Consider the following 72,089-nt stretch of genomic DNA (forward strand, 5'->3'; position numbering starts at 1 on the left):
TTATTCTGCGAGTTATAACTTTTTTATTTTTTCGCTGATGATGCTGTGTGGCGGCTTGTTTTTTGCGGGACAAGATGACGTTTTCAGCGGTACCATGGATATTTATATGCGTCTTTTTGATCGCGCGTTATTGCACTTTTTGTTTGGCGGTATGATAATAAATCATTATTTTTTGCTTCGTTTTTTATTTTTATTTTTTAAGGGGTTCGCTAAAGGGGTTAACTAATGGGACAGTTTTATAGGGCAGGTCGTTACGGACGCGGCGATACCTAATATGTGTACTTTTATTGTTTTTTTTTATTATTGTTTTCAAAAAATTAATTTATTGGGGAATATTTTTTTTTTTTTTTACTAATTTATTTGGCGATTTTTTTAAATTTATTTTTACACTTTTTTAATTTTTTTTTTACTTTATTACATAGTCCCAGGTGGGACATCACTGTCCTGTGACAGATCGCTGATCTGTCACATCACAGATCACTGTGACAGATCAGCAATCTGTCATAGGCAGTGCACAAGGCTTCCTCATGCCAGCTTCCCCAGGCCCCCGAAGGCCCCCGTCGCCATCTTGGATTCGGGGGCCTGGAGGAAAGGAGCCCCCCGCAGCAGCGCTGCACATTGCGCTGCCGTGGGGGGCTCAGGGAAGCACGGAGGGAGCCCCCTCCCTGCCGATGCTTCCCTTTAACTCCCGGTACACCGCGATCGCGTTTGATCGTGGTGTGTAAGGGGTTAACGTGTCGGGGGCGGTCCGTGACCGCCCCTGACACATTGTGCCAAGTGTCAGCTGTGATAATCAGCTGACACCCGGCCGCGATCAGCGGCGCTCACCACGTGGGCGCCGCTGATCGCGGTAGACGTACTATCCCGTCCCCGGTCATACGGGCCCGGGTACCGTGGACGGGATAGTACGTCTCATGTCAGGAAGGGGTTAACCTTCTGGCTCTTACTGAAACCTGGATCCAGCAGTCAGACACTACCACTGCTACTGCTTTTTCATATGGTGGGCTACACTTCTCTCATACCCCATGATCAGACAATAGAGCAGGTGGAGGCGTTGGTCTGCTCCTATCACCTACCCTTCAGGTTATCCCTCAACTACCCTCACTTGTCTTCCCTTCTTTTGAGGCCCATGCTGTCAGACTCTACACCCCCTTCTCCATGCAAGTGGCGGTGGTGTATCGTCCTCCCGGCCACTCCCGTCAGTTCCTGGATCATTTTGCCACTTGGCTTCAACATTTTCTCTCCTGTGACATCCCTACCCTCATCATGGGTGATTTCAACATCCCCTGTTGTGAATTCGCTTTCTGGCCTACCTCTGGTTACTGCTGAAGGTGGTGGAGCTGGTCAGGTTGACAGAGGGGTTGCGAGTTCTCTTTCTGGGCTCCCTCTGGTGGTTACTGGAGGTAATGGAGCTGATATGATTAACAGAGGCTTGCCACCTGATAATGAGGACGACGATTGGAGATCTGGGGTTTCAGACTGGATTTAAGACAGCCGACTCCCTCTATCCCTGCTGGTGATTTTTTTCCTGCCTCCTGAGGTCTTAGTCTCCAACTCAGTCCCCCCTGCATGCTCAGCTAAGTGTTCTTTTGCTATTCTGTTCACATTTTATCTGGTTTTGTCTATTTCAGTTTTGTGTGGGTCAGCCAGCTCCGGCTGGGGCTGTGCTGAATCACCATCCATATGTTACTGCTTGTGCCAGTTTGTTTTTGTCCCTTATTTGGCCTCTTTTTGCTCTGCTTCCAGAATATACCAGAGTGCTGATATAGTGGGTGAAGTCGTGCGACTTCGGTATTTTTGCCTCAGACGTGTTGGACCTTTTTTGCAGGGTTTTTTGCGTAATTGCAGACAGTGTCTTTCCTGTCCTGTCTAGTCAGTGTGGGCCCCATCTTTTGCTCAGTCTATTTTCCTACCTGCGTTTGTGTTTTCGTCTTGGCTCACCGACAATATATGTTTGGGGGCTGTCTATTCCTTTGGGGTCTGCTCTGGGGCAGTTTAGATTTCCCCTTTCTTGCTTTAGGCTTAGTTAGCTCTCTGGCTGTGCCGAGGCTTCTAGGATCATCGTAGGCATGCTCCACGGCTACTGCTAGTTGTGTGGATAAGATCAGGGGTCTGCAATCCGCTTAGTTACCAACCTCTCTGGTTTTCTGTGGCTCAGCTTGGGCTTCCTCTCCTCCTCGGTGACCCAATCACAACAATCCCCAGTGATCTTCCCCTCTCCCCATCTGCTACTCACCATTTATCTCTAACCTCCTCATTTGGACTTCTCTCGGCTTTGGACAGTGGATGATTTTGCAAACTCCCCTCTCCCACTCTCTGAACACAACCTTCTTTCATTCTCTATCAAGAACTGCCAGGCCGCTCAGGTCACCCCCACTGTCCATACTTATAGAAACATACAGGCCATTAACACCCAGAAACTTATGAAGAACTTGCAGTCTTCATTGGCCCCTATCTCCTCCCTCTCATGTCCTGTTTCTGCATTGAAGCATTACAATGAAACACTTCAAAGTGCCCTGGATGAATTTGCACCTCCTATCAATAGAACACCACAACACAGACGGCGACCACCCTGGCACACCCTGCAAACACATTTCCTGCAGCCGTGCTCCAGGTGTGCCGAACGTCTGTGGAGAAAATCCAATCTACACGAAGATTTCATCCATTATAAGTTTATGCTTAGAACATACAACACTGCCCTTCACCTCTCAAAACAAACCTATTTCAACACCCTCATCACCTCACTGTCCAATAACCCTAAACGTCTCTTTGACACTTTTCATTCCCTACTCAACCCAAGAGTACAGGTCCCAACCTCGGAGCTTCGAGCTGACGATCTGGCCAATTACTTCAAAGAAAAAATTGACCAGATCCGACAGGAAATTATCTCCCAATCACCTCATACCATGCACTGTCCTCCCTCCCCCACTGCATCTAGCTCACTCTCTGATTTTGAGCCAGTCACAGAAGAAGTGAGCAGGCTCCTTGCATCTTCTCGCCCAACCACTTGCACCAGTGAACCATTTCCGTCACATGTCCTCCAGTCCCTTTCCCCTGCTGTCACCCCTCACCTAACTAAAATATTTAACCTCTCTCTCTCTTCTGGTATCTTTCCCTCCTCATTTAAGCATGCCATCATACATCCACTACTTAAAAAACCATCCCTCGACCAAAACTGTGCCGCTAACTATAGACCTGTCTCTAATCTTCCCTTCATCTCTAAACTCCTGGAACGCCTGGTCCACTCCCGTCTTATCCGTTATCTCTTTGATAACTCTCTTCTCGACCCTCTCCAATCCGGTTTCCGCTCTTTGCACTCTACTGAAACTGCCCTCACTAAAGTCTCTAATGATCTACTAACAGCTAAATCAAATGGTCATTACTCCATGCTAATTCTCTTGGATCTCTCTGCAGCATTCGACACTGTGGATCATCATCTTCTCACTATGCTCCGTTCCATTGGCCTCAAGGACACCATTCTCTTCTGGTTCTCCTCCTATCTCTCTGACCGCTCCTTTACTGTATCTTTTGCTGGTTCCTCCTCTCATCTTCCCCTTAGGCCTCTTTCACACTTCCGTTTGTCTCCATCAGTCAAGATCCGGCGTTTTGCAAAAAAAACGGACCCGCCATTTTTCTTGGCGGATCTTGACGGACGGGCATCCGTTGGATCCGTTTTTTTGCGGATCCGCCAAGATTTTGGCGTCCGCTGAGAAGACTGGATGGACAATGCAACGTTTTTCTGGCTGGCCGGATCCGCACTTTACACTGCGCATGCCCAGCAGAATCGCCTTTGCAGTAAATTTAACCCTAAATCCCGGTCTGGCGGCTGAGGAAAATTCTCTCTCTCGGGACAGCGGTTCCTTTAAATTTCTTCCTTCACCGAATCCGTCAAAAAAACAGTCCGGTGCCACATGTTCATGTCCATACGCAGATGGATCCGTTTTCTGCCATTTTGGCGGATTTCAACTGACACAAAAAACTGATGTGTGAAACAGACCTTACTGTTGGGGGTTCCTCAAGGATCAGTCCTAGGCCCCCACCTCTTCTCTTTGTTTGACCAATAGGGGCACTGTACAATCAGTAGATTTGGTTTCCAGTACCATCTCTATGCTGATGACACCCAATTATACGCTTCTTCTCCTGACATCACGCCAGCCTTTCTAGAAAACACCAGCGATTGTCTAAACGCTGTGTCTAATATCATGTCCTCACTATATCTAAAACTGAACCTGTCAAAGACAGAACTCCTTGTGTTTCCTCCCGCTACTAATGTACCTATACCCAACATTGCCATTTCCGTGTGTGGTTCCACTATTACTCCCCAGCAACATGTCCGCTGTCTTGGGGTCATACTTGACGCCGAGCTTTCCTTTGCCCCCCACATCCGATCACTGGCTCGCTCTTGTTATCTGCACCTCAAAAACCTTTTCTTATTTTTGACTCTGCAAAATCTCTTACTGTTTCTCATTCATTCTCGTCTCGACTATTGTAACTCTCTTCTAATCGGTCTCCATCTTACCAAACTCTCCCCCCTCCAAACTGTCTTGAATACTGCAGCTAGGATGATATTCCTCACCAATCGTTACACCGATGCCTCTACCTTGTGCAAGTCATTTCACTGGCTACCCATCCCTTCCAGAATCCAGTACAAACTTATTACCCTCACCCACAAAGCTTTCCATGGCTCAGCACCACCCTACATCTCCTTCCTTGTTTCAGTATACCACCCTACCCGTGCCCTCCATTCTGCTGATGACCTGAGGTTAGCATCCTCAATAATCAGAACCTCCCACTCCCGTCTCCAAGACTTTACACGTGCTGCGCCAATTCTTTGGAATGCACTTCCCAGGTCAATACGATTAGTCCCCAATCCCCACAATTTTAAGCGTGCCCTGAAAACGCATTTTTTTCAGACTGGCCTACCGCCTCAACACATTAACCTAATCTATCCCTGTGTGGCAAAACATTTGGCTGTACCATAACCAGGTTCCCCGCATCATGTTCCCACATGCTTTATGCATCCATTAGCCCTCTGTGTCTGTACTGTTAGACACTTAACATTATGGCTGGTCAATACAATCAGGGCAACTGTTACCACCCACCTTTCGTGTCTACCTTTTTCCTCATAGACTGTAAGCTTGCAAGCAGGGCCCTCATTCCTCTTGGTATCTGTTATGATCTATGTGATTATTGTTATGCTGTAATGTCTATCGTCTGTACATGTCTCCTCTGAAATGTAAAGTGCTGCGGAATATATCGGCGCTATAGAAATAAAATTTATTATTATTATTAACCTGACCGAACCCTCAACCATAGTAACCTGACAAAAGCCAGAATCAGGGAGATGGTAGATGAGGGGCAGGAGAGGTACATACGTGACTGGAAGAACGAGATCAGCAGCTCTCAGAAACTGACCATGTACCGGAGTCTACAGAGAGACTACAGACTGGCTACATATCTGGAGAAACTCTCGGTCCCCAGAGACCGACCGATCCTGAGCCGGTATAGACTCAGTGCCCACAATCCGGCTATCTAGGTCGGCTGGCACAAACAGAGCTACAAGCCCAGGGAAGACAGACTGTGCCTACACTGTGACCTGGAGGCCCTGGAGGACGAGACCCACTTCCTGCTACACTGCACCAAATACTCAGCAGTGAGGGACACTCTCCTCAGGAGACTATCCAATCTCTTCCCGGATTTCAGCTCCATGAAAGACGAAGAGAAAACATATATCCTGCTGGGGGAAGAAGACAGCACGGTGGAGATAGCAGCGCAGTATGTGAGCACATGCCATAGGCTGCGAGAAAGACAACCATGATATGCCATGGACTTCCTTACCCCTCACCCTGTATCCCATCCATCGTTCCTTCGGTCCCCTCCATTATCCCCATAGTCCCTACTCCCTATTCCCTACTGGACACATGCTTTGGCAAAACTAATGTTTATTTGGTCCTGCCAATAAAGCTTCTTTGAATTTGAATTTATATTATGATGGTACACCTCACAGCCCCTATATAGTATTATTGTACCCCCAATAACCACCCATATAGTATGATGTTTCACCTCATAGCCCCTATATAGTATGATGGTCCACCTCAAAGCCCCCCATTATTGTGAGATGGTCCCTCCAACAGCCCCCTATATAGTATAATGGTGTAACAACCCTGCTGGCATCACTGCATGGCCTCCCATCTCCCGCACACCAACTTACTCACTGCTCCAGGTCATACTGTGATTTCTCTCTGCCGCCAGCTTCTTGCCTTGTCCCCTGTCTATGTTCATGTTTCTTGACTGTGTGTATGGGGGGGGTGGCGACTGAACTCTCTGCTTCTTATGGAGTCAGGGTGCACCTAGCCAATGTGTCCCTGACCAATTACCTAGAGCCCTCTACTATTTAGGGCTGCCCCGCCCACTGGACACATTGCCTGAGCAATGTCTAAATTCAGTTAGTGTTTTGCTGCTGAGTAAGCCAGACACTGTTCTGTGTTTCTCCTTCTCTGGAGGCTACACTCCTAGCTTTGTCTTGTGCCTGTCTGTCTGCCCTCCAGGAGCCTGAATATCCTGGTCTCTGTGCTATAGCTCCTGACCTTGTCTTGCCTAGTACCTCCGTCCGCCTTCCAGGAGGCAGTATATCCTGGTCCTTGAGTCTTTATCCCTGTACCTTGTCTGAACTCTGCCCTACCCCTGCCTCCTTGCCTTTGGATTCTTTCCCTGCTCTGTCTTTCCCTGGTTCTTCCCTGTCTGTGCTCTGCACCCTTGCAGCTCTGCCTGCTCTGCACCCTTGTGGCTCTGCCTGCTCTGCACCCTTGCGGCTCCGCCTGCTCCACACTCCTGCGGCTCCGCCTGCTCCGCACTCCTGCGGCTCCGCCTGCTCTGCACTCCTGCCTGTATCCATACCTGCGCCTCCCGTGTGACCAGGTCCAAACCTGTTCCGTCATCTTCCACTCCCTCCTATCAGTACCCGTACCTACACGTCCTGTGTGAACAGGACCCTACCTGTTCCTCCATATTCCATTCCTTCCGGACAGTACCCGCTCCTGCTGTGTGAACAGGTCCCTACCTGTTCCTTCGTACACCACACCTGCCAGCCCTGTTTCTCAAGCCTTGCCTGCCCTGTGTCTCAAGTCGTACCAGCCTGCCTTGTGTCTCGTCCGTGCGAGCCTGCCCTGTGTCTCGTCCGTGCCAGCCCGCCCTGTCTCCAAGCCGTGCCAGCTTGCCCTGTGTCTCAGCCGTGTCTGCTTGCCCTGTGTCTCAGCCATGCCTGCTTGCCCTGTGTCTCAGCCGTGCCTGCCTGCCCTGTGTCTCAGCCGTGCCTGCCTGGGTACCAGCCGTGCCTACCTGCCTGCCTGCCTGTCTGTAGCACCTGTCCAAATGACTTGTCCCTGAGTGGGATCAGCAGCCACAGCCAGACACCAACCTGGAGTGGCACCCGGCAGCTACCTGCGCACAAGCCTGACCTTACCATCAGAGGCTCCAGCAAAGACAGAGGTAGCTGTCGTAGTCACGCCCCTTCCAGGGTAGTCTGGTTTGTGGCACAGTGGGGCCACAACCCCCCGGCTCGTGCAAATCAGCCAAGGTGCGAGCGTGACAAATGGTCTCCCATCATTCCCCCCATACAGGGCCGGCGTTTGGGGCAGTCAAACTAGGCAGCTGCCTAGGGCCCCAATGCCCTAAGGGCCCCCAGCCAGGGGTGGACATACCGCCGGTGCCACTGCTCTGGGGCCCAGAGGTGGAGGAGACTCCCTCCTGTAATCATGCCAACGCCTAGAGTGCTGGGGAGAGAGCGGCGCACGGAGTGCAGGAGTTCAAAAAGGGAGCATGTCGTGCAGGGAGAGATGCTGGCCAATGAACGCTTTCCTCACCAGACTGAGAAGAGCGCTCATTGGCTGCTGTCTCTGTCCTTCTGCATGGGGCATCCCATTGGTGACTGGTGAGTACTCACCTGCAGTCAGAGGTCCTGGCCTGCACAGCACAGAGGGACAGCAGTGGAGGAAGACCAGGGCTTACAGGGGGTCCACTTTTCTGTTCCCAGCAGGCTGCAACCTCTCACAGAGAAGAGATGGGAGAGGAGCTCACTGCACCGGACAGAACGGCAGCACCAGAGGGCTGATATCAGTCCTGTCTGCTCTGTGTCCTCATCCCCCACAGTGGGTTCTGCAGCCCTCTCCAGCTGAACTACAGCATGTGGTCACCTCCTCCAGGGCTCATCTGATCACCTGACATCAGAGACTAGTATGTGTGTATATGTGCTTGAATATGTATGTATGTATATCTGTGTATGTACAGTGTGTGTCTATCTATGGGTATGCTTCTACCTGTGTGTATCTGTGTATGTATGTACGGTATATGTGTGTATGTATGGTATATTTGTATGTCTGTGTGTGTGCATGTACAGTATATGTATGTGTATGTCTATGTGTGTATCTGTGTATGTGCTATATATTTGTATGTATATATGGTGTATATATATATGTATGTTTATGTGCATGTATGTACAGTATGTGTGTGTGTGTGTGTGTGCGGTATGTATATACTGTATGTGTGTATGTACAGTATATATGCGCATATGCATGTACGGTATATGTATCTGTATCTGTGTATGTACAATATATTTATGTACGGTATATGTGTGTATGTATGATATATATGTGTATGTATGTACGGTATGTGTATGTATGACGGTATATGTATGTGTATCTGTGTGTATGTATGGTAAATGTGTCTGTTTGCATACAGGGTATATTTATGTGTATGTACGGTGTATGTATGTGTGTACGGTATGTGTGTGTATGTACAGTATATGTATGTGTATCTGTGTGTATTTAAAGGTATATGGGTGGGTTTGCATATACGGTATGTGTATGTACGGGTATGTATGTACGGTATGTGTATGTGTATCTGTGTGTACAGTTGTGGCCAAAAGTATTGACACCCCTGCAATTTTGTCAGATAATACTCAGTTTCTTCCTGAAAATTATTGCAAACACAAATTCTTTGTTATTATTATCTTCATTTAATTTGTCTTAAATGAAAAAACACAAAAAGAATTGTCCTAAAGCCAAATTGGATATAATTCCACACCAAACATAAAAAAAGAGGGTGGACAAAAGTATTGGCACGGTTTGAAAAATCATGTGATGCTTCACTAATTTGTGTAATTAACAGCACCTGTAACTTACCTGTGGCACCTAACAGGTGTTGGCAATAACTAAATCACACTTGCAGCCAGTTGACATGGATTAAAGTTGACTCAACCTCTGTCCTGTGTCCTTGTGTGTACCACATTGAGCATGAAGAAAAGAAAGAAGACCAAAGAACTGTCTGAGGACTTGAGAAACCAAATTGTGAGGAAGCATGAGCAATCTCAAGGCTACAAGTCCATCTCCAAAGACCTGAATGTTCCTGTGTCTACCGTACGCAGTGTCATCAAGAAGTTTAAAGCCCATGGCACTGTGGCTAACCTCCCTAGATGTGGACGGAAAAGAAAAATTGACAAGAGATTTCAACGCAAGATTGTGCGGATGTTGGATAAAGAACCTCGACTAACATCCAAACAAGTTCAAGCTGCCCTGCAGTCCGAGGGTACAACAGTGTCAACCCGTACTATCCGTCGGTGTCTGATTGAAAAGGGACTGTATGGTAGGAGACCCAGGAAGACCCCACTTCTTACCCCGAGACATAAAAAAAGCCAGGCTGGAGTTTGCCAAAACTTACCTGAAAAAGCCTAAAATGTTTTGGAAGAATGTTCTCTGGTCAGATGAGACAAAAGTAGAGCTTTTTGGGCAAAGGCATCAACATAGAGTTTACAGAAGAAAAAAAAGAGGCATTCAAAGAAAAAAACACGGTCCCTACAGTCAAACATGGCGGAGGTTCCCTGATGTTTTGGGGTTGCTTTGCTGCCTCTGGCACTGGACTGCTTGACAGTGTGCATGTATTGTGAAGTCTGAAGACTACCAACAAATTTTGCAGCATAATGTAGGGCCCAGTGTGAGAAAGCTGGGTCTCCCTCAGAGGTCATGGGTCTTCCAGCAGGACAATGACCCAAAACACACTTCAAAAAGCACTAGAAAATAGTTTGAGAGAAAGCACTGGAGACTTCTAAGGTGGCCAGCAATGAGTCCAGACCTGAATCCCATAGAACACCTGTGGAGAGATCTAAAAATGGCAGTTTGGAGAAGGCACCCTTCTAATATCAGGGACCTGGAGCAGTTTGCCAAAGAAGAATGGTCTAAAATTCCAGCAGAGCATTGTAAGAAACTCATTGATGGTTACCGGAAGCGGTTGGTTGCAGTTATTTTGGCTAAAGGTTGTGCAACCAAGTATTAGGCTGAGGGTGCCAATACTTTTGTCTGGCCCATTTTTGGAGTTTTGTGTGAAATGATCAATGTTTTGCTTTTTGCTTCATTCTCTTTTGTGTTTTTTCATTTAAGACAAATTAAATGAAGATAATAATACCAAAAAATTTGTGATTGCAATCATTTTCAGGAAGAAACTGAGTATTATCTGACAAAATTGCAGGGGTGTGAATACTTTTCGCCACAACTGTATGTTATGTATGGTATATGGGTGTGTTTGCATATACGGTATATGTATGTGTATCTATGTGTGTGTACGGTGTATGTACGGTATGTGTGTATATGCATGTACGTACGGTATATGTATGTGTATGTCTGTGTATGTACAGTATATATATGTACATTATATGTGTGCATGTATGTACGGTATATGTAGAGCAGATGCCAAATGATACAGCTACCAGATATATAATGTAATATAGTACATACACCAGTAATCACACAACAGTAATCACATACCACTTGCTGTCATATGCTAACTAGAGTGTCAGCCATATTTGTAATGTTCTATTCACTGACATAGCGGACACTAGTTGTCACTTGACTGCAAGTCTGACTGCGCTGGAGACAGCAGAAAAGAATGCTAACTGATATACAGTATATATATATTTATTACACACACACACAGTATGTATATATCCATCTCCGTGAAAAAATATAAATATATATATTTTTTGGAGGTGTGGGGGCCCAAATAGAACTTATGCTACGGGGCACTGTGATTGTTATGTATGCCCCTGCTTGCACGGCAGTAATAATGAGGGCAATCTGCCTTGTTTCTTGGCGCCCGAGGCTATAGGGTCCCATTGCCAGATTGCCATCATTATAAAAAGCGTGCTGAGCAGGGACGGGGGCCTGGATACATTTCCTGAACAGGGGCCCCAAGCTTATTAGTGTCTGCCCGTCCTCAGCCAGTGGCGTGTCGCTAATAGCCGCACACCATGCAGCTGCCATGGGGCCCTTGAGTCAGGGGGGCCCGCCCGATGCCAGCGGAGCAGCGGGTGACAGGAGGTAGGAGCCCCCTGTTTAGTATGATGGTCCACCTCAAAGCCCCCCATATAGTATGATGATCCCCCCAAAGCCCCCTATATAGTATCATGGTATCCCCAACATCCCCTCATATAGTATGATGGTACACCTCACAGCTCCAATGTAGTATGATGGTACTCCCAACAGCCCCCCCATATAGTATGATGGTTTACCTCCTAGACCCTTATATAGTATGACAGTCTACCTCACAGTCCCACATATAGTGTGATAGTCCCCCACAAGTCCCCAAAAATAAAAAAAAAATCCCTATACTCACCTAATCCAGACACCTTATCCTTCGTAAGGTGTGACTCTTCTATCCAATCTCACAGTAGATGCTGGCGGTGCTATGCAGTGATGTCATTGCACCGCCAACGTCCCTTGGTGGTGCTGGCCTCCAGCAGGTCGCAAATAGGAGGGACGCCCGCGGCCTACTGGGGTAAGTGACACAGCCAGCGACTTTGTGCTCCATCACAATTGTTAAGTGTGGGCGTCTAGAGGATGCAGATTCTGATAACAATGTAGCACACAAGGCGGCCAACTACCAGACAAGCTCTTCTGGCATTTGCCAGAATTGCCAGTCCGGCCCTGGATCATACCCATTTATACAAACCCCAAGCCATACAAACATATCAGACAAGACTCCCTATTTACAGACTCCAGACCATACCCCTCCTTTATAAATGCCCTAAACTAGACGACTTGGACCAGATTCCAGATATGCAGACCAGACTCCCTATATACAGACCGCAGACAAAATCTTTCCTTTATACGAACATCAGATCAGATCTCTCCTCTTTATAGACCCCAAACCAGATCTTTCCTTTACACAGACCCCTCCTTTATAAAGATTACAAACCAGACCTCACCTTTATAAATATTTCAGATCAAACTCCAGACCATACCCCTCCTTTATATAGACCCTGTATGATGGTGATAGTGTCCATTATATAGTGCATTTTGTACTGTATCTGTGTAAGAGGAAGAACAAGATTGGGTATACCTCTCTCGCATCGGTTCCGGAACTACCGGGACTGTCACCAATGTTGAAGGGGGGAAGACTTTCAGACAAGGACCGTCCCTTCCATGTGGCTGTGGTAGGTGGAGCCGTGATAAAAAGCGCTGTTCGCGGGAAAAGGGTCAGAGTCCAAGATAAGTGGACAGTCGGGCGCAGTGTCAGCTGTGAAAGCAGAGCATCCATTGAGCACAGGTCTACTTGACAGATCCCCTGTGTACAGGTTCACTGTGGGTGAACGACAGACTGCCAGCTCCCCGCTTACCTCCGTGTCTGGAGGTGACTCTCATTTGCAACCAGAGACTGTAACGAGCACGCGGTGCAGTGAGAAGCAGGTGAGTAGGCCAGAGCCTCTTAGCCAGGCACCTGCATACACCGCGGAGCAAAGTCTCGCTCCGGCGGTCCCTCGTACTGGACTGAGCACAGCATGTGGTGTTCGTGAGTGTGGGAACTTCCCACAACCAACAAGGACTCTTCACCCTCTCCGTGAACTGGAACCCCATCCTCTACAGACACCGCTGAGACGTCACGTGCCACTTTTGTAGGTGGAACCGTTGGAGAACCGTGACGCTGCAATCAAGAAGACTACAGACTGATAAGTTTGTCGTTTTCCTTCCTATCGAACTCTTGTTCGTTCCTGCCCTTCCCAGTCCCAACTCCCAGTCCTGCTTCTTCTAACATACCCCCCCCCCGTCCTGCCACTCCCTGCGCGGAGTATACTTGTTGTTAATAAAACCTTGTTGACTCTTGATCTTCCTCCTGTCCGTGATGACATCTCAAGTTCCTGCAATTATCTCCAACTGTGACGACTCCTGGAGTGGACCCTCTGGGTCGTGACACCAACCTTTACAGGGCGAGCTGACCTAGTGAAGACCACCCCCTATACAGGGAGTGTCAGGGGCAAGCCCCAGGGGGTGAGGCACCACGACTGCTGGCACCAGGCGGCCGGCTCACAGGAGACACGAGTGGGTGAGTGTGTCTGCAGGAACGTGTAAAGTGTGGACACGGGAACACGTGGTATACAGAGACTTCGTTCGTCCGGGTGTGAGTGAAGCAGGATGCGTGCAAGGAGCACGTCAGAGCACTGAGTCAGGCAGCAGGTGTGCCAGGAGGTGTAACAGAGTACAGGAGCAGGGTGTGTGCCAGAGGGCACAACTGAGCATAAGACAGAGCGCAGGATTGGTATGTGTGCCAGGAGGCACAACAGAGTAAGAGACTGAGTACAGGATCAGAGCATGTGCCAGGAGGCACAACTGAGTATGAGACAAAGCACAGGGTCCGAGTGTGTGCCCGGAGGCACAACTGAGTATAAGACAGAGCACGGAATCAGAGTGTGTGCCAGGAGGCACAACAGAGGATGAGACAGAGTACAGGGTAAGAGCGTGTGCCAGGAGGCACAACCGAGTATGAGACAGAGTACAGTGTCAGAGCATGTGCCAGGAGGCACAACCGAGTACGAGACAGAACACAGGGTCAGAGCGTGTGCCAGGAGGCACAACCAAGTAGAAAGCAGAGTGCAGATTCAGAGCGTGTGCCAAGAGGCACAACAGAGTGCAAGGCAGGGGACCTGAATACAGCGCACAGCCAGGCAGGGACACGGCAGACCAAGCCAGGAAGCACAACAATAATCAGGCACCTCCCCTATGGGGAGGTCGTCTGATATAGCACATGACTACTACTGGTTCCGGGTCAGGACCTAGCCAGAAAGCACATGACCACTACAGGGCCCGGGTCAGGTCCTCCATTACCATAGAGAGGACCGAGCCCTATACAGCACTGACAGGAGCGCGCAAGCGCAAACGTGACATGTAGGAGGAGACCCGGGGACGAGAGCTGCGCGTGCGCACCCGACGGGACCCCCGGAGTGACCGCAGCTCCGGAAGAGATGACGTCGGGACCGAGGTCCCGCCCCCAGGTGAGCACGGCGTGACAGTACCCCCCCCCCCCTTTACGCCCCCTCTTTCTAAAACTGGAGAGGAACTTAGACAAAATCTGGGGTGCGTGGATATTCTCCCTGGGTTCCCATGACCTCTCCTCGGGGCCAAAACCCTTCCAATCGACCAAGAACATGGTTCTCCCTCTTACCTTCTTCATGGCCAAAATGTCATTCACCTCAAACTCATCCCCCAAGCCAACAGGCTGGGGTGTGTGGCCTGGAGAAGGATGAAATCGGTTAAGAACCACAGGTTTTAGGAGAGACACATGGAAGGAATTGGGAATACGGAGTGAAGGAGGCAGCTTCAATTTGTAAGCAACATCATTAATCCGCCTGAGGACCTCAAAAAGACCAATGTAACGGGGGCCCAGTTTGTAAGATGGTACCTTAAGGCAGACATATTTGGTGGAGAGCCACACCTTGTCACCAGGGAGAAATGGAGGAACGTCCAGGCACCTCTTGTCAGCGTGTAATTTCATTCTGTCCCGTGCTTTCTCGAGAGCGGTTTTGGTCTCCTGCCATACCCTGGAGAACTCCACAGACTGAGAATCGGCAGCAGGTACCCCCGAGACAGGAAGTACCGGTAGAGGCACATTGGGATGCTATCCAAAGACGATGAAGAAAGGAGACTTGGTAGACGATTCACTGGAGTGATTATTGTAGGCAAACTCAGCCCAAGGAAGTAGACCGACCCAGTCATTCTGATGAGCATTAGAAAAATGCCGGAGGTAGGATGTAAGGATCTGGTTGGTACGTTCCACCTGCCCATTGGTTTGGGGGTGATAGGCGGAAGAGAAATCCAGTGACACTTTCATGAGTCCGCATAGAGCTCTCCAGAACCGGGAGGTGAATTGGACCCCTCTGTCTGACACGATGTGCTGGGGGAAGCCGTGAATCCTGAAGATATGGGAAATGAAGATCTTCGCCAAGTCAGGAGCAGAGGGTAGTCCGGGAAGAGGAATGAAGTGGGCCATCTTTGAAAATCGGTCTACAACCACCAAGACCACAGTACAACCGGAAGAACAAGGCAGATCAGTAATGAAATCCATGGCTATGTGCTGCCATGGAGCAGACAGAATGGGAAGCGGGAACAGAAGACCGGAGGGTGGTTGTCTGGGTATCTTGTTCTGGGCACAGGACGGGCAAGATGCTACAAAGTCTTTAACATCCTGGGAGAGTGAAGGCCACCAATAATGGCGATAGATTAAGTCCAAAGTCTTTTTGACACCAACGTGGCCGGCAATCTTGGACGAATGTCCTCAATTTAGCACTCGTTTTCGGTTATTCTCAGCCACAAAGGTTCTTCCCGGAGGTAACGTGGTTAACTTGACAGGAGCCACAGTAATTACTTTGGATATATCAATGATATGAGAGGGTTCTTCCTCTGCATCAGATGACAGGAATGATCTTGACAACGCATCCGCTCTAACGTTCTTATCGCCGGGCCGAAAATGTAGCTCAAAGTCAAAGCGGGCGAAGAATAGGGACCACCTGGCTTGCCGAGGATTGAGCCTCTGTGCGGACTGGATGTACGCCAGGTTCTTATGGTCCATGAAGATCTTGAATGGATGTATGGCACCTTCCAGTAAGTACCTCCACTCCTCCAAGGCCAACTTAATGGCCAATAGCTCTTTGTCGCCAATGGAGTAGTTCTGCTCAGTGGAGGAAAATACTTTAGAAAAGAAGCCACAGGTGACAAAACGTCCAGAAGAGGATTTCTGCAGAAGGACTGCGCCAGCCCCAGTAGAGGATGCGTCCACCTCGAGAGTGAAAGGTCTACTAACCTCAGGTCGGTGAAGCGCCGGAGCAGCGGCGAAGGCTTGTTTCATCGACTGGAAGGCCTCTTCAGCCTCAGAAGGCCAAGCCTTTGGGTTAGCTCCCTTGCAGATAAAGGACGAGATGGGGCGAACCAACGAGGAGAAATGAGGAACGAACTGTCGATAGTAGTTCGCAAAATCAAGGAAGCGTTGGGATTGCCTTCACCCCATGGGGCTGTGGCCAATCGAGGACGGCGGACACTTTTGCCGGATCCATGCATAGACCTGATTCTGAGATAATGTACCCCAAGAATGGCAGGGACGTTTGCTCGAAGGCACATTTCTCGAGCTTGGCATAAAGGCGGTTCTCCCTCAGGCGCTGGAGGACTTGACGCACGTTCTTTCTGTGGGCGGAGAGGTCTGGAGAAAAAACGAGGATGTCATCCAGATAGACTACCACGCAGGAGTACAGCATATCCAGGAAGACGTCATTCACGAACTCCTGGAACACCGCTGGAGCATTGCAGAGGCCGAAGGGCATGACCAAGTACTCCTAGTGACCGTCTCTGGTGTTAAAGGCGGTCTTCCACTCATCCCCGGAACGAATGCGGATCAAGTTGTAGGCCCCACGAAGATCCAGTTTGGTGAAAGTTCGAGCTCCTCTAAGTCGGTCAAAGAGCTCCGGGATCAATGGCAATGGGTACTTGTTCTTGACCGTGATATCGTTCAGGCCTCGGTAGTCTATGCAAGGACGGAGGGAGCCGTCCTTTTTTACAAAGAAAAATCCCGCTCCCGCGGGCGAGGAGGACTTACGGATAAAACCTCTAGCAAGGTTCTCCTGGATATAGTCAGACATAGCTTGGGTCTCAGCAGGGGATAGCGGGTATATCCTACCCCTGGGTGGCGTAGAACCAGGAATGAGGTCAATCGGACAGTCATATGGCCGATGGGGGGGCAGAGTCTCGGCCTCCTTCTTGTCGAAGACATCTGCAAAGGACCAGTAAGCCGACGGCAGACCTGTAGGTGCCGGGGATGGACCGGCAGAGTTCATCAGACGGACGGGCAACAGGCACTTCTCCTGACAGAACGGTCCCCACCGGAGTATCTCGCCCGACCGCCAGTCCAGGGTTGGCTCATGAGTCCGTAGCCAAAGGAGGCCTAGAAGAAGTGTGTGAGACATGGTAGACAAGACGAGGAAGGAGATCTTCTCCAGGTGCAGGGCTCCGATCTGCAGCTCGATCTCTTCGGTGGCCTGGGTGACGGTCTCCTGCACGGACGTACCATTGACCGAAACAATCGACCGAGGAGTCTCCAGGGATCTGACAGGAATCCGGTATTTTTTAACCGCCTCGAGTGTGATAAAATTCCCCTCTGCGCCAGAATCCAGGAAAGCCTCCTCAGAATAACGCTTTGCACCGAGATTCAATAATACGGACACGAGCAGGGGAGGAGAGGAATCACGTACACCTAGGGAAGCCTCTCCTATCAACCCTAGGTGGAGAAGTTTCCCGGCTTCTTGGAGCAGGAACGGAGGAGGTGAGAGGAGCTTCTCTCTCTGGCTAATTCACGGGCACGTTCCTGAAACCGCAGGTCAATGCATGTCACCAGTGAGATCAGATCCTCTAAAGAGGTTGGAGTATCCCGACCTGCCAGTACGTCTTTGATCCGACTGGACAGACCACGCCAAAAGATCCCTACGAGAGCCTCGTTGTTCCAACCGAGTTCGGAGGCCAAGGTACGAAAACGGATGGCATACTGTCCTACCGGTAGCTTACACTGATGGAGGTTAAAGAGGGACTCGGTGATAGAGGCCAGCCGACCCGGCTCGTCGAACACCTTGCGGAAGGTGTCCAAAAAGGTGGAAAGCTGAGAGACGAGTGGGTCATTGCTCACCCATGCTAACGCCTCCCCCTCTAAGTGTGAAACAATAAAGGCAATTTGGGCGCGCTCAGTGGGATAGTGCTGCGGCAAAAGCTCAAAATGTAACCGGCATTGGTTCAGAAATCCTCGACAAAACTTAGGGTCCCCGCTATATCGGGGTGGCTTGCCGAGGCGCGGCATCGGGTGCGGGGCCGAGGACTGGGCAGAAACGGGTTGTATGGCCGACAAACGAGACTCCATGGATTTCAAAAAGACCATAATCCTGGTCTGACTCTCCCGTAGGAACACCAGTTCCTTTTGGATGGAGGTGGTGGCACCAGCGGGGTCCATGGCCTGATTATACTGTGACGACTCCTGGAGTGGACCCTCTGGGTCGTGACACCAACCCTCCCAGGGCGAGCTGACCTAGTGAAGACCACCCCCTATACAGGGAGTGTCAGGGGCAAGCCCCAGGGGGTGAGGCACCACGACTGCTGGCACCAGGCGGCCGGCTCACAGGAGACACGAGTGGGTGAGTGTGTCTGCAGGAACGTGTAAAGTGTGGACACGGGAACACGTGGTATACAGAGACTTCGTTCGTCCGGGTGTGAGTGAAGCAGGATGCGTGCAAGGAGCACGTCAGAGCACTGAGTCAGGCAGCAGGTGTGCCAGGAGGTGTAACAGAGTACAGGAGCAGGGTGTGTGCCAGAGGGCACAACTGAGCATAAGACAGAGCGCAGGATTGGTATGTGTGCCAGGAGGCACAACAGAGTAAGAGACTGAGTACAGGATCAGAGCATGTGCCAGGAGGCACAACTGAGTATGAGACAAAGCACAGGGTCCGAGTGTGTGCCCGGAGGCACAACTGAGTATAAGACAGAGCACGCAATCAGAGTGTGTGCCAGGAGGCACAACTGAGTATAAGACAGAGCACGGAATCAGAGTATGTGCCAGGAGGCACAACAGAGGATGAGACAGAGTACAGGGTAAGAGCGTGTGCCTGGAGGCACAACCGAGTATGAGACAGAGTACAGTGTCAGAGCATTTGCCAGGAGGCACAACCGAGTACGAGACAGAACACAGGGTCAGAGCGTGTGCCAGGAGGCACAACCAAGTACAAAGCAGAGTGCAGATTCAGAGCGTGTGCCAAGAGGCACAACAGAGTGCAAGGCAGGGGACCTGAATACAGCGCACAGCCAGGCAGGGACACGGCAGACCAAGCCAGGAAGCACAACAATAATCAGGCACCTCCCCTAGGGGGAGGTCGTCTGATATAGCACATGACTACTACTGGTTCCGGGTCAAGACCTAGCCAGAAAGCACATGACCACTACAGGGCCCGGGTCAGGTCCTCCATTACCATAGAGAGGACCGAGCCCTATACAGCACTGACAGGAACGCGCAAGCGCAAACGTGACATGTAGGAGGAGACCCGGGGACGAGAGCTGCGCATGCGCACCCGACGGGACCCCCGGAGTGACCGCTGCTCCGGAAGAGATGATGTCGGGACCGAGGTCCCGCCCCCAGGTGAGCACGGCGTGACACCAACTTTATGGTTATAGTCACTTTATAGTGGTCACAGTGTGGAGCCATCATCTGGGCCTTGTACACTAGTATTACTGGAAATATTACATAGTGTATTTTGTCCATTTTGATATACCCCTGTGTATGCATCACTCATGCAGGGTAGAGGTGGACGGACACAGGCTAAACTCTTGTACCATAGCTCATGAGATTTTGGATATGTCTGTCCCTCATTAAAGTCTTTCATTTGAAGAAGCATCAGTAGAAACGTTGCTAGATTGTGAACTTAAGGGCTAGTCATGGACATTGCACTGAATTACTGCTCAGAGTAGATGTCAGCTCTGCAGCACATTCACTGCCCTCTGCTGGTTGTAAATGTTCATCTGACCGTTCACTGCATGACACTGCTCCCTGCTGTTGATCTGCTGGCATTACAGCCTCAATCTCACCCTTCAATTGTCACACATTCTCCAATTACCATCATTGAGCAAGATCATTTTTCACATTTGTCCCGTGACCCAAATGACTGATTTTCCCGGTTAAGGCTGTGATACAGCTCTGCACCAAAATCTGGGTGACTGCCTTCTTGATGGTCACCCAGCTTTCCCAGAAACAAATAAATGCAAAAATATATGTTTTCAGTAGGATGTCAGATTTCTACCTCCTGTTCACCCCTCAGACCTCCTGCTTCTGCTGTTGGCATTGAGAAGACCGTGCTGGACTTGGACAAGAAAAACACAACATGGTTCAGAACAATGGCTCTATGATGGAGCAGAGCATGTGAAATTATGTGGCATCATGAATCACAAGGACCGCAGAACTGTGTTATTATTACCACCATCTGCCTGAACTGCAGATGCGCCAAGCACTGATATCAACCCAGCCACCAACTGTTTGGGGGGGTAGGATGCATCAAATGGGAGCAACTGCTGCTAGACGACTGTATTTGGCAATTTACAGTACATGGCAAATTTCTGCATGGTGGCAGCACGCGAAGCATTGTGTAATGAAAAGTTCTGTTGTCAGTAAATGGAAAAGGCTAGATGAAGAAAATAAATCTGATGGTCTGGGTTAGCGAATTCCAGAGAACTGGTGCAGCACAAACAAAATTTAAAAACAAGAGTAGGAGGTTTGGATTGTGTAGGATATTCATATTAGGGCATATGTGTCATGCAAAGTGCCATGGAATAAATGGCGCTATAATAATAATTACCAATAATAATATTAATATGTGGGAGAATAGACAGAGGATATAAGTAAAGTAACAGCAGACAGTCACTGGTGTGCAGTAATGCGGGGTGTGGGGCAGTGACCGGTGTCACATGTAGGGATCACTGTGTGTTCCCCCTCATGACGCACATGGAGGCGTATTGCGGCAATGAGAGTGCATTGCAGTCACAGGTGTAGCTGTGATTGCAATGCGGAAAAAAATGTAAGTATAGGTCTTGGACATGCTAGTTGTCCAATGCAGGTTTAGGGAAAACCTGCTCTGGGCTTTTGTGTTTTGAAACAGACTACAGGATGGTAGTGGTGCAGTTCGTTTCATTCCCGGCCCGGGTTTTCCATATGGCTGAAGGCCACAAATTCTAGATAAAAGTCCTGCAGTAAAGGTTTTGGGTGTGTCAGGGTCAGTGTTAGTTTGGTCTGGCAAGCATGCAGAGCTGAAGGCTCTGCAGAGCTCCACCTGTGTGAGGCAACACAGGCAAGCGACGCTGAAAGGCCTGGCACCCACAGCGTACACGGCGGCGCAGTCAGCAATGACAAGGGGGCAAGGGGACCTGGGCACTCTGGACCAGATAAGTTTGAGCGGTAAACAGCCACTCAGGGCTTTGTGCAGGAGCATGGGAAAAGTCCACAAACCACTGTTGGGGCTAACCAGAACCGAGCCCGTGATGAGGGGGTGACCTGAAGTGAGGGTGACAAAACTCCTGTTTCCCCTAAAGCGGCTCCAAGGTCCAGTTGTGCTGCAGATAATAAGTGTTGGCAGTGTCAAGGGCCCAGACATGTGGCTGTCAACTGCCCTCTGAAATCTGAACCCATCGACTGCGGGTATACTCGAGTGTGTCTATGTATGCCCAGTCAGTCTGCACTGCCGGCAGCGGACCGCAGCTGTGCCAGATACTTGTCAACGGGTACCAAACGGACGCTCTCCTGGACTCGGGTAACATAGTGACTTTGGTCCATGGGTCCCTTGTTCCCGGGGACAACACCAAAGGATGGAAAGTGGAGGGGATGGGTATCCATGGGGAAATGTGGGAGTACTCGACCACGGAGGTTAATTTTTCCACACCATGTGGGAACATAAAACGTGTGGTGGGAGTGGTGAAGACCCTTCCATATGGGACTATGTTGGGAAGAGACTTGCCTCTGTTCTGGTCCCTGTGGGGGACCTGGATTAACTCTCCCAAGGCAAATGCTATTCCGGGTGCAGAACCCGAAGATCCCAAGGGATAGCTGCCATAGGGGCCGCCAATCTAGGGATAGAGAGTAACCCCGATAGGTTTCCCCTAGAGGTAATGGCAGGAGAGGTCAAGGATGTTGTTTCGGGGAAAGAACCCGAATATCCCAAGTTAGGGATACCTGCCATATGGGTCGCCAACCTAGGGACAGAATGTAACCCCAATAGGCTTCCCCTAGAGGTATTGGCCCCGAGCTGGAAATGTCCCCTGGTAAGTTCCGGACAGCTCAGTTCCAGGGTCCCACGCAGAAATGCGTGAATAAAGACGAAGCCTGGAGGAACAGGGAGTGGTCACGGAGCCAACTAGGGATGTATGCACTATGAACCCTCTTTCACCGGCCAAGTATGTGGCCGGGGGTCAAGGTAAGATGGATAGAGCTCTCCCTAGACAGCAGCTTCGGGAGGCTTGGGTTCGGGTGCGGCGTGGTACAGATGTATGCCCGAAGTTGCCGGGGCGGACCTCGGCGTTCCGGCGGGACATAGTTACCGAAGCACGTGTAAGGGTACGGAGGAAACAGTACTGAGTGCCAGAAGGCAGGTACTTAGGTTCTGGACTGAGCTGCGGGGTTAGTGAACCCCAAATAAACAAGGTCAAGACCACCCAAAACTTGCCAAATCTACTGTTAATCAGGAAAGTGGGTGTGTCTTCTGCAATGGAGAACAAGGAGGTAGGTGGTCACGTAACAAAGTATGGAGGAGAAACGTGAAGGGGAGGGATGCTTGCGTCAACTGATAGTTCCAGTCCCTATTTTGGTTTCTCAGTAGTGTCAGGCAGGGGAGTCACAGGGTCATGCGGATGCCCTGTCATGCACCCATGTGATATGAAAAGTGTTCAACCCCACAGGTTTGAACAGAGGGGGTTATGGGAGGTAGTGAGCAGTGTCACATGTAGGGGTCACTGTGTGTTCCTTCAGGATGCGCACAAAGGCGTATTGAGGCTATGAGTGTGCATTGCAGTCACAGGTGTAGCTGTGATTGCAATGCGAAATAAAAAGTAAGCATAAGTCTTGGACATGCTAGTTGTCCAAGGCAGATTTAGGGAAAACCTGCTCTGGGCTTTTGTGTTTTGAAACAGACTACAGGATGGTAGTGGTGCAGTTCGTTTCATTCCCGGCCCGGGTTTTTCATATGGCTGAAGGCCACAAATTCTAGATAAAAATCCTGCAGTAAAGGTTTTGGGTGTGTCAGGGTCAGTGTTAGTTTGGTCTGGCAAGCATGCAGAGCTGAAGGCTCTGCAGAGCTCCACCTGTGTGAGGGAACACAGGCAAGCGAAGCTGAAAGGCCTGGCACCCACAGTGTACACTGCTGCACAGTCAGCAACGACAACCTGTCATGGAAGAGGACTGGCGCGTTTAGTGACTGTAATTTGGAGGATATGTGCCCGGCTGCGAATCGGAGGTGGACTACCTTGTGCCCAGCTGCGATCCAGAGGTGGACTGTCCTGTTTTCCGGTTGTGATACGGAGGATATCATGTGCTGTTTTTTGCTGTGAGTAAGCATTAAAGAGACTTTTGTTTGGAACCTTGCTGGGTCACTACCTCATCACTGCACAGCATGGAGAATGTCATAATACCCACAATACGATCAGCACTACATCCAGATCACCAGGACATGGAGTGTGTGTGTGTGTGTATATATATATATATATATATATATATATATATATATATATATATATATATATATATATACACACACACACACACACACACACACACACACACACACACAGTGGGGAAAAAAAGTATTTAGTCAGTCAGCAATAGTGCAAGTTCCACCACTTAAAAAGATGAGAGGCGTCTGTAATTTACATCATAGGTAGACCTCAACTATGGGAGACAAACTGAGAAAAAAAAATCCAGAAAATCACATTGTCTGTTTTTTTTTCATTTTATTTGCATATTATGGTGGAAAATAAGTATTTGGTCAGAAACAAGCAATCAAGATTTCTGGCTCTCACAGACCTGTAACTTCTTCTTTAAGAGTCTCCTCTTTCCTCCACTCATTACCTGTAGTAATGGCACCTGTTTCAACTTGTTATCAGTATAAAAAGACACCTGTGCACACCCTCAAACAGTCTGACTCCAAACTCCACTATGGTGAAGACCAAAGAGCTGTCAAAGGACACCAGAAACAAAATTGTAGCCCTGCACCAGGCTGGGAAGACTGAATCTGCAATAGCCAACCAGCTTGGAGTGAAGAAATCAACTGTGGGAGCAATAATTAGAAAATGGAAGACATACAAGACCACTGATAATCTCCCTCGATTTGGTGCTCCACGCAAAATCCCACCCCGTGGGGTCAGAATGATCACAAGAACGGTGAGCAAAAATCCCAGGACCACGCGGGGGGACCTAGTGAATGAACTGCAGAGAGCTGGGACCAATGTAACAAGGCCTACCATAAGTAACACACTACGCCACCATGGACTCAGATCCTGCAGTGCCAGACGTGTCCCACTGCTTAAGCCTGTACATGTCCGGGCCCGTCTGAAGTTTGCTAGAGAGCATTTGGATGATCCAGAGGAGTTTTGGGAGAATGTCCTATGGTCTGATGAAACCAAACTGGAACTGTTTGGTAGAAACACAACTTGTCGTGTTTGGAGGAAAAAGAATACTGAGTTGCATCCATCAAACACCATACCTACTGTAAAGCATGGTGGTGGAAACATCATGCTTTGGGGCTGTTTCTCTGCAAAGGGGCCAGGACGACTGATCCGGGTACATGAAAGAATGAATGGGGCCATGTATCGTGAGATTTTGAGTGCAAACCTCCTTCCATCAGCAAGGGCATTGAAGATGAAACGTGGCTGGGTCTTTCAACATGACAATGATCCAAAGCACACCGCCAGGGCAACGAAGGAGTGGCTTCGTAAGAAGCATTTCAAGGTCCTGGAGTGGCCTAGCCAGTCTCCAGATCTCAACCCTATAGAAAACCTTTGGAGGGAGTTGAAAGTCCGTGTTGCCAAGCGAAAAGCCAAAAACATCACTTCTCTAGAGGAGATCTGCATGGAGGAATGGGCCAACATACCAACAACAGTGTGTGGCAACCTTGTGAAGACTTACAGAAAACGTTTGACCTCTGTCATTGCCAACAAAGGATATATCACAAAGTATTGAGATGAAATTTTGTTTCTGACCAAATACTTATTTTCCACCATAATATGCAAATAAAATGAAAAAAAAACCAGACAATGTGATTTTCTGGATTTTTTTTTCTCAGTTTGTCTCCCATAGTTGAGGTCTACCTATGATGTAAATTACAGACGCCTCTCATCTTTTTAAGTGGTGGAACTTGCACTATTGTTGACTAAATACTTTTTTCCCCACTGTACATACACATATACACACACATACACGCAGTGGGGGAAATAAGTATTTGATCCCTTGCTGATTTTGTAAGTTTGCCCACTGACAAAGACATGAACAGTCTATAATTTTAAGGGTAGGTTAATTTTAACATTGAGAGATAGAATATCAAAAATAAAATCCAGAAAATCACATTGTATAAATTATATACATGTATTTGCATTTTGCTGTGAGAAATAAGTATTTGATCCCTCTGGCAAACAAGACTTAATACTTGGTTGCAAAACCCTTGCTGGCAAGCACAGCAGTCAGGTGTTTTTTTGTAGTTGATGATGAGGTTTGCGCACATGTCAGGAGGAATTTGGTCCACCTCTTTTTGAGGATCATCTCTAAATCATTAAGATTTTGAGGCTGTCGCTTGGCAACTCGGAGCTTCAACTCCCTCCATAAGTTTTCTATGGAATTAAGGTCTGGAGACTGGCTAGGCCACGCCATGACCTTAAGGTGCTTCTTTTTGAGCCACTCCTTTGTTGTCTTGGCTGTATGTTTTGGGTCATTGTCTTGCTGGAAGACCCAGCCACGACCCCATTTTTAATGTCCTGTCAGAGGGAAAGAGGTTGTCACTCAAGATTTTACGGTACGTGGCTCCATCCATTCTCCCATTGATGTGGTGAGTTAGTCCTGTGCCCTTAGCAGAGAAACACCCGCAAAACATATTTCCACCTCCATGCTTAACAATGGGGGCAGTGTTCTTTGGGTCACAGGCAGCATTTCTTTTCCTTCAAACACAGTGAGTTGAGTTAATGCCAAAGAGCTCAATTTTTGTCTCATCTGACCACAGCATCTTCTCCCAATCACTCACAAAATCATCCAGGTGTTCATTAACAATCTTCAGACAGGCCTGCACATGTACCTTCTTGAGTAGGGGGCCTTGCGGGCACTGTACGATTTTAAACCTTTATGACATAATGTGTTAACAATGGTTTTCTTGGTGACTGTGGTCCCAGCTGCCTTGAGATCATTAACAAGTTTTCCCCATGTAGTTTTAGGCTGATCTTTCACCTTTCACATGATCACAAGGTGAGATCACAAGGAGAGATTTTGCATGGTGCCCGAGATCAATGTCGATTGACAGTCATTTTGTAGTTCTTCCATTTTCTTACTATTTTGCCAACAGTCGTCTCCTTCTCACCCAGTGTCTTACTTATGGTTTTGTAGCCCATTCCAGCTTTGTGCAGCTCTATGGTCTTGTCCCTGACATCCTTATAAAGCACTTTGGTCTTGCCCATGCCATAGAAGTTAGAGTCCGACTGATTGATTGAGTCTGTGGACAGGAGTCTTTTATAAAAGTAACTATGTAAGACAGCTGTCTTTAATGTAGGTAACTAGTTTATTAGGACCATCTAACTAATCTGTAGGAGCCAGAACTCTTAATGGTTGGTAGGGGGTCACATACTTATTTCTCACTGCAAAATGCTAATACACTTACATAATTTATACAATGTGATTTTCTGGATTTTAGTTTTGATATTCTATCTCTCAATGTTAAATGTAGGGATTCAACTCGCTCAGGAGCCACGGGAGTCAATCAGTAGGCACGTTCCTTTTAAAAGTTCACAGGGTTTATTGCTTCATAACCCATAAAGCAGCACATAACACAAGGAATATCCTTTAGCTCAGGCGAAAGCAAGCATAAGTGTCCATGTTTTCAGGCTCAGTCCTGGAGCCTCAGCAAACACAGGAGGCTTATCCGTCCTCACATACAGCCAATATCCACAGGCCTCACCGGGTCAGCAGCCTCAGCACGTGGTCTTCAGGAAGGTAGCACACCTTCCTCCACATAGGCCTGCCGGGACCTTCCACATGGCCCAATCAGATCCATGCGCTCTCTCTTGTGACCTACTTTGGTTACGTTATATGATCCGTAGCCACGCCCAGCGGGTCACATGGCTATGACCTCATCACAGGTCCTTCAAGCATTCATACACATATACTTTATTATGACACTCTTAAACACACCCCTGGGTGGATTTGTAGATGATTGATCCTGCCCGTCTCATCAATCATCTGAAGGCCTCTCCCTGACACATTGGAACGACAGATCAGCTCTGCTAATCAGGACATAAGCAAGCCTTCATCTCAAGGCCACGCACCTTGAGATACATAATGATCCTTCAGCATCCTATACCCATTACCACAATGGATATGACTGTAGGCCCGTCCTGGGACACCCACACAGCGCCCCCTAGCGGACATAGTGGTCACTGCACCACATACCTCCCCCATCTGTTCAAACTTGTGGGGTTGAACACATGACATCACCCAGGGGTCTCGAGACCGGGCACCCATGTCACCTTGCCCCACAAGTCGAGAGGACCATCTCCGTCTGTTTCGGTAGTCATACTGCATCATATTTACGTTTGGCCTCCCCCGCCCCCAGCGGTCAGTATCTCGGCCTTGGGCTTTGGCCTTCCCGTCAACGTCCGTCAGCGTGACCAGACACTCTTTAGTCTCCACCTGTATGCAGTGCGCTCCATCACCCGACCTTTCTCTCACTGGCCGGCTCTCCCGGTTCGTACGGTCATGAGTCCCACGTCCAGTTGGGCTAACTGGCTGGTCTGAGTCTGACCCTCTGTCGCTACGTCCACCACCGGGTCTCGTGCCTATGCCACTAAGATTAGAACTGCCACTTGCGGACTCTCGACGTTCTTGCCTTCAACTACCTGTCCTTTCATTATTTGGAGGATTCCTTCGAGTCCTTACACCTTGGGTTGGAGGTGGATGCCACCTGACGTTCTGTATCTGCTTATGCATCTGCAGTCGATCCTGTCTTAGCGGCTCTATCTCCTTCAGGTACGCTACCCGATATTCCAGGAGCATGCGAAGGTTCCCAATGCTTTCCATGGAGCCAACCACAATGACTGGAACCATGTCATCTTCAACAGCAACTTGGATTTCCCCAGCAGGTGGGATCCTCACTCTCTTCACACTGGATCGATTTACCATCTCCTGCATCACCTTTCCAAGTCTGCCAACGACTTTCCCCACCAGATTTCTGGGTAATGGAATTATGTCTTCCACAAAGCGCAGCCGACTTTGAGCCTCCCTCGCAAGCTCCAGACGTAGAGCGGTTTTCCTATTACACACCACGAGCATCTGTTTCGTGCGGAGACATTGTAGGTGCATCTCCTTCAGGACAGCCACCCTTCTCTCTGTGTCTTCCGTTTCTGCCAGTATCACCAACTGGTCTGTCTCTGGTGCCCAGTTCACACTATAGGCCTTTACTGCCTTTTTAAAGGTCTCATGCACACCCTCGCTGGCACATGCTTCTTGCATGTCTTCGGGCACCTCCATCACGCACTTGAAGGTCGTGGACTTGCTCTTATCCTGGACAGAAGGCTCTGGGTTTACCTCGGACACTCCCTTCAAGATATCTGCCACGACCGGGTGACTGTCTTGTGCAGCTCTTGGCTCACCATCTTCCTGAGATTTAGTATTCAGGACCCTTTTCTAAGATGGGCTTTGGCAGTTCTGCCTTGTTATCACATGGGCCCGGCCGCTGTACATCTCCGTCTCAGCTCTTCTCCCGCAGAAGACCTTTTACTACTCCTCTGAGTTCTTGGAGAACTTTATCCCGCTCCTCTGCAAGGTAGCGACGCTCATCCGCTCTCCGGAGAATCTCCTGTTGATGCTTCTCTTGGGCCTCTCTGAGCACCTCCATATCCTTCACTATTGCTTTGTTCATAGTTTGACACACTGACAGGTGACCTCTGAGCTCAGAGACTTCCTTCTCCAGCTCATCCACTCTTTGCTCAGCTGCTTGCCTTAGGACCCTTTCTTGTTTGACATGTTCTTTTACAGTCTCTTTAAGCATCTCTATTGTGTAGTCCTGCTCTCTTTTGGCCAACACGTGTCGCACCACTACCTCTTTAATTATATTATCAAAGGGTACCACTGGGTCAGTCCTGTCAGTCTCATCTCCCAGCCCACCATTCGTCATGTCATGAGATGTCAGGTCCATAAGTTGGGCAGATGTACCTTTTCTTCTGGTCGGTTCTACCTCTGACCTGTCCACTTTAGGAGGCGTCACCATCTCAGTGTCCGCTGGCCCGACAGTCGAAACGTCTTCATCGTCCGACCATACGTCATCAAACACGACAAAGTCTCGACCCCTCTCAAAAGTATGCGCTAAGTTTGGTGGCATACTACCACCTTGACACTTCCCCTTTGTCATCTCAATCATAACTCTGTCCACCGTATAATTCACAATGACCCTATGGTCGCAGCGAACCCTGACGTTTTTCTCGGTCAGAGATAAAACGAGAGGAGTTCCTGTCAGAGTGACCTGACTGAGTCCAGCCTACCAGGGACTCCTTCCCGGTGCAGCATCACGGTACACACCTGTGGCCCATCGTTATCAGGAAAATACATACTGCACTCCTCAAAACTCATACACACACACTGCGGTTCCCCAGACATACCCACTGTGGCAACCAGTGCTGCCATTTCCTGAACCATCCCAATTTGGGTCGCCACCCCCTCCTGGGACTCCACCCCTTTTTGGGTTACCACCCCAATTTGGGTCACCGCCCCCTTCTGGGACTCCACCCCCTTTTGGGCTACCACCCCGATTTGGGTCACCTCCCCCTTCTGGGACTCTACCCCTTTCTGGGCCACCACCCCGATTTGGGCCACCGCTCCCTTTTGGGATTTCCCCATGTCCGTTCTGCAGAACTTCTTATGCCACAGTTCACACAGTACAGTTTGTCTTTTTGGGCTGGTACTGGCCCTTTAAGTACGACACCACACCAGTTCCTTCTGGTGCTGCCACAGCTCCTGCTGTCACAAATCACCGGCACCTCCGGCTGTTGCTGACAAGCAGCTGCTGGTGTCACTGCAGCTCCTGCTGCACCGTCTTCGTGGACCCTCCGATCCACAGGAAGCCGCTTGTCCCCTTCGTAACCCAGCCGAGTTACTGGAAGCCGCTTGTCACCTTTGTAACCCCGCCGAGTTACAGCAAGCTGCTTGTCACCTTCTTGACTCCCACTGAGCCACTGCAGGCTGAGCTAAGAAAAAATAAAAACACATGCACAGTCTCTCACTGACCCTGGTCAGTGCAACACAGACTCCTGTCTGTTACCTGTTGGTGACGGCCACACAGGTTCCTGGACGCCTCTTCTCAGAGGTATCCCACAAATATCAATAGTCACTTTCTCTGACCTCTGTCAGTATTACTCACGAGTTTCCAGACCGTCTGCTCTCCTGGCTCAGAGCCGCCAGTACGTCAACATGTGCTTCTTGGAACCGCTGCCCGCAGTCTGTCACCAATTGTAGGGATTCAACTCGCTCAGGAGTCACGGGAGTCAATCAGGAGGCACGTTCCTTTTAAAAGTTCACAGGGTTTATTGCTTCATAACCCATAAAGCAGCACATAACACAAGGAATATCCTTTAGCTCAGGCGAAAGCAAGCATAAGTGTCCATGATTTCAGGCTCAGTCCTGGAGCCTCAGCAAACACAGGAGGCTTATCCGTCCTCACATACAGCCAATAGCTACAGGCCTCACCGGGTCAGCAGCCTCAGCACGTGGTCTTCAGGAAGGTAGCACACCTTCCTCCACATAGGCCTGCCGGGATCTTCCACATGGCCCAATCAGATCCATGCGCTCTCTCTTGTGATCTACTCGTTACCTTATATGGTCCGTAGCCACGCCCAGCGGGTCACATGGCTATGACCTCATCACAGGTCCTTCAAGCATTCATACACATATACTTTATTATGACACTCTTAACACACCCCTGGGTGGATTTGTAGATGATTGATCCTGCCCGTCTCATCAATCATCTGAAGGCTTCTCCCTGACACATTGGAGCAACAGATCAGCTCTGCTGATCAGCACATGAGCAAGCCTTCATCTCAAGGCCACCCACCTTGAGATACATAATGATCCTTCAGCATCCTATACCCATTACCACAATGGATATGACTGTAGGCCCGTCCTGGGACACCCACACAGTGCCCCCTAGCGGACATAGTGGTCACTGCACCGCATAAAATTAACCTACCCTTAAAATTATTACAAAATCAGCAAGGGATAGGGATCAAATACTTATTTCCCCCACTGTATATGTATTTATCCTTAGGATAGGTCATCAAGTCTGATTGACACTCAGCACACTTGCTGATCAGCTGTTATTGGTGGCGACCGCTGGAAGAACTCACTTACCAAGCTGCTCCATCTACTTGTGTCTTGCTACCGCATATAAGCCTCCTATTCAAATAAATACAAGGATGTGCAGTACCCTGTGGTGGCCACTACAAGTAGACAGATCAGCTCGATGAATGGGTACCTCCAGCTGGCCACCACCACCTGTGGCAGCTGATTTAACAGGGGTGCCAACTGTCGGACCCTGGCAGATCAATATAAAAGTGTCCCCCCTCTAAGTTATGTGTAATAATGAGAAATGACACCGGAAAATAGTAATGAACACATGAAGAGAAGAGCAAAAAGCTCTATAAAGTCAGACACCAGCTAAAATCTATCAGTAATTAGAAAGCAATCCTGCCAGTGACAAATACAGTATAAGCTGGTTTATGGCCTATAAAAAGGTGTCTCCTTACCAAGGTGACACACAAACATCTCCTGATGGGTAAAACCAGTGAGCTGTCTCAAGACCTTTGTAACCTTATTTGTTGCAAAATATAATGATGGCATTGGATATAGAAAAAAATTCTAAACAACTGAAGGTTCCAGTGAGCAGTGTTGGGGCCATGGTCCGAAAGTGGAAATAACATCATTTTACCACAAATAGGCAACAACCATGTGCTCCCCCCAAGATTTCAGACAGAGAAGTGAAAAGAATTATGTCCAAGCGCCAAGGAGCACCTGTGGAGAGATATAGAAAGGACTCAACAGCTACAATTGTTTCACAGAGAACTACAGGTAGTGACCTCAGCCTCCAAGTCTTTCTGCACGCTCACCATGCAAGGCTCCATCGCTGAACAAAAAGCATGTTCAAGCACGTTTACAGTTTGCTGAAAAACATTTAGACAAGCTTGTGAAATACTGGGATAATATAGTCTAGTCAGATGAGAACACAATTTGGATGCCATAATAGATAACATGTTTAAAGGACAAAAGGCAATGCACATCATCCCAAAAACACCATACCAACAGTGAAGCCTGGGGGTGGGAACATCATGGTGTAGGGCTGTTATTTAGCATACAGCACTGGCAAACTTCATATGATTGAAGGATGAATGGACAAATGTACATAGACATTCTAGATAAAAATCTGCCATCTACCAAGATGATTAAGATGAAATGACAGTGGACATTTCAGCAATATAATTATCCCAAACACACAACTCAATTAGTTTCAGTGAAAGAAAATAAAGCTTCTAGAATGGCCGAGCCGATCACCGGAACTGCATCCAATAGAAAATTTATGGAAGGAACTAAAGCTCCGAGTTCATAAAAGGAGCCCACAGAATTTTAAGGATTTCTAGAAAGTTTGTGTGGAAGAATGGGCTAAAATCACACCCAAGCAATGCATACTAGTTTCTCCATACAGGAGGCGTCATGATGCTGTCATGACCAAGAAAGGTTTTTGTAAAAATTCTTAACTACATTTCAGTAAGTGTGTTCAATACTTTATTCCTGTGTAATTTCTCATTATTACACATAACTTAATTTATGGACATCTATGGTTTGATTTCTTTTGCCAGTGTGGATTGGATGGTTTGTTACCAACATTTGGTGAAAATTTTAGGTGAGTTACACATTTACAAATATATTTACTTAGAAAATTGGTGACGTGTTCAATACTTATTTCACCCGCTGTATATGTATATATTACTGGTGAAATGTCACTCCAGTGATCAGTACCACACCCAGATCACTAGGACATAGAGCGGTGATATAACTCTATATACATCACTGAGGAGAGGTCACTATAGTGATCAGTACTACACCCAGACCACCAGGACATAGAGCGGTGATATCACTGTATATACATCACTGGGGAGAGGTCACTATAGTGATCAGTACTACTCCCAGACCACCAGGACATAGAGCGGTGATATCACTGTGTATACATCACTGGGGAGAGGTCACTATAGTGATCAGTACTACACCCAGATCACCAGGACATAGAGCGGTGATATCACTGTATTTACATCACTGGGGAGAGGTCACTATAGTGATCAGTACTACACCCAGACCACCAGGACATAGAGCGGTGATATCACTGTATATACATCACTGGGGAGAGGTCACTATAGTGATCAGTACTACACCCAGATCACCAGGACATAGAGCGGTGCTCTCACTGTATATACATCACTGGGGAGAGGTCACTATAGTGATCAGTACTACACCCTGACCACCAGGACATAGCGCGGTGATATCACTGTATATACATCACTGGGGAGAGGTCACTGTAGTGATCAGTACTACACCATGACCACCAGGACATAGAGCGGTGCTATCACTGTATATACATCACTGGGGAGAGGTCACTATAGTGATCAGTAATACACCCAGACCACCAGGACATAGAGCTGTGCTATCACTGTGTATACATCACTGGGGAGAGGTCACTATAGTGATCAGTACTACACCCAGACCACCAGGACATAGAGCGGTGATATCACTGTATTTACATCACTGGGGAGAGGTCACTATAGTGATCAGTACTACACCCTGACCACCAGGACATAGCGCGGTGATATCACTGTATATACATCACTGGGGAGAGGTCACTGTAGTGATCAGTACTACACCATGACCACCAGGACATAGAGCGGTGCTATCACTGTATATACATCACTGGGGAGAGGTCACTATAGTGATCAGTACTACACCCAGACCACCAGGACATAGAGCTGTGCTATCACTGTGTATACATCACTGGGGAGAGGTCACTATAGTGATCAGTACTACACCCAGACCACCAGGACATAGAGCGGTGATATCACTGTATTTACATCACAGGGGAGAGGTCACTATAGTGATCAGTACTACACCCAGACCACCAGGACATAGAGCGGTGATATCACTGTATGTACATCACTGGGGAGAGGTCACTGTAGTGATCAGTACTACACCCAGCCCACCAGGACATAGAGCGGTGATATCACTGTATATACATCACTGGTGAGAGCTCACTATAGTGATCAGTACTACACCCAGATCACCAGGACATACAGCGGTGATATCACTGTATATACATCACTGGGGAGAGGTCACTATACTGATCAGTCCTACACCCAGACCACCAGGACATAGAGCGGTGATATCACTGTATATACATCACTGTGGAGAGGTCTCTCTTATAAAACGTAATGAATAATTTAGGCCATTTACCCCCAATAAAAGACAATCACATTCTTTAAGTAATAATACTTTAATAAAATTAAGTTCTTAATGTCAATTCAGCACATTTAATACATTAACCCTTCCCTTCTTTGTTTTCTACAACTTGTGCAACATCATGTATGCTTTAACTATCTGCTTTAAAAAAAATATACAAATAAAAAAATATGAAAACAAAATGAAGACATCCAAAAATCAGGACTACGTCTACGTTCTGCAAACGGCTCATGTGTTTAAGATTGGATATGACGGATGGTCGATACGTGCGTCCAGCCAAATTCTCATACCTCATTGGAATTATGGGAAATGTTAGGACGTTTTGTTAGTATTGAGGCGCCCGATGATTTCATAGGTGGTATGTTGATACTATGAGATTTGCAAGTTTAAATGGAAATTGTGGAGAAGAGAGGTTCTCAAGTCTTCCTCAGAACTTAAGAAAAGCAATAAAAACACTACACAGCTACACATTTACTATGTATTAGTTTTAGAAGAGAACCAGTTATGAAATCATTGGGAACCACCATGGGTACATTACAATACCCATCATTGGAAATTCTAAATTCACAGATTTGTTCAAGTGACCATTCAGGTGCCTTTCTTAGTTTGTTTCATTCCTTCAAAAAGAAAAATGAAAAACGAGGCGGAAGAACAAGACTATTTCATCTGAATTTTTTTTGTTTCCATAAGATATAAAAAACAGCGCTGTATATATTTTATGCATATATTTTAAACCCTACCCCTTTTCTCTTTCAATTCTTATATTTTTTTCATGAAATGTATTTAAGAGGAAAAAAATAAAAAAAGAATATAAAGTGCATGAAGTGTGATTATAACTCTCAAGACAGAAGTTCATTCAGCTTTGTTCAAGTAAAAAAAAAAAAAAATGGAAAAAATAAAAACAACCACAGCTGGACCGATACATAATGTTGCATTAGCACACAGCTGGTAACAGAAAATAATGAGGTAAAAAAAGAAAAAAATGGAGTACAAGTGTGTTATAAGACACCAGCGAGTTATCTATGTCATAAATCTTCCCATTACATATATGAGTATTCGATAGTAGATATGAACAAATCGATTTTTAAGACCCTGGCCCAGCAGCCGCATCAGTATCCCCTTGACGCCAGATGGGAGCCCTGCAAATCGACTCCTACCTGCCGATTGATCAGCCCGCCTGGCGCGGTGTCAGGTGTGCATCACTACGGAATGATGACGTTTCACAGGGCCTACACATCAGAAGAGGCGCATGGATTCTGGTATGTAGAAAGCAGTTTGCAAAGCTCCTATCTGCAGCCACAGAATATCAACGTGACCCCTGGACAGGGGTCCTGAAAATTGATTCACTCATCTTTTTTAAACAGCCATCCTGGTTTGTATTCTCCTCTATAAAATTTTTGTATTGTTTTATTTTTTTTAAAAAATTCTTTTTTTTCCTAAGATTAACTTTTTTTTTTGCCTATGCATTTTGGCTCAGCTTGCTTATTGTTTTCTGGGCCCTAAATGTTAAAGCTATTTGCAAAAAAAATAAAAAAATGTTATAAGACAAGCCTGGACAGACACCTCTATGAGCTTGACCTCTCTTTTCCAATATATTAAGTGCTATAGTAGGAACAGTTTACTTTCTTTTTTGTTTACAATGTGAAACACAAAATCTAGAAATAAAAGCCTACCTCTTTTTCAGAGGAAGTTAAAAACTCTACAAAAAAATTTAAAAACTTTTTTTTGGTTTTAAGGTGTGAAATTAAAAAAAAAAAAAAAAAGGGGTGAGGAGGGAAAACATTTGAACCTTTAATAACCCCTGCAAATACAAGTTTAAATACCAACCTTACATAAAAAAAACTAAAAAAAGATATTTATAAGTCCTTAAACAAAATGTAAGAAAAAAAGTTCAATTTCTAGAGGGAATTGTCCCACTCTAAAATAATTGGGGGTTTAAAATAACCCCATAATCAACATTTGGCTACACATTTGCTAGCAATTCTCTCCTTTAGTGCACAGTTTATTGCTGGGCTGTTTTTTTTTTTATAAGGTTACAAACAGCGCCGCAGAGTAAAAATCAAATAAAATTATTTCATTTTTACCTAAAATGTATATACATGTGATTATTTAAGAAAATCCTTACATTTTGGTAACTTGGTTAAGAAAATACAAATAAAATATATATATATTAAAAAAAACATAAAAAAATACAAAAAAGGTAATATTTTACCACTTATTGTTCACCCATTTCTTTCCAGAGAACGGATGACCCGATTGATCCAATAATTCTCATCAGTGGTCTAAGGATTAAGCCTATTATGTCGCCGTGACCTCCCAACAGGAGAAGACAAAAAGGTTGGTCAAATATTACAGTAATTTTCCATGAAAGGGTTTTTTTTTTTTTTTTTTACACTCTACAAGTTTCAGTCTATAAACAATGGACGTTGATTTTTTTTTTTTTTTAAATTCATCTAGTGTCTTTTTGAAATAAAAAGGACCCTCATATGCCTATAAAAGAAATTAATAAAAATGGACTGGTTCTATTTTGGATCAATGCATTAGTTTCAGATGGGTGAAAAATCTCTTAAAATGTATCCATTAGATGATATTTCATGAGATTTAAAAAAATAAAAAATTTTTTTTGTACTAATGTATGGCACTGAGGAATCCGATACTGATATCTACCGGTTGGACTATTAGTACCGATAACTTGCAGACGCACAATCGAGATAATATGGCTCTAATATCAATGTTTGTGATGCATTTTCGATAATTAAAAGTGATCATACACTTTCAGACGAAAGTTGATGGAAACGGACAATTTCAACCAATATGAACATTGGTCGAATTATGTTGAAGGATGACTCAATGTCAACATGTGAACAGAAGTCAGACATGTCTTAAATTTTTGTCTGATAGACGGTAATTCTTTGGGAGAACACTTGTCGACGCTGATCTCTCCCGGCTTCCAAACACACATGGGGAGAGTGTAGTAAGCCGCTGTCATATATCATTGGTGACAGAGAATCTCTCGGGGAAACTATTGGGTTATGTGGTCAAATTTGCTCTATCCTTCACTTCTACAGAATTTGTTGGGGTAGAATCAGCAGATCTTCATACACATTAGGTGGCCAGTCTCTCTGAAAATGGGAGGGTTCAGGTGACATTATTGTAATATTTATGGTGATTGTTCTTGACTGGTATCATTGAACATGTACAACAAGATGTTATGGATTATAATGCATATGAATGGTTCTGCATACATCCTACTTTTATCTATTGTGCATGGCTACCATTAGACAATTGTATGTTTAATCCATGGAAGAACTACATTTCATTTGGAGATTGAAAAATTTTGTAAAAAATATGAGTCTAAACAAACTTTGGATTCACTGGTCTCTATATTACACAAGGCCTTTACTCCATGCTCGGGGGTTTATAGATTTTGAGTAAAATTGTTGTCAAGGAAGGAAAAGGGGTTTGTCCTAGAGAAAATACTGAACCAAAAAAAGTACTTAATTTTTTTTTTATATTTTTGTTAAGTAAATTTTGGGACAACCATTCACAATTCTATCCAGACGTCTCTTGACACATCACATCCAAAGCAGAGATGAATATCTCTACAAAATATATTTCCTAGTGAACCGAATCAAACTATTCCCTTCAAAATCCCAATGGGATTGAAAAAATAACATAAAAACACACACACACACACACACACGAAAAACAAAGTTCAGGATTAAAAAAATTAAAAAAAAAAAGAAACACAAAATGTGGACTTCCAGAACTGTTAAAGCAACAAAATTTTTGCTGGTCTACCCAAAAAATGAAGCGTACGATGAACTACCTAAGTCACTGTATATAAGCTTCTAACATCCCCAGCTACAATATTTGCATTTACATCACTAAAACAGCACACGGTGTATTAAAGCCCCTTTGACGCTGGTGGGTCAAGCTAACTCCTTAATGGTTGGGTGGGCCGCCGACCTACTGCTTAGCAGTGATCATCGGGCCCGTCCTAGGAAACGGACAAAAACCATTTAGGTAAGTCTTAGGCATGAAGGCATTAATTGTTCAATACTCTCTAAAACACAATGATGTGATAAATCACAACACAAGGCATTAATAGCTAATTCTTCATCGACAGCAAAAATGTTCGGCACACAGAAAAAAAAAAAAAAAAAAAAAATTTTTACCTTTTTAAAAAAAAAAAAATACTTAAAGTTTAAAATCTGGCTACAAAAAGTTTTTTTTTTTTTTCCGGTCTACATATCTATGTTCTCGAAAGCTTAAGGATTACTTTATCATAAAATAAAATCCTTTCTTTTAATAAATTACCCAATAAAAAGTATTATTTTTTCTTCAGCGCATGTGTCCTGCTTACATTTACACATAATAAATGCATTTATTAAAATAGAATATTAAATTATAAAGAAATGATCTAATTTTTTTTTTAAGCAGTGTCCTTTTTATTTATTTTTTTCCTGCCTGTTTTTTATTTAACTTTTTTGAATAAAAACAAAATAGTTTACAGATTTATTAACAGTCGTGTCCTCCTCGTGGGTTACAAGTAGATTTTTAAATAATGAAAAAAACAAAAAAATTATCTCCCCTTCAAACTTTTTTTTTTAAATACCATTTCTTTTAAAATCTTGGGGGCAAAGTAAAACTATTTTTTTTATTATACTGCTTCCTTAAATATAAAGAAAAATTTGGTATTTGTGTAGAATAAAACATTTATCTATATAATTTCTGATGATCATATCACAGTATACTTTTTTATTTTGCGTTGCGTTATGTATATTGTTCTATATCTCTCTTTCTAGTGTCTATAGGTGCGTTGTCCTACATTCTTCAATGGAGATGGGTTAAAACTTGGATGAAAAAAAAAAAGCGAGAATACAAAAAGTCTGGTGAACGGTGGGTGGTTTGGCAATACACCCAACTTACCCTCCAAAAAAGGCAATCTAGTCACCCTCTATTTTTCTTTTTTACCAATTTGTATGCTCAGTGTATACATTTTTCCACCACAATATTAAACACAAGTCCTTCTTGGGTGTCTATAATATAGAAAAGAATACAATAAACTTTAAAAAAAAATCTGAAAAAATACCCTTTATGGGCCTTAGTCTTCTACAAGGATGAGGACAGCCATTTTGAAACTGAATTGACCCCTGTGAAATTTCAGAGGTCAACTCAAGCTGTGTCCATGAATTCAAAATGGCAGCCTACCTTTAATTGCCTAAAAAAATGGAAGTACCCAGGTAGACAATCTCCATCCAAATAACAGTTCCATCTAGTTCAACACCATATAGTGTAGGTACCGATATACTACTAATTATTATATAGGTCTTGAAAATGGAAAATCCCGCCTTAAAAACACTAATAATCATCTGGCACTACGAAAAAAATGACAGACCCCAAAATTCTCTCAAGCTGTCAAGTGCCATACTTGTCAACGTATTCACATGTAAAGAGGAAATGTACAGACATGAGAGGGAGAATAAAAAAAATGTGACGCAACCCAAAGCAACAAGATTCTAGAGGACATTTTTCTTAGTGCAGTTTGGAAAACGACCCCAAAAACTTTGATTGGCTGCTATGGATTACCAACATTCATGTCCGAAGAGTAAGACAAACCGAGAAACAAGGTATATCGCAAAGCCGGTACCCACATCCAAGCCCGTTTTTTATACTGTTCCTACAATTTTCTATCTTCCTTTAAGGATAGTTCCTAGATTTCATCCCAACAAAAAAGTTGATGTTATGATGTATTAGACAGCAATTATATTTTATCAATATGGTATATTTATTCCTTACTCCTTGATGACATCACCGGCTACTCTATCAAAAATCACCATTCAGTCCACACGTTGGCTGCTGCACCGTGTGCGGAGGTTAGCTACTTCAGGCCGCTGCCTCATAAATATGTAAGGTAGTGTTTGGATTTTGTGTCTGCAAAAAAAAAAAAGAGCAGAAACTCTTCAAGGCCTGATCAACGGCCAACAGATCGTAAGAAAAAAAGTCTTGAATGTGACTGAAGGGGGAAAAATATCTGCAAATCATTACCCAATGGGTCTCGAAATGAAAAATTAAGATCTTGAAAAAACGTAGTGCTAGATTCCCAATGAACCAACCTTTAGGAATTATGAAAAAAGGAAAAGAAAGAGGACTTCAAAGTCCTATTCCATGCAGGCCATTCTTCAAAGTGCTTCTTATAATGCATGCGACCCAAAACCTTCAGAAGAAGTCGAGATAAATTCTGGCAGTTTTTTTTTGTTTGTGTTTTTTTTTATGTAAATCCAGGTTGTCGTAATGCAAGCGGCAAATGTTCACCTAAAGCTATATAGCAAAAACTACTGTTAAAGGTAGGTAAGATTAATAGACTCCAGTGCAGCAAATACATTCTCACTGGAGACATAAGAAGCGGCATTAAATATTCAATCACACTAGCGACAACGTAGACTCCAAAAAAAAAACCAACAAGAAAAAAAAACACAACTTCATCATTTAAGATCGGACTGAGCGGTTCCTTCGAAACGGACCTGAAATATTTTTTTCTCATAATGTCCCTTTTCAAAAAGTAAAATGCTACATTTCTTTAAAAATTAAAATACTGCTAGTTTGTAACAATGTATAACAACCGCTACATATTTTCGAAAAAATAAAAATAAAAAAATTAGGTAATTGGTTGAAGAGTCTGGTTTTCAAAACAAAATATTAATAAGAAAAACCCCAAGTTTATATACCTCCCTCCCTCTTCAATTTCTAAATACTTTTTATTTTTTTGGCGGAGGGGGGAGGGGCACCCAAATATTACATCCCTAGTGCCTACATTCTTATGCAATTGAAGTAGAATAGTGTTTTCGATGAAAGATTTGGGAAGGTTCTTTCAGAGGTGCAATGTCACGGAAGTTCCCGTCCTATTGACCCCAATGCGAGTGAGATGAAGGACAGGATCTCCTCTGGTAGGGATTGGAAGTAATGGAACGTATCACCACTGGAAAATGGCATGAAGGTATCTCAATGTGGCGACTGTGGATATTATACAGTTCACAGAAAGAAAATAGTCTATTCTCGTGTTGCACGATGCCATGATCAAGTGTTGCTCTAGTCCCAAAAATCACGTTGTTAACAAAAATAAATAAAACGATCATCCGGGAAGCACCAAAAATTGGAATAATGTAATCTTGGAAGGAGTACGTGGGTAGGGGAATACGGAGCAATCTATATATATCAACCCCCGGTTAGACTGTCACTCGTGTTGTAGGATCCCAAGGGCAAGAGAAAACCCCTAAGTGGTCTTGAAACATCTTCAAAAAAACAGCTGAAGACTAAAACATGGCACCCTCTAAAATTGTATTTTTCATTTCCAGCACATAAAACTTTGGTCCAACGTTTTTTCATTTTCATTCAAATGTTCCGTCTGGTCCAGTTAAGAGGAAGAAAATAACAATTTTATATTGTTATTTTTTTATTTTCTTTGCATTCCTTAAGAAAAAACAAAAATAAAAAGTTCACATATGGAAGTGTTCCTCCCTTTCTAAATACCAGTGCTCCCGCTTTTTAAAAAATAAAAAATGTATTTTCCTCGTGATGGCCACAGGAGGCCTAACAGATGAAGCGGCAGTTGTCTGAGTTGAGGAGGACCAGGAATCCTGATGGCCCAGCTTCAGTGCACAGTAAAATCAAAGTCTTTTTTCCCCCCATACGTTTTTATAATTTTCTTTAAAAAAAAGCAAGACCTCCATGCATATAAAGTCCTGATTGTTGAGGTTTCTTTAATTTTTCGTCCTGGTGCTAAAAATGAAAACTGGCAGGAATTTTACATCAGAATCTTCTTTACAGCAAATGACAATAAAATTGCAAACGGTAGATTGAGCTGCTTTTCATTGAGTGTGAGGTAATCGTTGTGTCCTCATGTTGCAGATTCCCAGAGATTTGATAATTACAGTTTTTGCTTTTATTTATTTTTATTTTTTTGCTTGTAATGATGAAACAGATTCCCGTCAGGCAGAAAGTGAGAAAAAGGCCTCAGTGGGCACCGGAAGTGGGGCCTGTAAATGCCCTGAAATTTGACCTGGCTGCTAGTACCCCTGAGTGCCCTCCAATCTGCATCCATTGGTTTGTGAATCAGTCTTGTCCGCCAATGCTGCCCGCTTCAACTTGAGAGGTAAATCTCCAGCAGTGCTTAAGAAAGGCAATTTAGAAAGAGGACATCACTGACCTCAGCTGGACCCCTCTTTCCACTTGACCCTTCAAAACCAAAGTAGATTTTTCAGCTGCATATGTCCAAACCGCGGTAGAGGCTTGGTGGAGCTCGACTAAACCGAAAAATCGAAATTATTTTACAGCTCTTGACTTTTCCTTTTTTTTTTTTAAGCTGCTACTAAGTGGAAAGAGCTTGCTCTTCTAGTCCAAAAAACGTAAAAGGTTACACCTGGACTTAAAAACTTGGTTTCCAATGGGCACTGACGCCCCAGAAATTTGTTGTGACTGCTGGAAAAGGCTGTCATAACCTTTCATTAAAGTTCGAAAAAATAATTTGCAAGTTTAAGATATCCTTTTGTAACATTCGGATTATAGTTAAGATTTTATTATGAAGTTTAAATATCATTTCTTGACCTCTATGCACCTCAAGTCCGTCATCTCTTTACCCACCCTCTCCCTTTTCCCAAAGTCTCTTAGGAAAATATCCTTATGGCTTGAGTGGCGGACGCATGGCAAACGGGACACTCTGGTTCATTACGTTCGCAGATACGTACAGCACACTCCATGCAAAAAAGGTTGTGCCCACAGGGCACCAGTGCAGCTGTGACCTCGCTTTCAAAACATACCATGCACTCCCGGCTTCCAGAAACAGAGTTCCGAGTGGCATTAAGTTTGGTGAAGCCTGGCAGACTATCACCTTGGTTCCTCCTTGGCAAGCTAGTAAGGCTAGATTCTGGAGACCTCTGTGTGGTGTTAGTCTGGATGGCGCCACTGCTTCCCGAACGTTGCTGCTTCGTGAAGATGTTTGGGGTTGGACTATTGTTTTCTTGTCCACCCCACATGGGTCCTCCAGTTTCAGCCACACCGTAATACACATCCTGCTTGTAGTTGGGAAACAAGTAGCCATAATTGAACTCATTCTGATCATTTAGTCGGGGCGTCTCATAAACAGGTTCTGCTGGACAATCACCAATGCAGCCTAGGCTATTTTGCCGGAAGGTGGAAAGAGGCTTGCAACTGGCTGCCGTACCGTGCACTCTCCAGTTTTCTGGATATCGGCTTTCCATACCAGAATCTGGACTATTGGACAGAAAGTCGTTCTCGTTGTTGTATTCCAAGATTTTGCCAGTTCGTACTGCAATATGTGTCTCAATTTCTTCTCTTGCGCGTTCTACATTTCCTGGAGCCCCAGTGATCTCAAACACCGGGTCTCTGTCACGGCTTGGAGTGATAATATAAGTGTTTGTTTGTTGCTGAATCCTCTTAATGGTAGCACCTTTGGGTCCAACTACTAATCCAACAACTCTGTAGGGGACTCTGACACGGATTGTGACTTGGCCGGGTAAACTTGGGGCACTGCCGAAAGCACTACCGGCTTTGTTCCGGGATGCTCTTATCATTGAAAAGTGTTCAGCGGCGGAAATGATCTCACGTCTTGCCATAGCAACGTCCTCTCGACGTCCTGTCACCATAAACACAGGCTCTTCTCCTCGAACTGGAGTCTTGATGTACGTGTTTGTTTTCGCCCTTAGCGCTTTGATTTTGCAGCCTAAAAATGAAAGAAAACACATTTAAATAATTTTACAAATTTGCAACAACAAAAAAAAACAAAGCTTGTCAAAATTCAATGTTTTGCCACATTAATCATTTCAATAGCCATGTACAAAACATACAAAACAAGGGAATGGAAAGATTAATGTATGTAAATGATTCTAGACAAGATAGTTAGAATCCTATGTTGAGGAGCATGGATGGTGGCGTCCAAGGGGACGGGCTGGACAAGGCCAAGCCAAGGGGACGCGCTGGACGAGGCCAAGCCAAGGGGACACGCTGGACAAGGCCAAGCCAAGGGGACGTGCTGAACAAGGCCAAGCCAAGGGGAAGCGCTGAACAAGGCCAAGCCAAGGGGAAGCGCTGAACGAGGCCAAGCCAAGCGGACGCGCTGGACGAGGCCAAGTCAAGGGAGCTGGGCTGGACAAGGCCAAGCCTAGGGAGCGGGGCTGGACAAGGCCAAGCCTTGGGAGCGGGACTGGACAAGGCCAAGCCTTGGGAGCGGGACTGGACAAGGCCAAGCCTAGGGAGCGGGACTGGACAAGGCCAAGCCAAGGGAGTGGGACTGGACAAGGCCAAGCCAAGGGAGTGGGAATGGACAAGGCCAAGCCAAGGGAGTGGGAATGGACAAGGCCAAGCCAAGGGAGTGGGAATGGACAAGGCCAAGCCAAGGGAGCGGGACTAGACAAGGCCAAGCCAAGGAAGGCGGGGCTGGACAAGGCCAAGCCAAGGAAGGCGGGGCTGGACAAGGCCAAGCCAAGGAAGGCGGGGCTGGACAAGGCCAAGCCAAGGAAGGCGGGGCTGGACAAGGCCAAACCAAGGAAGGCGGGGCTGGACAAGGCCAAACCAAGGAAGGCGGGGCTGGACAAGGCCAAGCCAAGGAAGGCGGGGCTGGACAAGGCCAAGCCAAGGAAAGCGGGGCTGGACAAGGCCAAGCCAAGGGAGGCGGGGCTGGACAAGGCCAAGCCAAGGGAGGCGGGGCTGGACAAGGCCAAGCCAAGGGAGGCGGGGCTGGACAAGGCCAAGCCAAGGGAGGCGGGGCTGGGCAAGGCCAAGTCAAGGGAGGCAGGGCTGGACAAGGCCAAGTCAAGGGAGAGGGGCTGGGCAAGGCCAAGTCAAGGGAGCGGGGCTGGGCAAGGCAAAGTCAAGAGAGCAGTGTTGGACAAGACAAGGAGGCCTGCTGTAAAAATAACAGACTCTCAATGCTCAAAAGCTTACAAGGCCACATTTCTGCAAAGTCTCAGCATAAAGTCAAACCATGCAAAGAAGGGAAAAAAAAAAAGACGACAACAGTCATACTGCCCAAACATGAGCGAAAATATAGAGGTACAATAACAACAAAAACTACTGGAAAAAAATGACTCACAACGATGACATCAGAAGTAGAAACTAATACACTTTTTCTTGTACACAAGATAACAAAGGCAGAAAAAAATCATATCTGGGAAAGAAGAGGTTAAAAAATAGGTGCATGCAATGACCCGGGCAATGGGGGGCTTTTAATCTAGCAACACCACCCTCCCTTCACCCAGAACGCTGCCTCGGTCTCTGTAAGAGCAGACAAAGCGCACATTGTTGGCTGTCTCACAAGGGTCTGTGCTCTCTAGGAAATGAAGTCTGCTTTAATAGTCTACTAAAAGCTTCTAGGTTTTTATTATAAGGGTTGTCACAACTCCCCACCACCCCAACAGATTTAAGAGGGGGTCTGCCTCTTGTCCCTGTACCCTCATAAAATCAGCCTCATAAACCCAAATCTCAAAGACAACATTCATAAACTTGTCCTGTCATTTTGCAAGTATACCACGTGTAGTTGGGATACCTCGATTCAGAGGAAATAGAATCCACAGCAATGGGTATTATCAGATGCTGTACGGACTGTCCAAAGCGACCACAATGGTAATTGGGTAATTGCTTTTTTCTTTACTGACATACCCATGAAGGGTCCTAAAAATACGACCAGTTCCTACAAATAAAATGGTTTAGGTTTAACACGAATTGTGGTGAACCAAAATCATCTCTGGCAGGTCTCCAATCGTGACAGTAGACTCTAAGCTCCTAGAGGGGGGTATGTCCTACTTAACAAAAATATAATCCATGTAACGATTAGAGGTCTCGGGCCAGCTCCGTTTAGGAGGCCACTAAACATCATATGAAGAACATGGCGACTAGATTATCAGCTCTCAGACAATGACCAGACCAAAGCTACTATAATATTATACATTATATATATATATATATATACACACACACACACACAGTATATATATATAAAGCAACCTGCAAAACTGCTACTTTGCAAATAAAACTTCTACTTTGTACACTATGCAAAGATCTAAAAAAAAACTTTTCCAGGGAAAGTGCAAATTTGGTCAACAAAAATCAAAAGATACCATGCGTATTATTAGGGTATCGCATATTTTGAACTAATTCTAAAAAATAAAATTACCTAAATCGAGACGTATAAGCAATTTAGAGCAACATATAGATTCGGGCCCCGTCAGCTGCTCGTACAAAGTGGAGGCGGCCATTTTGTGCTTGTAATCAATCTTCATGACATCACAATCAGGACATTAATTACCAGGCCTCATTGTCGTGAATATTGGTTCGGTCAACGCAAAACTAAATGCTAACATCTCAAGCCCTAAATTTTCCATGGCAGTTATTGTCTGAAAAGAGACTATAAAGACTCCCTTAAATATTTGGACATGACCACAAAATGGCCGGCCCCTCTACACCTTTCACGTTTTGATTTGGGTCAAATTACAAACAAACATGAAGGACTTTAAAGAAAAAAACTACCCCAGCACTGACCCAGACTTCTTTTCTTCACTTTCATTTTTAATTGACACTTAACCCTAAATACTTCTTCCAACCCCCTCCCACACCCACCACCAAAAATAAAAGTCCGATGACTGGCCAGGCCACGAACAGGTTAACTGTAAATGCCCAAGAGTCTCACTTGCTGCAAGAAGGTTGAATTAATCCCTTCTGAAAAGGCCTCATTCTCTGGGGAGGGCGTGTGAGGGGGCCAGAGACGGCCACAAAGGATTTCTTAGAATCTCACCAAAGCTGTGCGAATGGGATAGGACTGGCACTGCGCACAATGTGTGTCTACATCCATACGTAGAACACATATGGAGGACTGTATGCCATAAGCTGAGTCAACAACAGCATATGTCCCATATCATCTGCCTCCATTACGCAGCAGTATTATCTGACCTCTTCGGGATATTCTTCTGAGGGGGCTGGATGATCTCGAAAGTAAAGGTTCTTCTACCTTGGTGGACAAAACAACATCTCCAATACACTCGGGTTTGCTAGATTATTTTCCTCCCACAAACCAATCCTTTCAGGATTGTCCTACCTCACATTTTCAATCAGAGATGAATGAACTACTTTACAGGTCTTACTCCTCACATAATAAATGACAATAGAAAACAACCTAAAACGTTAGGTGCCATCATTGAAACTTGACTTAAAAAAGTACCAGCAGGAAAAGTAAAGAAAAAAATAGCAAATACTCACACAGGACCTCCCTTGTTGATATGGCATTGGAGCTTCAATATTCCCAGTAGATCTTTGCTGACCTTCCGGGAATATCTGATGCAGTGAAGTGCAGTACAAACATATGACCACCACCTCAGCACAAAACTGTGGCATCACCAACTGTGGCATGATAAGTAAACAGAGCCTGGTGGGCACCACTGGAGCATCGGTATTGATCATTCCTAACTGAATGCAAAATGGCCAACACAAGGGGTGTCACCGAGCTTTCTTGGACAGCGCTCTGTCAAAACAATAAACCAATTCTGTCATTTCAGGTTAGCGATTCTTTCTTATTGAACATTATCAAAAGCATTACAGACACCTAATTCCACTTATCCTTAGGCACAAAGGACCTATCAGGCTCCCTATTTACAGTACAGGGTACATTTAGGCTTCCTTATAGTCGTTCTTCAGACAATCAATGAGCCTTTTGAGAACAACTTTATTCCTTGAATAGTGATTCAAAAACTTTTTCACTTTAGAAGACATTTTTGGGTGCGACCAACAACAATTACTAACAAAAAAAAACAGCAAAATAAAAAAAAATGTTAAAACAACCTATTTTGTCCAACTATAGAACAGCTTGAGCCAGAGTAAAGAGCAATTAATTTTCCCAATTTTCCAGCGCTATCCAGCCTGCCTCTTACGTGATAATCCCTCCCTCCGGTTTATCTAAAATTGCCCTCCTATCGTCTCCACCTACCTAACAAGATAGGCCGGTTCTTACAACAGTAAAGTTTCGTATGAGGGGTCAGTCGTATCGACAATGCAATCTCCACAACCATCCTGCCAAGAAGAACATTGCAAGGAGGACATGTATGGGCCTACTTGGGTACCAAGTGACTTGACACTGTCTTGTTAATAGATGCAGGTGGCAAATACTTCTCTTCTTGAGTCATTTTTAAATGTAAAAATTGACTTTAGTTGAGGTTGGCCAGCAGCCAAGAGAAGATCAACAAGACATGGATTGAGAGGGTAACAAGATGGTGTGGAGGAGTATTGAGAGAGGAATGGGTCGTATTGCCCAATGCACAACAAAGGAGCACCCTAATAGTCTATTAGGCTTATATTATATGCTTTTGCTACCATCTAAAAATTGACCTCTGTGACTCTGTCCTTGAGGAGCAAGTCATGACTTAGTCATGACCTAGTCAATCGTACACTTTATGTTAATCCACACTGGTGGGGACTAAAACTCTTTAACGCCCATGAAGCCATAAGACATGCCATTGTCCAGAAGTCAAAACAATATCAGACTATAAATTTCCTTATAAAAATAAATTGAATGAAATGTCATGTCATCTGCCTTCCTCCCCAATCAAGGAACCCGAGAAGTTTCACCAGAAATCCATCAAAGTCTATTCTATCACAATCCTGCATGATTATCTCTTGTGGTTTGCCTGACCTGGTGTTATTTCTCAACTATCCCAATTCTCTTGATGAAGTGCCCTATTCATTGGCAGAGTCAACCAGGCATGAAGAGGAGATAAAGAAAAAATATTAAGTCTCCCAAAGAACAATAGGAAAGGTCAATAAGGGCCCCTTGTCACAGAGGTGGGCACAGCCTATCGATTCTGTTTGCCGATCCTTTCCTAAGTAACTATATCCCATGTGATCGAGATAGCACAGTGGCCAGATGGTCGCAGGTCTCGAATGGCAGAAAGATAAGTTGTAGTAACTAGAGGTCTTATTGTCAGTTATGGGCCCTCTGGTACAGGTCTGGAATATACATATAAAAAAGTGGCTACATTTTTGGATTAATGAAAGATCTAAAAAAATATATTTAATTTAACCCTTTCCTGAATTCTAACTATGAATCAACTTTTGGAAAGTTCTCAAGAGCGACCATGAGTTAATCTGCCAATTTTTTGGAGAAATATGATTAGCAAAATTTTAACACATATTAAATTAGATAAATATTTTAAGGCTGCAGAGGGAGTGTTTCAAAAATGTACTGTATGTGTATAGTTAAGAAAGAAGGGCAGTAGGCGTCACCCCAACTTTGTATCATCTTCATGCCAAAGTGTGCCGTGTGTTTACCAACACTGCGCCTGCTCCATTGACAGCGTGAATATGCCGCTGCCAACTATCGCCACGCCCCACCAACGCCACCACCCCATCTCAGCCACCAATGGCAAAACCCTCCTATCAGGGAGATGACTGATATAATTGCTAGGATCTAGGTTTTTAAGGGGGTGCTGCAGAGTCATTAAGATCTATAGACGCAGCGCCAAGCCACGTGCATGCCAATGCTGCCAATGTAGAGATCCCTGGAATATTCTGAATAAAGCAGCCTAAGAGGGTTCATTCATTTTGACGAAAATTCACAATGAACCGCTACTCTAATGGAGAAATGGTAACGTAAAACCAGACCCTTCGGTTCCGCTTTGAACCTCTTATTAGGGGTTGCTGTGGGGGTCACAAAAATCGGTAAATAACGAGACTGATATTTCGACAATAAATATATTTTGTGTCCCTCATATCACCGCCTCCTTTTATGTTGGCTTTTCCACGAAATGCAGTCACTCCCACCCAAGAATCGATTCCCGACACAATAGACACCTCGACATACACTAGATTAGTTATCTATCCAGAGACCCTTCAAAAGGTTTTCATGCATTTCTAAAAAGACGACGTTTCATTTAATGTTTGTGCCTTTATAAATGTTTCACCCAAAAATATAAAAAATCACATTCGATACCTAAAAAAATTGACATTATAAAACCAATCTAAAATTAAATGAAAAATTAAAAAAAAAAAAAATAAAAAATGGAGAAACAGCAGGCAGTCCCCACCCCTCGATTTCCTAAACGTCTGCTTCTCTCCTCTGCAATACCTTCCTAGAAACACGCATGGCTCTCTTCGCGACTGTAAAATAAGGACCACACCCCCCTAACTGTTTTCGCTACAACCTGCGCATACCGCACACTCAGAAAAAAAGGTGCAAATTCTACCTTTTGTCTAGTCGTTGCAACATAAAATCATAAAGGACGCTAACCTGTAAATGTTTATTAAACAGAATATTTGTTAAGAAAGGCGAAGTTGGGATTTCCGTAAAGTTTATACATCAAATCTGAAAAAAATTAATAAATCTATGCCTTCAGGAGTCACAGGCTTTTTTTTTTGGACATCAGAGGGGTCTCGGGGGAAATAAAGAGTTAATAATAACACCCACTTTCCAGAGTTCTCGAGGACCCTGCGCCACTTTCAGATTCTAGATATCGAACATCTCCATGGTCCCTTTGTTCACAAGTAGCAGCCATGCTTGTTTTCTTAATTTTTATATGATTATCTCCCTACAAAATGTTTTTTTTGGGGGTGTCCTATCCCTAAAGTCGGATCTCCACCATCTTATCTTCCCGATGAAATTATCATTCCTTAGATTTGGAGATGAATTATTAAAATTTGCCTCAAGCTGCTCTCCTTCTTGGAGCAAAACCCAAGTGACGACACTGACTGGACAGTGGACAGATATGCAGCATGGTGGGCAGGATTTTTTTTTGTTGCTCCTCCAGACAAAAGCTGGGACAATTTCTGCATCTCCATAGCACATGTGCAGAAGAGAAAAGTCTACATATCTCCAGACAAAGAGCCTGCGAAACCTCACTTCCTGCACTACAGCATGCTGCTGCACCACCACCACCACACACAGGTTGATTGGTGCCTTGCAGGCATGAAAATTTAGGAATGCACAGCACAAAACTGACCAAACACAACAAAAATGGCTCATAGAGAACAATGCCTTCTAGTCTAAGCACGGTAGATACCCACTGCCTGCAGTTGCATAATTTGACAAGTCCTACAACTCGTCATCTTCCACCCTCTCGTCTCCACAGCTATTTCTGAGACACAACGACTGAGAACGAGACACACAAATAATCGCTGTTACTACGAGAGTTTCGTGACACGCTGTCTGCTCCACATAATGAGCAGGCAGGCTTTGTTGTAGCACCCACCATCTCGAGCACATGGCGACCATGGTTCATTTGTGTTTTGGTACCCAATGGCTTCTTCATCGCCCAGGCCTCCTCCTGGGGGTGAGATATTTTTGGAACAAGCTTTGGTCATGGATTGAACAGCTGTATCAAGAAGGAAGCGTGGCTTAATAACAACCACGTGCACCACCGAACAAAGACCCAACTTGACAGGTGATGTGGGCAATATTTCAAGTCTACGGAGCTGACGTTTGTCGAAATCTTACAAAATATTTAGTAGGAATATAACCTTTTTGGGCTCAAGTGGTAAGATAGTACAGCTTTCCGAGTGGGTGTGTGAGGGAAAATGGATAAGGGGGGTCAGAACCAACATAAAGAACTTCCAAATACAACATACATGCCAAGTCATAGTGATGTTTATGTGTCACCCAATAAACTCTGAAAAAAACTCAAAGGACAATGCGAAAATGATGGTGATGTCATATCATCCATCACTCTAGGAAAGGCAGGTTTTTATTAAGGGGGTGGGGATGAGGGGTCCGAAGAATATGGCACTCACTACTGCAGCCCCCACGTTTTCCCCCCGATATCCGCAGAGGGTAAAGGTTACATACAACACTTCAAAAGATGAGATTGGACTCTCAGAAACCAAATATCCATCATCCTCCTGACCCACATTGTTGACATGGCTGCCTAGCTGCCCTGACTCCCAAACTACAAAACGCTACTTGCTTTTCCAGACCCATCCTGGAATTTCGGAGGTGATGGAGCCAAGGATAGAAGTAGACAACAAGCATTGGGCAAGAAAGAAAGAGATGCCAGATCCTGCACACACCCACCAAAAACTTCTCACCTGCTAGTAGAGTCCCAGCCATGGAACCATATTGGGGACCTCGTTTCCCCCATTGCATTTGTAGACCTTTCTATTTGGGATGGTTTATTATGGACAACCAGCTTTACATGTCAGACTTTTTCTTGCCCCAAATCTACCCACCCTCTCGACAACAAATATCAGTCTATGGTGCCCTTTTGAGAGTGCCCAAATATCAGTCTATGGTGCCCTTTTGAGAGTGCCCAAATATCAGTCTATGGTGCCCTTTTGAGAGTATTTCTTTATTTTGTCACCAATCTTGCACCACTAAAGGAATTGGGCTGAAGTGTTTGGTGGTGTGGGATCCATCCATCCTGATTGGGGACGCTTGTGTGCAGGGAAGGTGGGTGTGGTATCATTTTAACCCTGAGAAGTCCTCCCCTAATCCCTGTAGCAGAGAACAAAAGCCTAGCTTCAAAAATAAGGCTCCAGGCAGCTGTACGCTACAAGCAACCACCACAAACGAAACAAGTTTTCACCCAAGTCTGAAGAGCCCCAATCACATAATAAGTAAGGAAGTTGTGAGGGTCCTAAAGTCATAAAAGAACATCAGCCTCCCTTTCCTGGACACTGGGACCCATCCTCCTCCTCAGTCTTCCCTCCAACCATCAGCACTTCTGACTCCTAAACAAAGGCGACAATCTGCCATAGTGGGTATCATGCCCCAAAGCTTTGACCTAGTCCAAAAGTCCCAGAGCCTGAGGGACGTCAAGACCTGGACCGAGCGCACAGTGGGGGCTGCATGCGCTCCACGGCCAGACTGCAGCAGCGTATCCTTACATAAACTTTTCCCACAGCATCTCTCAGGAAATGCCCACATGCCGGAGACAATGGAAAGAGTGCGAGACAACAAAAGGCTCTACCAACTAGCCCTGCCACATAGAAGAAATCAAACACGTCCACCCCCCCACCTCAAACACAACACACAGCCCCCCAAAACCACATCTGCACCAACACCCCTCCCAAAAAACCCCAAAATGCCTAAAGTCACAAAGACAGGGCAGACACCTATAAGGTGGCCAATGCCAGTCTCAGCGCCAGACCCCGGCCCACCGCCAGGACCAGGGGGTGTGTATAGGGGACAACCTCCCCAAACAAAAGAAGCACAAGTTTTTTAGGTGCAGCAAGGAAGGGGAGATGGTAGGGTACAATGGAAAGGGTACAAAAAAGGAAACAAAGACCCCTCCCCAAATACTGTAAGGTATGGGATGGTGCTACAATGTATCAGCCTGCAAACAAAGCGTGCATGTATGAGTTGTGTATTGTCTGGAGCCCAGACAAAGCAGCAGCCACCGCCGCCCCCCTGGGGCCAGAAGGTACGGCCATGACATGAGGTGCCCACCAGATGCCCCCACATGGTGCAACGATGGAGACAAAGGAGCTGACACTCACCTTGTCTGCCCACAATCTCAGCCACGTGTTCGGAGCTGGGCACTGGCACACACTCTGTGGTGTTGGAACTCTTCAGCCTCAGCTCTGCCTCCTTGTACAGGGCACACAGCTTGCTCTCCCCGGATTTCTGGGGGTGCTGTCCGCTGCTGGAGCTGTTGGTGCTGCTGCTGTTATTGTTGTTGTTGGTGTCTTCTTCTGTCTCTCCCAGACCCAGGAGGCAGAGTTGGTCCAGGGCGATCTGCAGAGCTCTGTCATCCTCCAGCACCCTGTCCTTGGTGAGGTCTGCCATGCCATGCCCATTCCTTTCCATCATCCCTGATACCACCAGGCTAGGCATGGCTAACAAAGGCTAGGGAACAAAGAAGAGGGGCAAGAGAGAGGAACCAGAGGAGAGAGAGAGAGGGAGACAGTGGGAGAGGAGGAGGGAGGAGGCAGGCTGTGCTCCTCCTCCTCCTCCTGCTCTGCCCTGCTCCTCTCTCCTCCTCCTCTCCCCTCCTACTCCTGGCAGCAGCGTGCGGGGAAACTCTTTTGTTTGAAATTCCCTGTCTCCTCCATGATAGATATCCCGGAGCATGCTGGGAGTTGTAGTCCTTCAGGAGGGAGCGATGAAAATAGGAAGTGGAGGGGGAGGTGTGTCATCCAAGTTTTTAGCAGGGCTGGAGTGAAATTTCGGAGGGAGCTGATCAGATGGGAGATGGGATGAGGCGGGTTGGGGGTTATTAGGATGTTGTCGGGACGGGTGAGGAGCGAAAGAATAGGCGGCCGATAGTGGTATCGTTGAGGGGACTTGCTGGCAGAGTGAAACCTGAGTGAGGGGGCTGGCTGATAGAGGGGAGCCTAGGTGATGTGCCTAGCTGGTAGCGAGGAGCCCTGAGGGGGCTAGCTTGGGTGAGGGGACTGCCTAGGGAAGGGGAATGGCAGGTAGAGAAGAGCTTAGCTGGTAGATATAAGCCTTGGCTGGTAGACAGGAGCCATGAGTGAGGGGGCTGGCTAGTAGAAGGGAGCTTGGGTGAGGGGAATGGCAGGTAGAGGAGAGCCTGGGAGAGTGGATTGACTGGTAGAGGGTAGCTTGGGTGAGGAGATTGCCTGGGTGTTGGGTCTAGCTGGTACAGGGGAGCCTGTGTGAGGGGGCTGGCTGGTACAGGGGAGCCTGTGTGAGGGGGCTAGCTGGTACAGGGGAGCCTGTGTGAGGGGGCTAGCTGATACAGGGGAGCCTGTGTGAGGGGGCTGGCTGGTAGAGGGGGGCCTGTGTGAGGGGGCTGGCTGGTACAGGGGAGCCTGTGTGAGGGGGCTGGCTGGTAGAGGGGGGCCTGTGTGAGGGGGCTAGCTGGTACAGGGGAGCCTGTGTGAGGGGGCTAGCTGGTACAGGGGAGCCTGTGTGAGGGGGCTAGCTGGTACAGGGGAGCCTGTGTGAGGGGGCTGGCTGGTACAGGGGAGCCTGTGTGAAGGGGCTGGCTGATAGAGGGGAGCCTGTGTGAGGGGGCTAGCTGGTACAGGGGAGCCTGTGTGAGGGGGCTGGCTGGTAGAGGGGGGCCTATGTGAGGGGGCTGGCTGGTAGAGGAGTGCCTGTGTGAGATGATGGCTGGTAGAGGAGAGCCTAGGTGAGAGGACTGGCTGGAATATCAGCTTGGGTGAGAGGAAAGGCTGGTAGAGGGGAGCCTGTGTGAGGGGGCTGGCTGATAGAAGGGATCCTGTGTGAGGGGGCTGGCTGGTAGAGGAGAGCCTAGGTGAGAGGACTGGCTGGAATATCAGCTTGGGTGAGAGGAAAGGCTGGTAGAGGGGAGCCTGTGTGAGGGGGCTGGCTTGTAGAGGGGAGCCAGTGTGAAGGGGCTGGCTTGTAGAGGGGAGCCTGTGTGAGGGGGCTGGCTGGTAGAGGGGAGCCAGTGTGAAGGGGCTGGCTGGTAGAGGAGTGCCTGTGTGAGATGATGGCTGGTAGAGGAGAGCCTAGGTGAGAGGACTGGCTAGAATATCAGCATGGGTGAGAGGAAAGGCTGGTAGAGGGGAGCCTGTGTGAGGGGGCTGGCTTGTAGAGGGGAGCCAGTGTGAAGGGGATGGCTGGTAGAGGAGTGCCTGTGTGAGATGATGGCTGGTAGAGGAGAGCCTAGGTGAGAGGACTGGCTAGAATATCAGCTTGGGTGAGAGGAAAGGCTGGTAGAGGGGAGCCTGTGTGAGCCGGCTGGCTGATAGAGGAGAGCCTGTGTGAGGGGGCTGGCTGGTAGAGGAGTGCCTGTGTGAGATGATGGCTGGTAGAGGAGAGCCTAGGTGAGAGGACTGGCTGAAATATCAGCTTGGGTGAGAGGAAAGGCTGGTAGAGGGGAGCCTGTGTGAGGGGGCTGGCTGATAGAAGGGATCCTGTGTGAGGGGGCTGGCTGGTAGAGGAGAGCCTAGGTGAGAGGGCTGGCTGGAATATCAGCTTGGGTGAGAGGAAAGGCTGCTAGAGGGGAGCCTGTGTGAGGGGGCTGGCTGATAGAGGGGAGCCTGTGTGAGGGGGATGGCTGATAGAGGGGGGGCCTGTGTGAGGGGGCTGGCTGGTAGAGGGGAGCCAGTGTGAAGGGGCTGGCTGGTAGAGGAGTGCCTGTGTGAGACGATGGCTGGTATAGGAGAGTCTAGGTGAGAGGACTGGCTAGAATATCAGCTTGGGTGAGAGGAAAGGCAGGTAGAGGGGAGCCTGTGTGAGGGGGCTGGCTGATAGAGGGGAGCCTGTGTGAGGGGGCTGGCTGATAGAGGGGAGCCTGTGTGAGGGGGCTGGCTGATAGAGGGGAGCCTGTGTGAGGGGGCTGGCTGGTAGAGGAGTGCCTGTGTGAGATGATGGCTGGTAGAGGAGAGCCTAGGTGAGAGGACTGGCTGGAATATCAGCTTGGGTGAGAGGAAAGGCTGGTAGAGGGGAGCCTGTGTGAGGGGGCTGGCTGATAGAGGGGAGCCTGTGTGAGGGGGCTGGCTGGTAGAGGAGTGCCTGTGTGAGATGATGGCTGGTAGAGGAGAGCCTAGGTGAGAGGACTGGCTGGAATATCAGCTTGGGTGAGAGGAAAGGCTGGTAGAGGGGAGCCTGTGTGAGGGGGCTGGCTGATAGAGGGGAGCCTGTGTGAGGGGGCTGGCTGGTAGAGGAGTGCCTGTGTGAGATGATGGCTGGTAGAGGAGAGCCTAGGTGAGAGGACTGGCTGGAATATCAGCTTGGGTGAGAGGAAAGGCTGGTAGAGGGGAGCCTGTGTGAGGGGGCTGGCTGGTAGAGGGTAGCCAGTGTGAAGGGGATGGCTGGTAGAGGAGTGCCTGTGTGAGATGATGGCTGGTAGAGGAGAGCCTAGGTGAGAGGACTGGCTGGAATATCAGCTTGGGTGAGAGGAAAGGCTGGTAGAGAGGAGCCTGTGTGAGGGGGCTGGCTGGTAGAGGGGAGCCAGTGTGAAGGGGATGGCTGGTAGAGGAGTGCCTGTGTGAGATGATGGCTGGTAGAGGAGAGCCTAGGTGAGAGGACTGGCTAGAATATCAGCTTGGGTGAGAGGAAAGGCTGGTAGAGGGGAGCCTGTGTGAGCGGGCTGGCTGATAGAGGGGAGCCTGTGTGAGGGGGCTGGCTGGTAGAGGAGTGCCTGTGTGAGATGATGGCTGGTAGAGGAGAGCCTAGGTGAGAGGACTGGCTGAAATATCAGCTTGGGTGAGAGGAAAGGCTGGTAGAGGGGAGCCTGTGTGAGGGGGCTGGCTGATAGAAGGGATCCTGTGTGAGGGGGCTGGCTGGTAGAGGAGAGCCTAGGTGAGAGGACTGGCTGGAATATCAGCTTGGGTGAGAGGAAAGGCTGCTAGAGGGGAGCCTGTGTGAGGGGGCTGGCTGATAGAGGGGGGGCCTGTGTGAGGGGGCTGGCTGGTAGAGGGGAGCCAGTGTGAAGGGGCTGGCTGGTAGAGGAGTGCCTGTGTGAGACGATGGCTGGTATAGGAGAGTCTAGGTGAGAGGACTGGCTGGAATATCAGCTTGGGTGTGAGGGGGCTGGCTGAGAGAGGGGAGCCTGTGTGAGGGGGCTGGCTGAGAGAGGGGAGCCTGTGTGAGGGGGCTGGCTGAGAGAGGGGAGCCTGTGTGAGGGGGCTGGCTGATAGAGGGGAGCCTGTGTGAGGGAGCTGGCTGATAGAGGGGAGCCTGTGTGAGGGGGCTGGCTGGTAGAGGAGTGCCTGTGTGAGATGATGGCTGGTAGAGGAGAGCCTAGGTGAGAGGACTGGCTGGAATATCAGCTTGGGTGTGAGGGGGCTGGCTGAGAGAGGGGAGCCTGTGTGAGGGGGCTGGCTGAGAGAGGGGAGCCTGTGTGAGGGGGCTGGCTGAGAGAGGGGAGCCTGTGTGAGGGGGCTGGCTGATAGAGGGGAGCCTGTGTGAGGGAGCTGGCTGATAGAGGGGAGCCTGTGTGAGGGGGCTGGCTGGTAGAGGAGTGCCTGTGTGAGATGATGGCTGGTAGAGGAGAGCCTAGGTGAGAGGACTGGCTGGAATATCAGCTTGGGTGAGAGGAAAGGCTGGTAGAGGGGAGCCTGTGTGAGGGGGCTGGCTGATAGAAGGGATCCTGTGTGAGGGGGCTGGCTGGTAGAGGAGAGCCTAGGTGAGAGGACTGGCTGGAATATCAGCTTGGGTGAGAGGAAAGGCTGGTAGAGGGGAGCCTGTTTGAGGGGGCTGGCTGAGAGAGGGGAGCCTGTGTGAGGGGGCTGGCTGATAGAGGGGAGCCTGTGTGAGGGGGCTGGCTGGTAGAGGAGTGCCTGTGTGAGATGATGGCTGGTAGAGGAGAGCCTAGGTGAGAGGACTGGCTGGAATATCAGCTTGGGTGAGAGGAAAGGCTGGTAGAGGGGAGCCTGTGTGAGGGGGCTGGCTGATAGAAGGGATCCTGTGTGAGGGGGCTGGCTGGTAGAGGAGAGCCTAGGTGAGAGGACTGGCTCGAATATCAGAGCTTGGGTGAGAGGAAAGGTTGCTAGAGGGGAGCCTGTGTGAGGGGGCTGGCTGATAGAGGGGGGCCTGTGTGAGGGGGCTGGCTGGTAGAGGGGAGCCAGTGTGAAGGGGCTGGCTGGTAGAGGAGTGCCTGTGTGAGACGATGGCTGGTATAGGAGAACCTAGGTGAGACGACTGGCTGGAATATCAGCTTGGGTGAGAGGAAAGGCAGGTAGAGGGGAGCCTGTGTGAGGGGGCTGGCTGTGAGAGGGGAGCCTGTGTGAGGGGGCTGGCTGGTAGAGGGGAGCCTGTGTGAGAGGACTGGATAAGTTGTGGACGAGAGTTGAGGGCTGTTGAGTGGGACAGTTGGGGTTGTAAATAAAGATATAAATTTGTAAAGGTTGTAGGGGAAAAAGGAAAAAGCTGGTCTGATGTTGGAGTTGTATATGTGGTGATAAGAGGGGAGACTGAGGAAATTGGGGGTTGCAGGCAGGTAATAATGAGAGGTGTGGTTATATGAAGAAGTAATGGGGAATCTGTAGGGTTGCGTGAAATGAAGGGTTAAGTAGGATTTCTGGGGTTTGGAAAGGTTAGCGGGGTGATTAAAGGGTATGATGATAAGGAGTTGGGGTATGTGCACATGCTGCGGATTGGTCTGCGGATTTTGCAAAATTTGCAGGTAAATCCGCAGGTCAACAGACCTGCAGTTTATCTGCGGATTGCTCTGCGGTTTTGCCCTGCGGTTTATCACCTCCACAATGGATGAGATGGCAAACTGCAGCGGAATCCGCAGAAAGAATTGACATGTCAATTCTTTCTGCGAATTGGAAACCACAGCAAAAACCGCGTGGAAAATTCCGCACCGTTTGCACTGCGGTTTCCATTTCCCATAGGGTATAAAGGTACTGTACATCGCAGCTAATTCTGCTGAGGATCCGCAGGGCCAAAACCGCAGCGGATCTGCAGCAGAATCCGCAGCGTGTGCACATAGCCTGAGGGTATGTGCACACGCTGCGGATTCACCTGTGGATTTTTTTGTGCGGATCTGCAGGTAAAACCGCAGGTCAAGTGATCTGCGGTTTTCATGCGGATTGGCCAGAGGTTTTCCTCTGCTGTTTGACACCTGGACAATGGAGAAGGTGTCAAACCACAGCGGAATCCGCAGAAAGAATTGACATGCTGCAGATTTCAAACCGCAGCTTTTCCGCACGGAAAAACCCGCAGCGTGTGCACTGCGGATTTGAAAACCCATAGGTTAACATTATACTGTACACACTGCCTGCAGAACTGCTGCGGTTCTACAGAGGCAAATCCGCTGCGGATCCACAGCAGAATCCGCAGCATGTGCACATACCCTTAGCGTATAGGGGCTTTGGGGGGTTTGTGGGAAGAAAGGTTATTGGGGATGATATAAAAACGTGATATAGACCCCGGGGGTAGCAAGGTGGATGGAGAGGTTAGTGGCGTGATAGGCGTCCTAAGAGAGAACTGTATGAAGCAATTAGGAGGTGTTAGTGGAGGTGGTGTAAGGACTGATTGGTATTTGAGCAGTTAGGGTATGTGCACACGCTGCGGATTCCGCTGCGTTTCCGCAGCGGTTTTGGCTGCTGCGGACCCGCAGCAGTTTTAGCTGCGGTATACAGTACCATTCAAATGAATGGTTTAAAAAATATGCTGTGTAGACGTTGCGGAAAAATCCGCGCGGATTTGCTGCGGTTTTGAATCCGCAGAAGGAATTCTTTCTGCGGAAACCGCTGCGGGTTCCTATCTCCACCATTGTGGAGATGGTGAATCCGCAGGACAAAACCGCAGATAATCCGCAGGTCTTTTGGCCTGCGGTTTATCTGCGGTTTTTGCAAAATCCGTGCGGATTAATCCGCAGCGGATTCCACAGCGTCTGCACACACCCTCAGTGGGACTGTTATGTGGGTGAGGTGGTGATTGGGGAATGTGTTAGACGTTGCATTAAAGTCAGTAGGACTGTGAAGGAATTTTATGGTTGGGGTACAATGGACGTGATGCTGAGATATCTCGGGTTCCGAGTTGTAGATACAGTGGGTACGGAAAGTATTCAGACCCCTTTAAGTTTTTCACTCTTTATTCCATTGCAGCCATTTGGTAAATTCAAAAAAAGTTCATTTTTCTGATTAATGAACACTCTGCACCCCATCTTGACTATAAAAAACAGAAATGTAGAAATTTTTGCAAATTTATTAAAAAAGAAAAACTGAAATATCACATGGTCATAAGTATTCAGACCCTTTGCTCAGTATTGAGTAGAAGCACCTTTTTGAGCTAGTACAGCCTTGGGAATGATGCAACAAGTTTTTCACCCCTGGATTTGGGGAGCCTCTGCCATTCTTCCTTACAGATCCTCTCCAGTTCCATCAGGTTGGATGGTGAATGTTGGTGGACAGCCATTTTCGGGTCTCTCCAGAGATGCTCAATTGGGTTTAGGTCAGGGCTCTGGCTGGGCCAGTCAAGAATGGTCACAGAGTTGTTCTGAAACCACTCCTTTGTTATTTTATCTGTGTGCTTAGGGTCAATGTCTTATTGGAAGGTGAACCTTTGGCCAAGTCTGAGGTCCAGAGCACTCTGGAAGAGATTTTCATCCAGGATATCTTTGCACTTGGCTGCATTCATGTTTTCTTCAATTGCAACCAGTCGTCCTGTCCCTGCAGCTTAAAATACACCCCCATAGCATGATGCTGCCACCACCATGTTTCACTGTTGGGATTGTATTGGGCAGGTGATGAGTAGTGCCTGGTTTTCTCCACACATACCCCTTAGAATTCTCACCAAAAAGTTCTATCTTCGTCTCATCACACCAGAGAATCTTATTTCTCATAGTCTGGGAGTCCTTCATGTATTTTTTAGCAAACTATGCGTTTCATGTGTTATATACTATGTGGGCTGTGCTATATACTACTTGGGCTGTGTTATTTACTATGTGGGCTGTGCTATATACTATGTGGCTGTGCTATATACTATGTGGCTGTGCTATATACTACGTGGCCTGTTATATACTACGTGGCTGTGATATATACTATGAGGCTGTGTTATATACTACGTGTCTGTGCTTTATACTATGAGGTTGTGTTACATACTACGTGGCTGTGCTACATACTACGTGGCTGTGCTACATACTACGTGGCTGTGCTATATACTATGTGGGCTGTGCTATATACTATGTGGGCTGTGTTATATACTACACGTGGGCTGTGCTATATACTATGTGGGCTGTGTCATATACTATTTGGGCTGTGTTATATACTATGTGGGCTATGTTATATACTATGAGGCTCTGTTATATACTATGTGGGCTGTGTTATATACTATGAGGCTGTGTTATATACTATGTGGGCTGTTATATACTATTGGGGGTATATTATATTCTATGGGGAAGGCTGTGTTATATACTATGGGGGTATTTTATATTCTGTGGGGAGGCTGTGCTATATACTATGTGGGCTGTGCTATATACTATGTGGGCTGTGCTATATACTATGTGGGCTGTGCTATATACTATGTGGGCTGTGCTATATACTATGTGGGCTGTGCTATATACTATGTGGGCTGTGCTATATACTATGTGGGCTGTGCTATATACTATGTGGGCTGTGCTATATACTATGTGGGCTGTGCTATATACTATGTGGGCTGTGCTATATACTATGTGGGCTGTGCTATATACTATGTGGGTTGTGCTATATACTATGTGGGCTGTGCTATATACTATGTGGGCTGTGCTATCTACTAGGTCGGCTGTGTTATATACTATGTGGGCTATGTTGTATACTAGTGGGGGGTATATTATATTCTATGGGGGAGGCTGTGTTATATACTATGGGGGGCTAAATTGTATGGGGAGGTGGGCTGTATTATATTCTATGGGGGCTACATTATATTCTAAGGGGGGCTGTATTAGATTTTATGAGGGAGGATTGCATCATACTGTTTGATGGGGTTACATTATATTCTATGGGGAGGTGGGCTGTATTATTCTATTCGGGGCTACATTATATTCTATGGGGGGCTGTATTATATTATATTCTAAGAGGGGTGATTGCATCATACTCTATGAGGGGGCTACATTATGCTATATGAGGGGGGCTGCATTATATTCTATGGGGGGTTGCATTATACTCTGTGGGGTGGTTGCATTATACTCTGTGAGGTGGCTGCATTACACTATATGTGGGCTGTATTATACTGTATCAAGGACTATGGGGAATACATTATACTATATGAAGAACAATGGGGTGCATTATACTATGGGAAGTGAATTGTACTACATAGATGACTATGGCGGTGCATTATACTATATGGAGCACTATGAGGTGTGTATTATACTATGTGGAGGACAGGGCAGTGTATTTTAATATATGGAGGATGGAGGAGTGTATTTTAATATATGGAGGACTATAGGGAGTGTATTATACTATATGGAGAACTATGGGGCACATTATATTATATGGAGGACTATGGGGTGTGCATTTGACAATATGGAGGACTGTGGTGCACATTATAATATATGGAGGACTATGGGGTGTATTATACTAAACAGGCAAAATGCTGCATATTCATCGAGTGATTGGATTGTTTATGCCGGAACAAAAATCATTGTTCTCAGCAGCACATCGCCGATGTAAAATGTAGATATGCTGCTGATAACATGATTTTGTATGGTGACAGATTGATCTAATAGTGATTGTTCTGTCCCCATCATTCTTTCTCAGATGGTGGAAAGAGGCCGGGAAATAAGTGTTGAACTATATCAATATTGTCGATCACGCTTGTTTAGCGGACTGAACTCAGCGCATGTAACTACATCAGAAATGCTTCTGTGTGATATACAATATGTTAGCATTTGGGGCCCCATTTTAAACTTTGCCTAGGGACCCACTTTGCCTAAAACCAGCCCTGGGTCTAGGAAGACTTCTGGAGGTCCCAAACGTCTTCCATTTAAGGTTTATGGAGGCCACTGTGCTCTTAGGAATCTTAAGTACTGCAGAAATTCTTTTGTAACCTTGGCCAGATGTGTGCCTTGCCACAATTCTGTCTCTGAGCTCCTTGGCCAGTTCCTTTGACCTCATGATTCTCATTTGGTGTGACATGCCATGTGAGCTGTGAGGTCTTAGGCTGGTTTCACATTTGCGTATGGAGGAGCTGTGGACTTCCTCCGTGAAGCTCCGCCCACTGCCGCACCTCCTCCGGTCAGCTCTGCCTACGTCCGCATACTTCTGCATTCGGCCTGCATATCCTATCTCTAACATTGGGTACGCAGGTCGTGTGGATGTATGCGAATGCCTCCGCATGCGTCTTTTTGACGATGCGGCGACCCGCTTCAAACGCAACATGTTGGAATTTGATGCGGTCGCCGCATCGTCAAAACGACGCATGCGGAGGCATCCGCATACATCCGCACGACCTGCGTACCCAGTGTTAAAGATAGGGTACGCAGGCCGCATGCAGAAGTAGGCGGAGCTGACCGGAGGAGGTGCGGCAGTGGGCGGAGCTTCACGGAGGAAGTCCGCAGCTCTTCCATACGCAAATGTGAAACTAGCCTTATATAGACAGGTGTATGCCTTTACAAATCAAGTCCTATCAGTTCAATTAAATACAGCTGGACTCCAAAGAAGGTGTAGAACCATCTCAAGGAGGATCACAAGGAAATGGACAGCATGTGACTTAAATAGGAGTGTCTGAGCAAAGGGTCTGAATACTTATGACCAGACCATGTGATATTTCAGTTTTTCATTGTTAATACATTTGCAAAAATTTCTACATTTCTGTTCTTTTCAGTCAAGATGGGGTGCAGAGTGTACATTATCCCCTTCACCCCCCAAGGGTGGTTTGCACGTTCATAACCGGGCCAATTTTTACAATTCTGACCACTGTCCCTTTATGAGGTAATAACTCTGAAACGCTTCCATGGATCCCGGTGATTCTGACATTGTTTTCTTGTGACATATTGTACTTCATGTTAGTGGTAACATTTCATTCATATAACTTATGTTTATTTGTGAAAAAAACGGAAATTTGGCAAAAATTTTGAAAATTTCACAATTTTCCAAATTTGAATTTTTATGCCTGTAAATCACAGAGGTACAGCACACAAAAAACTTAATAAGTAGCATTTCCCACATGTTTACTTTACATCAGCACAATTTTGGAACCCAAATTTTTTTATGTTAGGAAGATATAAGGGTTAAAAGTTGACCAGTGATTTCTCATTTTTACAACACCATTTTATTTTTACGGACCAGATCACATTTGAAGCCACTTTGAGGGGTCTATATGATAGAAAATACCCAAAAGTGACACCATTCTAAAAACTGCACCCCTCAAGGTGCTCAAAACCACATTCAAGAAGTTTATTAACCCTTCAGGTGCTTCACAGGAATTTTTTGAATATTTAAAAAAAAAAATGAACATTTAACTTCTTTTCACAAAAAAAAAATTCAGGTTCAATTTTTTTTATTTTACCAAGGGTAAAAGGAGAAATTGGACTGGAAAAGTTATTGTGCAATTTGTCCTGAGTATGCTGATACCTGATATGTGGGGGGGAACCACTGTTTCGGCGCATGGCAGAGCTCAGAAGGGAAGGAGCGCCGTTTGACTTTTTCAATGCAAAATTGGCTGGAATTCTGATCGGATGCCATGTCACGTTTGGAGAGCCCCTGATGTACCTAAACAGTGGAAACCCCCCACAAGTGACCCCATTTTGGAAACTAGACCCCCCAAGGAACTTATCTAGATATGTGGTGAGAACTTTGAACCCACAAGGGCTTCACAGAAGTTTATAACGTACAGCGGTACAATTAAAAAATCATATTTTTTCCACAAAAATGATCTTTTCACCCCCAATTTTTATTTTCCCAAGGGTAACAGGACCCTAAAAGTTATTGTGCAATTTGTCCTGAGTACGCTGATACCCCATATGTGGGTGTAAACGACTATTTGGGCGCATGGCAGAGCTCGAAAGGGAAGCAGCGCCATTTGACTTTTTTGGCTGGAATTGAGATCGGACACCATGTCGCGTTTGGAAAGCCCCTGATATACTTAAACAGTGGAATCCCCCCACAAGTGACCCCATTTTGTAAACTAGTCCCCCTAAGGAACTTATCTAGATGTGTGGTGAGCACTTTGAACTCCCCCAGTGCTTCACAGAAGTTTATAACGCCCGGGCGTGAAAATAAAAAAATCGTATTTTTTCCACAAACATGATCATTTAGTCCCCATTTTTTTATTTTCCCAAGAGTACCAGGAGAAAATGGACCCCAAAAGTTGTCCAATTTGTCCTGAGTACAATAATACCCCATATGTGGGAGAACACTACTGTATGGGCACACGTCGGGGCTCGGAAGGGAAGTAGTGACGTTTTGGAATGCAGACTTTGATGGAATGGTCTGTGGGTGTTATGTTGCCTTTGGAGAGCCCCTAATGTACCTAAACAGTGGAAACCCCCCACAAATGACACCATTTTGGAAACTAGACCCCCCACGGAACTTATCTAGATGTGTGGTGAGCACTTTGAACCCCCCAAGGGCTTCACAGAAGTTTATAACGCCCGGGCGTGAAAATAGAAAAATCGTATTTTTTTCCCACAAAAATGATATTTTTGCCCCCTAGCTTTTTAATTTCCTAAGGGTAACAGGAGAAATTGGACTCCAAAAGTTGTTGTGCAATTTGTCCTGAGTAGGCTAATACCCAATATGTGGGGGTAAAACACTGTATGGGCGCATGGCAGAGCTTGGAAGGAGCACCGTTTTGACTTTTTCAACGCAGGATTGGCTGGAATTGAGATCAGACGCCATGTTGCGTTTGGAGAGCCTCTGATGTGCCCAAACAGTGGAAACCCCCCAATTCTAACTCCACCCCTAACCCCAACACACCCCTAACCCTAATCTCAGCCCTAACCCTAGCCCCAACCCTAGCCCCAACCCTAGCCCTAACCCTAGCCCTAATGGGAAAATGGAAATAAATACATTTTTTTAATGTTATTATTTTTCCCTAACTAAGGGGGTGATAACGGGGGGGTTTGATTTACTATTTATGGCGGTTTTTATGTTTGGCAGCTGTCACACGCTAAAAGACGCTTTTTATTGTAAAAATAGTTTTTGCATCACCACATATTGAGAGCTATAATTTTTCCAAATTTTGACCCACTGAGTCATGTGAGGTCTTATTTTTTGCGGCACGCGTTGACGTTTTTATTGGTATCATGTTCGGGCACGTGACATTTTTTGATCGCCTTTTATTCCGATTTTTGGGACGCAGAATGAACAAAAACCAGCGTTTCATGAATTTCTTTTGGGGGGTGCGTTTACACCGTTCCGTGTACGGTAAAAGTGATAAAGCGGTTTTATTCTTCGGGTCAGTATGGTTACAATGATACCTCATTTATGTAATTTTTTTATGTTTTGGCGCTTTTATGCAATAAAAACAATTTTATATAAAAAATAATTATTTTTGCATCGCTTTATTCTGCGAGCTATAACTTTTTTATTTTTTTGCTGATAATGCTGTGTGGTGGCTCGTTTTTTGCGGGACAAGATGACGTTTTCAGCGGTACCATGGATATTTATATGCGTCTTTTTGATCGCGCGTTATTGCACTTTTTTTTCGGCGGTATGATAATAAATCATTATTTTTTGCTTCGTTTTTTATTTTTTAAGGGCTTCGCTAAAGGGGTTAACTAATGGGACAGTTTTATAGGGCACCTTTTTTTTGCCGTGGGGGGCTCAGGGAAGCACGGAGGGAGCCCCCTCCCTGCCGATGCTTCCCTTTAACCCCCGGTACACCACGATCGTGTTTGATCGCAGTGTGCAAGGGGTAAACGTGTCGAGGGCGGTCCGTGACCTCCCCTGACACACAGTGCCGGGTGTCAGCTGTGATAATCAGCTGACACCCGGCCGCGATCAGTGGCGCTTACCATGTGGGCGCCGTTGATCGCGCTAGACGTACTATCCCGTCCATGGGCATAGGGGCCCGGGTCCCATGGACGGGATAGTACGTCTGATGTCAGAAAGGGGTTAGGCTACTTTCACACATCAGTTTTTCTCCATCAGGTGCGATCCGGCATCGCGCCGGATCCGGCAAATGTTATGTAAAACCGGATGTGACGGATCCGGTTTTCTGCCGGATCTGTCTTGGTCGTCAGACCATAAACCGGATCCGTCTCATCAGTTTCATCCGTTTTTCCACCGGATTACGCCGGATCCGGTTTTTAAAAATGCCCCTTGGGGGCTTCGAAACGGGATTGGCTGCTGAAATCTATATATACCGTGTTCCTACAGCCCATCTTTGACAGGTTGTAGAGGAGAAACTGCATGTTGGAGAGAAGAGCAAGTGACTGGCGAAGATGGATGTTGTGATTGGAAATATTTTGAAGAATTTGGCGGATTTTACAGCGGAGGCGAATCGTTTGAGGGTGATTGTTCTGGAGAAGGAGAGAGCGAGACAGCAGCGCATCAGGCATCGTAGACGACGTTTGTGGATCCACCCCATCACAGCCAAGAGAATGACGCGTGGGGTCTATTCTACACTCTGCATGGACCTCAGACGAAACCCGGAGAAATTTTTTGGATATGTTCGGATGAAAATGGAGAATTTTGATTACTTGGTGGAGCGCATTGCACACCTCATAAGAAAAGCGGACACCTATTGCCGCTTCTCTGTTTCACCCGCAGAGCGTCTGATGGTGACTTTAAGGTAAGCCACATTTATTGGATATGCTCGCATCAGAGCACCCTTTCACTGCAATCTTGTTGGTGGTAGTTTGTATCTCCAAGTGTTATAGCTGAGTTTTGGTATGTAATGCTGTGATTTTTAACTAATTGATTGTTTTTTAATTCCCCACAGATTTCTTGCAACTGGAGAATCCCTTTCGTCACTGCATTTCCAGTACAGACTCGGGATTTCCACCATATCTGGAATAGTGAAGTACACATGCCGTGCACTGTGGGACTCCTTAGCTGAAGAGTTTTTACCAGAGCCCACAACAGAGAGGTGGATTGAAATTTCAGAAAAGTTTCAACAGATATGTCAGGTCCCGAACTGCTTGGGCGCTGTGGATGGGAAACATATCCGCATTGTAAAGCCAGCAGGATCGGGATCGGAATATTTCAATTACAAGAAATATTTCTCCATTGTCCTCATGGCCATCGCTGACGCGGAATACAAATTTATTGCTGTTGATATTGGGGCCTATGGCCGCCCCAATGACTCTCAAGTTTTCAAACTGTCTGCCATGGGGCGTAAACTGTATGGAAACACCTTCCAGTTCCCATCCCCTAGACCACTGCCGCAAACATCTGGACCACCTATGCCATTTGTCTGTGTAGGGGATGAAGCCTTCCAGCTGTCAGAACACCTTTTGAAACCGTACTCTAGCAGAGGATTGACAAGAACAAAACGCATTTTTAATTGCCGGCTAACAAGAGCAAGAAGAATGGTGGAATGCTCCTTTGGTATTCTGACAGCCAAATGGCGGGTCCTATTCACTGCGATCAACCTCAAGACAGAAACTGTGGACGAGGTGATCAAAGCTTGCGTGGTACTCCACAACTTTGTTATGTGCAAGGAGCCCATTTCCATTGAGGACACCGCTGAAAGAACCACCTTGCAAGATTACCAGAACATTACCAATAGAAGTTTTGTGACGGTGTCACGAATGAGGGACAATTTTGCACTATACTTTGTCACCTCAAGGCAGAATAGACTGGCAGGATGACAGAATTTGATACATTTCTGCCCTTAGCCAAAGTTGTGTACCTTCTGTACCAACAGTATATACCTTTTCCAAACAAAGTTGGCTATCTTGTCGTCTATCTTGTCGTGGTTTAACTATTTTTACCTTGACCATAGTTGTGTACCTGGTTGTGTTCTAGGCAAAGTCTTTCACCTTTTACCAAAAGTTGTGTACATTGTTAGGAAATCCCCAACAAGATACACAACTATTGGTAAAAGGTGAAATACTTTGTCTAAAACACAACCAGGAACACAACTGTGGCCAAAAGGTAAAATTTATTTACCTTTTACCCACAGTAATGTACCTGGTTTTGTATACCTTTTTACCTTTTGTATACCCTGTACTTAACCTTTTTTTTATACCATAGTTCGCCGCAGAAATACTAGACAAACATTGTAAACCAATACTTTAACTTTTATTGAAAAAATTTATTTTTTTAATAAACTGTTTTAATTGTTAAAAATGTTTCTCTTTTTTTATTTAAATACGCACATTTATAAATGAGTGTAATGTGGGGTGGAAATACTGCTGGAGGGGCTGCGGGACACTTCGACACTGGGAGTGTGGAGAGAGGACTGGGATCGTGGTGGGGAAGGAACAGTTAGAGGTGAAGGGGTGGAAAAAGCAAGAGAATGGGTGGACATGTGGGTGGCAGAACAGGTGGTGGGTGGTGGAGAGGAGGGTTGGGCAGGGAATGGAGTAGCAGATGATGTGGTTGCGAAGTGGTAGGGGGAATGAGTTTGGTACTGGGAAGTGGCTGGAGGGGGTGCAGGTGGAGGAACTACAGTGGTGGGAGGTGGAAGTTGGGAGGTAACTTGCAGTAGAGCACCGTGGCACGAATGCATTACATGCATCTGCTGGGTAGGAGATAGTGTTGCCATGCGCTCCACAGCAGACCTGAAAAAGGTGTGGTTTGGAGAAGATCTTGCTTCTGAATGCATGGTTTGCAGAAGTGTCTTCAACTCCAGAATGCCGGAGTTGAGCTGCTGAAAGCCTGCGGACATTTGCTCAGACAAGACTTTGAGACAGTTCTGGAAAGATGCATTCAGATGCAAGAACTCTGGGACATAGCTCTTTTCCTGATCCCTCTGCCGCCCAGTACCCGCAGGTGTACTAGAGGTGGCAGGGGCAGAAGGGTGGGGTAAAGGGAAAGCGATCTCCTCACCAGCAGCTTCATGTAATGTAGGCAGCCACGATGCTCCTGTGCTGGTGGATGGGACAGATGGGTCGAATGTGTGGGAAGGCTGGGAAGGTGCAGATGTACCGGGGCGGTCGAAGTGTCCCTTGGTGCCGGCCTCCTCAGGGATCGCTTCAGAAGGGTCCAACCGTGCAGGCTCCCGAGTGCTGGTCACCGTGCTGTGGAACAAAGAGAAAAAAACACAATTAATATACTGACATGCCACTGGCCCTGGCTGAAAAAAAAAATTAGACATGTAAACATTACTTTTGGACATGGGGTGTGTAATATTTACCTTCTGGTGACCATTGTTGCCCGGAGGAACGACAGGGCTCCTGCGTACTTGCTCCTGCGTCCTCCAGATCCACTCGGAGCCCGCATCTCTTTATTGAACTCCTTCTTGAAACGATCCCTCACAGACCGCCACCGCTTCACAATTCTCTCCCCTGAAACGAGAAAGCACAAAGTGGTTAGTATACAACATCAGTGTTTCACAAACTCCAGTCCTCGTGGTTCCCAACGGGTCATGTTTTCAGGATTCCAATAGTGTTGCTCAAAAGGAAATCCTGAAAACATGACCCGTGGGTACCACGAGGACTGGAGTTCGGGAAACACTGCTTGACATCAAGCAACGGGAACTGTATATACTTACGCTCTTGAATCTGGGCCCGAGCTTCAAGGTCCTCCCAGCGGTCCACAAGGAGCGAACAGATTTCCTCCCAGAGCCGTCGGGTCACAATTAGATCAGCATGCCGGCGGTCAGCCATATTCCAAAGCGGCTCCCTTTCTCTAACAAGATCGATGAGGTGGTCCATATCAATCCCTCCATCCTCACCGTCAGAGTCGGGAGCACTCTGTGAAGGCTGTTAAAGAAAAAGAGAAAAATAAAATAATTAGCCACCACAAGAAATCAAATAAAAAGTTCAAAAAAACCAAATCAAATGCCTGTCAGGCACTGTGAAGACCTCTTGGCCGAGCACCAGATTGGGAAGACTAGAAAAGAAAAGCAAAAAAATTATGTGGTTGGATGTAGGCATATGTGTTTGCTGTGTGATATCTGCGTTACATTGTTTTCTATGTGTTGTATGTAGTGTGATGTTGTATTTCTGCGTTTGATGCAGGAAACTTACCAATTGCGAGCCCACTCCAGGTATCTGTAAACCCCT

General features: G+C 46.5%; 1 protein-coding gene across 1 annotated transcript; it reads right to left on the reverse strand.

The window, feature by feature from the left end:
- Nucleotides 1-34,629: 34,629 nt before the first annotated feature.
- Nucleotides 34,630-55,183, reverse strand: LOC141082853 (RNA-binding protein MEX3A-like). Its single transcript, XM_073566863.1, has 2 exons — nt 54,103-55,183; nt 34,630-44,356 (listed from the first exon to the last, which is right to left on the reverse strand). Exons 1-2 carry the CDS (start codon nt 54,437-54,439, stop codon nt 43,281-43,283), a joined length of 1,413 nt encoding a protein of 470 aa, XP_073422964.1. The 5' UTR covers nt 54,440-55,183; the 3' UTR covers nt 34,630-43,280.
- Between the last annotated feature and the right edge of the window lie 16,906 nt (nt 55,184-72,089).

Source organism: Dendrobates tinctorius, unplaced genomic scaffold (genome assembly GCF_039654945.1).
Source record: "Dendrobates tinctorius isolate UK_male_01 unplaced genomic scaffold, ASM3965494v1 ptg000019l, whole genome shotgun sequence".
Lineage (NCBI taxonomy): Eukaryota > Metazoa > Chordata > Amphibia > Anura > Dendrobatidae > Dendrobates > Dendrobates tinctorius.

What these genes read in the sequence shown, in the direction of transcription:
- LOC141082853 (XM_073566863.1), bottom strand. Translation starts at nt 54,439, where the DNA reads ATGCCTAGCCTGGTGGTATCAGGGATGATGGAAAGGAATGGGCATGGC. An exon ending in TGAGATTGTGGGCAGACAAG is followed by an intron (nt 44,357 to 54,102) that starts GTGAGTGTCAGC and finishes TTTCATTTTTAG; the next exon opens with GCTGCAAAATCAAAGCGCTA.